This window comes from Zea mays, chromosome 8 (assembly GCF_902167145.1).
Source record: "Zea mays cultivar B73 chromosome 8, Zm-B73-REFERENCE-NAM-5.0, whole genome shotgun sequence".
Taxonomy (NCBI): domain Eukaryota; kingdom Viridiplantae; phylum Streptophyta; class Magnoliopsida; order Poales; family Poaceae; genus Zea; species Zea mays.
In genome coordinates, this window is record NC_050103.1 from 121369026 (window position 1) to 121439659 (window position 70634).

At 47.2% G+C, this 70634-nt stretch overlaps 4 protein-coding genes and 1 pseudogene across 7 annotated transcripts; all 5 read left to right on the top strand.

The window, feature by feature from the left end:
• Window positions 1–15721: 15721 nt before the first annotated feature.
• On the top strand, window positions 15722–15906 carry LOC111590084 (uncharacterized; annotated as a pseudogene).
• Window positions 15907–16264: 358 nt separating this feature from the next.
• LOC100192789 (prenylated Rab receptor 2) lies at window positions 16265–21210 on the top strand. Of its 3 annotated transcripts, none has more exons than NM_001137982.2 (2): window positions 16265–16290; window positions 20024–20996. In NM_001137982.2, exon 2 carries the CDS (start codon window positions 20152–20154, stop codon window positions 20803–20805), a length of 654 nt encoding a protein of 217 aa, NP_001131454.1. In that variant the 5' UTR covers window positions 16265–16290; window positions 20024–20151; the 3' UTR covers window positions 20806–20996. The 3 variants fall into 3 exon arrangements, with proteins under 3 accessions (NP_001131454.1, XP_008654319.1, NP_001335681.1); XM_008656097.4 differs by lacking the exon at window positions 16265–16290 and having other exon boundaries at window positions 19847–20848; window positions 20932–21210; NM_001348752.1 differs by lacking the exon at window positions 16265–16290 and having other exon boundaries at window positions 19897–20826; window positions 20932–21196.
• On the top strand, window positions 16439–19601 carry LOC103635792 (uncharacterized). Its single transcript, XM_008658167.4, has 4 exons — window positions 16439–16860; window positions 16950–17438; window positions 17537–19113; window positions 19180–19601. The coding sequence occupies exons 1-4, from the start codon at window positions 16546–16548 to the stop codon at window positions 19397–19399; spliced, it is 2601 nt and encodes an 866-aa protein (XP_008656389.1). The 5' UTR covers window positions 16439–16545; the 3' UTR covers window positions 19400–19601.
• Window positions 21211–26652: 5442 nt separating the features above from the next.
• Window positions 26653–31165, top strand: LOC100279925 (Sorting nexin 2B). Of its 2 annotated transcripts, XM_023300769.2 has the most exons (6): window positions 26653–27742; window positions 27976–28185; window positions 28279–28539; window positions 30389–30475; window positions 30594–30675; window positions 30809–31165. In XM_023300769.2, exons 1-5 carry the CDS (start codon window positions 26849–26851, stop codon window positions 30672–30674), a joined length of 1533 nt encoding a protein of 510 aa, XP_023156537.1. In that variant the 5' UTR covers window positions 26653–26848; the 3' UTR covers window position 30675; window positions 30809–31165. The 2 variants fall into 2 exon arrangements, with proteins under 2 accessions (XP_023156537.1, NP_001338732.1); NM_001351803.1 differs by having other exon boundaries at window positions 26753–27742; window positions 30594–31090.
• A 692-nt stretch (window positions 31166–31857) lies between these two features.
• On the top strand, window positions 31858–35255 carry LOC103635795 (phospho-2-dehydro-3-deoxyheptonate aldolase 2, chloroplastic). Its single transcript, XM_020543093.1, has 5 exons — window positions 31858–31923; window positions 32632–32682; window positions 33063–33107; window positions 34152–34397; window positions 35025–35255. Exons 1-5 carry the CDS (start codon window positions 31858–31860, stop codon window positions 35253–35255), a joined length of 639 nt encoding a protein of 212 aa, XP_020398682.1.
• Window positions 35256–70634: the final 35379 nt, after the last annotated feature.

Sequence of the window (70634 nt, forward strand, 5' to 3'; positions counted from 1 at the left end):
TATCAAATTGCATTCCATTTTCTACTATCTCCCATATACTTGGATGGAGAGAGAACAAGTGGCTACGCATTTTGTGACTCCAAAATCCGTAGTCCTCTCCATCAAAGTGAGGAGGTTTACCAAGGGGAATGGAAAGCAAATGAGCATTTGAACTTTGCGGAATACGAGAATAATCAAAAGAAAAGTTTGAATTGACCGTTTTCTTTTTCTCATAGTCGTTGTCGTTGTCCTTTTGGGAAGAAGAGGACTCATCGCTGTCGTCGTAGTAGACAATCTTCTTGATGCGCCTCTTCTTCTTCTCGTCCTTCTTCTTATGACTTGAGCCCGAGTTTGTAGGCTTGTCATCTTTCGGCTCATTGATGAAGGACTCCTTCTCATTATCATTGATCACCATCCCCTTGCCCTTAGGATCCATCTCTTCGGGCGATTAATCCCTTACGTGAAGAGAACGGCTCTGATACCAATTGAGAGCACCTAGAGGGGGGTGAATAGGTGATCCTGTAAAAACTTGAAACTTAATGCCACAAAACTTGATTAGGAGTTAGCACAATAAAGCCAAGTGACTAGAGAGGAGTTCTTGCAAAACACAATAACCACAAGAAGATCAACACAGATAGGCACAGTGGTTTATCCCGTGGTTCAGCCAAGTCCAACACTTGCCTACTCCACGTTGTGGCGTCCCAACGGACGAGGGTTGCACTCAACCCCTCTCAAGCGGTCCAAAGACCCACTTGAATACCATGGTGTTTTGCTTTGTTTCACTATATCCCGTTTGCGAGGAATCTCCACAACTTGGAGTCTCTCGCCCTTACAATTTGATGTTCACAAAGAATCACGGAAGTAAGGATGGGATGAGCAACACACACAAGACACAAAATCAGAGCACAAACACGCACACAAGTCACAACTCGAGCTCACAACACAACCCGAAGAGTTCTCTACTCAAATGGAGCTCTAGTTGCTATCACAAAGAATCAAATGCGCGGAATTGGAGTCTTGGTGCTTAGGAATGCTTAGAGAATGCTTGATGTTCTCCTCCATGCGCCTAGGGGTCCCTTTTATAGCCCCAAGGCAGCTAGGAGCCGTTGAGAGCATTCCAGGAAGGCAAATCTTGCCTTCTGTCGACTGGCGCACCGGACAGTCCGGTGCGGATTTCTTTCCTGTTTTGGCGCAGCCGACCGTTGGCGATTTGAAGCCGTTGGCGCACCGGACAGTCCGGTGCCCCCTTCAAACCGTTGGCCCGGCCACGCGTCACGCGCGGATTGCGCGGCCGACCGTTGGCTCACCGGACAGTCCGGTGCACACCGGACAGTCCGGTGAATTTTAGCCGTACGCCGCCGACGAATTCCCGAGAGCGGCCTTTTCACCAGAGCCAGCCTGGCGCACCGGACACTGTCCGGTGCACCACCGGACAGTCCGGTGCTCCCAGACTGAACTGTCTTTGGCTGAACAAAGCCATCTCTTTTCCAGATTGATTTATCCTGTTTCCAGTACTTAGACACAATACATTAGTCCTTAAAACAAAGTACTAAGTCTTAGAAACATACCTTTATGTTGATTTTCACTTTGTCCATCATTTGGCATAGATTAACACATGACTACTTGTGTTGGCACTCAATCACCAAAATACTTAGAAATGGCCCAAGGACACATTTCCCTTTCACCTATGCCGAAGAGCAAAGAGGTGAAGGTTCTGACCCACCGGTCGCGCTATATTGAACAGGTCGTAGTGCCTGAATTCGGCGCAGGGTCCTCCTCAGCAGCCGAAGCAACAGAAACTGCTCCGATTGCACAGAGCACTGAAGAGGCGACCGTAATGCCGAAGGTACCCATAGCCGAGCCAGTCGAGGCTAAGGTTGATAGGGTGAAGAGTCAAAGATTGAAGAAATAATAAAAGTTCCAAAAATTCTGAGCCCTCCGATAGAGACAAAACTGTCGAAGGTGCAAAAGGCTTCTGTTGCAACTCCCAAGAGGAGGAGAATGGCCAACGTGCTGGATGATGTGCTGGAAACTACGAAGGTTTTAAGCCCTGCTGCTACAAAGAAAGTTGCTGAAACTACAAAAACGCAGGCCGCAGCCAAAATTGGGCAAGCAGAAACCGAAGCTGCGCAAGCTCAAACTGAAGCCGAAGCTGGGCCTTCAGTGCCCACCGAGATGAAGCCTGCTGAGCTTAAGGAAAAAACAACAGAGCGAATTGCATCTAAAAAGATCGAAGCTCCTGCTCCTGAAGCTTTGAACAAAAGCATTGACTACATCATTCGTCATGCTTCGGGAAAAGAACTATCCCAAGAAGAAATACTAGAAGCACGACACTACGCCCAAAAATTGAAATATCTAAAAGGGGTGTTAGTGTTCAATGGTAGTAACGAAGAAGATTTTATGTACTGTCTCCTGGATAACAAAGAAATATCCTTTTGCCGGGAGATAGGTAAGAGCATAGGATTCCCGAAGCTGGAAGACGGCCTTTCAATTTTATCGAAGGATGAACTTGCTGACAGCCTAGCATACAATAGTATAAAGGTATAAAAGTTTACTTTTAAGTTGGAAACTAGCATATTTCATTGACATACTTAATTCTTTCTTCTTTTTTATAGGACTTGATTCTTAGTAATGCCCTGAGGGCACAGAAGAATATCGAAGACGAAAGTTATACAATGGCTCTGAACAATCTTCGTTCAGAAGTTATTGAATTGAGAAACGAAGGTCTGAAAAAAGACAAAATCTTAATTTCATTGGTAAATAAAGTAAAGAAAGACAAAGCTAACTATAAAGCTCAGGCCGAAGCCTAGAAAACAGAAATTGAAGATCTTCAGAGGCAACTGGCCGAAGCTAAGGAAAAATGAGCAGTCGCTCAAACTAATCAAGAAATCAGCGAATATTGGAAAAATTATTTAGAGAAAAATGTTGAAGAACTTCGCACATCCAAGGAAAGGTGCTTTGAGAAGTCTTTAGATTGCGTAAAGAAAATAAAAGCTAGCTTCGCCAAAGTGGGTGCCTATTCTACTGAAGAAAACTTCATAAGAGGCGACCCCGAAGGCGTTGTTGAATGGATAAGTGGAGAGGCCGAGACCTTCGAAGAAATTTTAAGTGATCGCAGGGATGTTTGCGCATTTTCCGGTGCATGGGGAATTTCAGCCATCTTGGAGAAGGCAGGATGTGATCACATTAAAGCCGTGGCCCAGGCCAAAGCTGCCTTCTCCGTAGATGATACGAAGGATCCTTCAGCTGGAGCGACCTTGATGGGCGCAAAATTTTACAATGATGTCTAGGTGAATGGTGGCCGAGAGATGGCCCATGAAATTATAAAGAAAAGTGAAAAGGATACCCATGACGCCCGAGCAGAAGCAAGGCGAGCTGAAGAAGCTGTAGAGCGCGAAAAGCGTATAGGTATTGTTTTTTGGCTTTTAGCTTCGACATTTGTTTTTGTGGCTTCGGACTGATTAACTTTTCCTACTTCAGCTGAATTATCTCCACCGCTGGAACCGTTCAATCCCCTAGCCGATCCAGAAATGAAGGAAGCGCTGGACATTATAAACATGGCTAAATCCATTGTCGACGAAGTCGTGAACAGATTGCTGAACGAAGTTGCAGAGAAGGTCCTTAAAGAGGAATTTTAATAAACATCTTGAAAACCTTGATGTATATTGTGACAAAAATTATGTAATATTCGGAGTATGTAATGTTGAATTGAATATGTAAATTGTTGCAGTTTATTTCTTTGCGATGTATGAAATTTACACACGTACCGTTTTTGAGCCTTCAGCGAAAAAACACCTTCCTTCTTTTCATGCTTTGTAAAGAAAAAGATGCATGCTTCATAGAGAAATATATCCATATTTCGTAAAGAGAGATCCCTTCTTTGTGACAAGGTTGATAAAACTTTATTTCCCAAACTTAGTTTGTGCCTTGGCACCTTTTATTTTGACGAAGCATTTGCCGAAGATCAGCTTCGTATTCAATTCTTGTGTCACTGATGCAATATGATGTATGATGTAATGTTAGGCGAAATGATGTAATGATATGATGCAAAATGATGAGGATGCCGAAGACACACGCCCACACCGGAACACACAAGCTCTGCATCCCCTTAGGAACGTCTTTTGAGCTTCTTCACCTTTTATTTTGGTGATATAAGTTCTGCATCCCCTTAGGAACGTCTTTTGAACTTCTTCGCCTTCTATTTCGGCGGTATAAGTTCTGCATTCCCTTAGGAACGACTTTTGAACTTCTTCGCTTTATATTTCGGCGGTATTTGGCTCTGCATTCCCTTTGGAACGACTTTTGAGCAGAAAACTTACGTTGCGCTCCCTTAGGAACGACTTTTTGTAGCTTCAGCAATTTTAGCTCCGCATTCCCTCAGGAACGTCTTTTGAGCACAAAATTGACGCTGCGCTCCCTTAGGAACGACTTTTTGTAGCTTCAGAATTTTAGTTCTGCATTCCCTTAGGAGCAGCTTTTGAGCTTCGTAACTTTTGAGCTTCGTAAGTCTGTGAAGAAGATATATTTCATTCTTATAGAAGCAAAATCATTACAAGAAAAATAAAACTAAGTTTTCATTGCTTGTTCCTTATTCAAAAACAAAATAACCTAGAATATAAAAGCATTTAGGAAGTAGGATATTGCTTAGTATATGTGCTTTGATTCTGGTACAGTACTATTGACTGTACGAGCTTCGGACTCCTCCCTGAAGTCACGTTGTTGTTGGGAGTGCTAGCGCCCTTCTGGCTGCTGGCTTCGGGAATATGTAGGCTGCAGTGGTGGTGGCGGTGGGAGTTGAGGCCAGGAAGTCTGTGAATGGCTTGTCGAAGCAACAGAAACTGCAGGTTGGTTGCCCACATATTTCAATATGTATGGAGAGTGGCACGAAGCAGTATGTAGGACTTGCTTCGGTTGATTGTGTCGAGCTTCTGCTTTGGCAATCTCCTTTTGTTTCAAAATAGTGATATGGCAGGTTCTTGTAGTGTGGCCTTTGTCCTCACCATAGAATAAGCAATAAATTTTCCTGGGCTGATCCCCATATCTTCCTCCGAAGCTCCTGCCGCCTCTGCCCCTTCGAGCTGGCGGCCTGAAGGAGCTTTGCTGCTGTCCCGAAGATTGTGAGGTGTGCTGTGGTCTCTGAAGCTGGCTTCCTTTATCATCATTCTGACTGGAGCTGTGAATTGATCTGACATGCCTAGGTTGGATTCTCCCTCTGAAGCCCCTAGTCATCTCAGAAAATCTGTAAGCTTCCTCCCTTCTTTGTCGGAAGTCATTGTTAGCGCGGATGTATTCATCCATTTTCTGAAGCAGCTTCTCTAGAGTTTGAGGAGGTTTCCTGGCAAAGTATTGGGTCGTAGGTCCTGGCCGAAGATCCTTGATCATGGCCTCAATAACAATTTCATTGGGCACTGTGGGCGCTTGTGCTCTCAGTCGCAAGAACCTTCGGACATACGCCTGAAGGTATTCCTCATGGTCTTGTGTGCACTGGAACAAGGCCTGAGCTGTGACTGGCTTCGTCTGAAAGCCCTGAAAACTGGTAACCAGCATGTCTTTGAGCTTCTGCCATGACGTGATTGTCCCTGGCCGAAGAGAAGAATACCATGTCTGGGCCACATTTCGGACTGCCATGATGAAGGACTTTGCCATGACAGCTGCACTGCCTCCATATGAGGATATTGTTGCCTCATAGCTCATCAAGAATTGCTTCGGGTCTGAGTGCCCATCGTACATGGGTAGCTGGGGTGACTTGTAGGATTGTGGCCATGGAATGGCCTGCAATTCTGCTGCCAGGGGAGAAGCATCATCAAAAGTAAAGGTACCATGATTAAAATCATCATACCATTCATCTTCGTTGAATGAGCCCTCTTGACGAAGCTCCCTGTGTTGAGGCCTTCGGTCATGATCATCTTGAGTAAGATGACGCACTTCCTCAGTAGCTTCATCGATCTTCCTCTCAAGGTCGGTCAGCCGAGCCATCTTCTCTTTTTTCCTTTGCACCTGCTGGTGGATGATCTCCGTGTTCCTGATCTCCTGGTCCAACTCCTCCTCCTGAAGTGTTGGACCGGTGGCCTTTCTCTTTTGGCTTCTGACCTCTCGGAGAGAGAGAGTCTCCTGGTTTGTGTCCAGTGGCTGAAGTGCAGCCCCTAGCGCTGTTATCTTCTTTGGCGGCATGACGAAGGTTGATGCTTTGTCGAAGATTGTGGAAGTGAGTACACCAGAGGTGGGCGCCGATGTTGGGGACTTGTTCTCAAATGCTATGAATTAAGAACAAGGCAACACAGAAAGAAGTTAATGGTTAATGCCCTTCGTCCTTCGAAGCATTACTTCCCTTAGGATATAATGATCTTCGGACGAAGGTCATGACGGACATACCTTCATCATCACAGTTTACATTGATGAAAGAAGAAGCATTCGAAACATGAGAAATACCATGAATAATCATATAGCATTACTTATATGTCCTTATTACATAATCATGGATGAATAAGAACAATATTGAATTACATCTGTACCTTCGGCTTGACAGAAGGTTAAAGTACAAGCGTGACGCACGAGCGAGTACAAGTTAGCGTGAACAGTACGGAGGTATTGTTCATCTATTTATAGGCACAGGGTGCAGCCTATGTGAAATTACATTCATGCCCTTCATGTTCACTATTGACTTAATAACAATCTATCGAGGACTAGATAACCTTTTCCTCCTTAAGTTGGTTCCTTTTTCTGCTACTGAGCCGAAGCTCCCTTGCGCGCAGCTTCGGCACTGGTTCAACCTTCGTTCCGACCCAGCTTTCCATATTGTGTACAACTTCATCCCGAGTTCGACGGTTCCTGTACATATATTACGCTTGGGAAACATTGTTAATCATGTTTTTGAGGACCTTCGGAAGACGAAGGCCCCCAACAGCGCTGAAATCGCCTAGAGGGGGTGGATAGGCGGAAACTGAAATTACAACTTTAAACACACTACAAGCCGGGATTAGCGTTAGAATAAAATCTGAGTCTGGGAGAGAGGGGAAAACAAATCAACCAAGAAAATAAAGCGGATGACATGGTGATTTGTTTTATTGAGGTTCAGTTCCAAAGAACCTAGTCCCCATTGAGGTGGTCACAAAGACCGGGTCTCTTTCAACCCTTTCCCTCTCTCAAACGGTCACCTAGACTGAGTGAGGCTTCTTCCTTAATCTCACGGGTCACTTAGACCCCGCAAGGATCACCACACAATTGGTGTCTCTTGCCTCGCTTACAAAGCACTTGAGAGTAAGAGGTGATAAGGAAAAGAAAGCCAAGCCAAGCAAACAAGAGCAACAAGGAACATAAAGAATCCTCTCACAAGTCCTAATGCACTAGAGTTGAATTTGGGAGAGCGGATCGATCACTTGAATTGTGTCTTTGGAGTGAAGTGTATTGCTCTTGTATTGAATGCACTGTTGTTAATGCTTGGATGGTTGGAGTGGAGGTGGTTGGGGGTATTTATAGCCCTCAACCACCAATTCAACTGTTGAGGCAGGCTGCTGTCGATGGGCGCATCGGACAGTCCGGTGCGCCAGCCACGTCACCCAATCGTTAGGGTTCTGGCGGTATCGACCGTTGGAGCTTTGCCTTCTTGTGGCACCGGACAGTCCGGTGCCGCACCGAACAATCACTATTCACTGTCCGGTGCGCCTCTGGCGGCTGCTCTGACTTCTGCGCGAACTGTCCGCGCACTGTAGCGTTTGCAGGTGTCCATTACAGTCGACTGTTGCGCTGGTAGTCGTTGCTCCGCTGGTGCACCGGACAGTCCGGTGAATTATAGCGGAGCGCGGCATCAGAAACCCGAAGGTGAAGAGTTTGGAGTCGTACAGCCCTGGTGCATCGGACACTGTCCGGTGGCACACCGGATAGTAAGGTGCGCCAGACCAGGGCACACTTGGGTTTCTTTTGCTCCTTTCTTTTTGAACGCTAACTTGATCTTTTTATTGGTTTGTGTTGAACCTTTAGCACGTATAGAATATATAATCTAGAGCAAACTAGTTAGTCCAATTATTTGTGTTGGGCATTCAACCACCAAAATTATTTATAGGAAAAGGTTAAACCCTATTTCCCTTTCAGGCGCAGCCCATAGTGTAGTGCCCTACGAGAGGTCTGCGCACTCAGGTCTAGTCCGATAGGCCATAAGTGCACCGTAGGTCGAGGGTGCACGGACCATTAATGCGCTATAGTCCGAGGGGCTCGTAGGCCATGAGTGCTATGTAGCCCTAGTTGCTCGTAGGTCATGAGTGCTATGTAGCCCTAGCGGACCGGTGCCACGTTGTGGCTCGGTGCCAGGTGTGGTTAAATGCAATCGACTATTTATGGCGAGTCAGTATGGGGACGGGCGTGGGATCCACTCGACTGGTTCTCTTCTGACACGCCTAGCCTCCCTTGTCAGGTTTCGCCACGCTCGACCCTAGGCTCGGTGCTGCAGGGTTCAACTGAGTGTGGGTCTTTTCAGGGTTGACATATCTGCCTATCCTAATTGACCGGTGGGCCCTAGCGACCAAGGGTCCTTCCCCCAATGTGCTCGCTAACCAGTGGGTCCCGAGGACCGGGGTTCATTCCCCCGAAACATAGGTAATTTATGCATCAAAGGGATCCAGTGAGCTTGTCGTGCTTTAACCGGCGTAAGGGTGATAGCTCGTGGAACTGGCTTCTTGCTTCACCGTTTTGCGTAGACTTGTAGAACTGGCCTTCTCGGGGCACGAACACTCAAATAACTACGCAACAAGAACAAGCAACATACAAACTAGCAAGTATATCAACAATGTTTATTGTACTGGCTAGGGATGATGGTGGGTGGGTGAATATAGTTTTGAGTAGTGTTTGTATTGGATGTAGAGTGGAGTAACTGAGTTGGTGAGGGTTTGCTTTGGCTTGGAGTACTGAGAGTTTAGGGTTTATGGTTTTAGGGATGCTACAGCCTCGCCCGATCCCGGGTTCGGTGCCTCGAGGTTTATCCGGGGGCGCTTCTAGGGTAGACGTTTCCCTTACCCTCATGCTAACCGGTGGTCCCCGGTAGTATGGATGTCCTTCTCCCATGCTCTCTCTGGCCGGTGGGTCCCAAGGGGTGTGAATCTTTTCCGCGATAATAGGTTTAAATATAATTTAACTATAAAACTATTTATACAGATAAATACTAAAAGACAAGACTAATTTATTAGACCTAACTAAGCCTATATTTAATACTCATATCTCTACCCCTTTAAAGCATGAGTTTTGTGCATCGTGCGTCACACGCAAAGCTGTGTAGGTCAGTTTCTCTCTCTCGCTTCTCTCTATTAATGGGCCATTATGTCTTAGAAGGGTCGTCCTAAGTCCTAGGGGTGAAAATGGGTCGGTATACCCGTCGGGTACCAGATATGGATAGTGCAAATACCCGTTTTTTCGGATACAGATTCAGGTAGTTTTATATTCGAAACGGATACGGGTAATACCCGGATACTGTAGCTTCGAATTTGGGTCGGATACGGAGCGAGGACTGCCCGATAAATACCCGGATATTCGGGTCGGATTCGGGTACCCGTAATTCGGATATTCGGGTCGGATACGGGTACCCGGAATTCGGGTACCCGTTTTTCTTTTTACTGCATAATATAGTTATAAAATCATAACTTTTACATATGAAATCAGATGAAGATAAAGTTTATATGAAAATTGTAGAGCTTGAAGATATTTATAACTTTGTAGTACATCAATTTTTTATTTAAACATATCTTTAGGCCAAAATCATTGAAATAATGTCCAAATTTATATCAAATTAATAGACTTTATCCTTTTTATATGGGGGCTTAAGGTTATCTCCACGTGGGAACTTAAGGTTATATTTTTATAGAGTATTTATTAGTATTGGTAACTTATTTGTAATTTTTGGTCGATGCTACAATATTTTAAGGATTTAATTGTCTTTTGATGATTTTATATGAAAAGAAATTAATAATACATAAATAGCCACAAAAAATCGTGAAATTTTACGGAGGCACAACATATATCCATATATAACCATAAAAATTGTTTGGATCATACGACCTATAAGATACCCACGTTTCTTCCATTTCACTTTCATTTATTTGTATGAGTTACATGTGAAATCACTGTAAATATCCAAGTTTCAACAGAATCAATACTTTACCTTATCATTCTCATATGATGACTTGAGTTATCTTCGTATAAAATGTTTATTAGTTTTTGTAACTTATTTGCAAGTTTTGAGTGAAACTAGAATATTTTATGAATTTTAAATATTTAGGTGTTGGTTTTTACAATGTCCTTGTGATTAGTAACTTTAAAATACATGATGTCAATTTTATTGGTTCCCTTTCTTACATTTGATCTATCATATACATGGTTATTGAAAGGGAAATAGGGTTTAACTTTTCCTATAAATAATTTTGGTGGTTGAATGCCCAACACAAATATTGGACTAACTAGTTTGCTCTAGATTATATGTTCAACAGGTGCATAAAGGTTCAACACAAACCAATAAAAGATTGAAGTTAGGGATCAAATTCAAAGGAGCAAAGAAACCGAGTATGCCCTGGTCTGGTGCACCAGGACTGTCCGGTGTGCCACCGGACAGTGTCTGGTGCACCAGGACCGTACAACGTCCAACTCTCCACTCTCGGGTTTCTCAAAGCGTGCTCCGCTATAATTCACCGGACTGTCCGGTGTGCCACCGGACTGTCCGGTGCACCAGCGGAGCAACGACTCCTTCGCGCAACGGTCGACTGCAAAAGCTGAAGAATCAGATGAACAGTGAAGAACAGTGCGCGTAGAGTCAGAGCCGCCCGTTAGAGGCGCACCCGACACTGAACAGTGCCTGTCTGGTGCGGCACCGGACTATCCGGTGCCACTAGAAGACAAAGCCTCCAACGGTCAAAAGCTCCTGAATCCTAACGGTTGGGTGATGTGGCTAGCGCACCGGACTATACGGTGCGCACATCGACAGTAGCCATCCCCAACGACTATGTGGTGGTTGAGGGCTATAAATACCCCCAAACCACCACCACTCCAAGCATCCAAGTTTCCAGCACTTCACATTCAATACAAGAGCTAGTGCATTCCCTCCTAGACATAATTCAATAGAATCAAAGCCTCTCCAAGCTCCAAACTCATTCCAACCACTTAGTGGCTTGAGAGAGAGTTTTTGTTCGTGTTCTTTGTGCTCTTGTTACTTGGATCGCTTTCTTCCTTCCTCATTCTTGTTCTCAAGTGACTTGTAATCAAAGCAAGAGACACCAAGTGTGTGGTGGTCCTTGTGGGGTCTAAGTGACCCGTTTGATTAAGGAGAAAGCTCACTCGGTCTAGGTGACCGTTTGGGAGAGGGAAAGGGTTGAAAGAGACCCGGTCTTTGTGACCACCTCAACGGGGACTAGGTTCTTTAGAACTGAACCTCGGTAAAACAAATCACCGTGTTCATCCACTTTATTTCTTGGTTGATTTGTTTTCTTCTCTCTTTTGGACCCGAATTTAATTCTAACGCTAACCCCGGCTTGTAGTGCGTGTTTAAGTTTATAATTTTCAGATTTCGCCTATCCACCCCCCTCAAAGGCGACTTTCAATTATGTATTGCTTAATTTATGTGTTTGTTGGATGGTTGGACAATTAATATCATCGGACGAACTACCCGACAATTATCCGGTACCTACCCAATTAGTATTCATTATCTGTTTCTTACCTGCCCAGATTATTACCTGGTCACGTCCTGTATCCGTCCCGAATCTTAACTACCCGTATCCGGTCTCGTATCCAAGAGAAATACATTAGTGTAGGATACGTGATGACCTTGTATCCTACTGTATCCGTCTCGTTTTCATCCCTACTAAGTCCAACATGACACGAAGCTGAAAGCATCTAGGCCCTGGTTGGTTTTAGTGATTAATGACAACGTAAGTGAAAGTCGCCTAGAGGGGGGTGAATAGGCGTAATCTGAAATTTACAACTTTAAACACACACTACAAGTCATGGTTAGCGTTAGAACTAAAATCAAGTCCGGGTGAGAGGGGAAAACAAATCAAATGGAATTCAAGCGAATGAACACGGTGATTTGTTTTACCGAGGTTCGGTTCCAAAGAACCTAGTCCCCATTGAGGAGGTCACAAAGACTAGGTCTATTTTAACCCTTTCCCTCTCTCAAACGGTCACTTAGACCGAGTGAGCCTTTCCCTTAATCAATCGGGTCACTAAGACCCCGCAAGGGACGACCACACTCTTAGGTGTCTCTTGCTTTGATTACAAGTCACTTGAGTAGGGGTGGGCATTTTAAAACCGAAACCCGAACCGAACCCGAACCGAACCCGAATAGACTGAATTGTCGGTTTATTCGGGTTTTCGGGTTCAGGTTTGGTTCCTATATGTGCTATATTTCAGGGTATGGGTTCGGGTTGGGTTCCTAACCTTTGAAACCCGAATAGACCCAATAACCCAAAATATAAAAAAAGTTCTTAATATGTGATGACATTATTATATGATTTATGAACTTATTAGGTAAAAATTATGATATCATCTTAAGGATAGTATATATATCTTTGTATGCTATTTTTATAGTCACTTGTTGTAATAAAAGTACTTCTAATTAATTATTCATTGTATATATTTTAACAAAATATAATAGTCTCTCTACTATTTAGGTCTATTCGGTGGACCGAATAGACCGAACCGAAATTGTGAGTCTATTCGGGTTTGGTTCCTAAAATTATTTTGAAAATTTCGGTTCTCATTTTTCAGAACCCGAATTTTCACAAACCCGAATATACCGAACCGAATTATCCTAATAGATCGAATGCCCAGCCCTACACTTGAGAATAAGAATGAGAAAGAAGAAAGGCAATCCAAGAGATAAGAGCTCAAAAGAACACGAAATCACTCTCTCACAAGTCACTAAGTATTTGAGGTGAATTTGGGACTTGGAGAGGCTTTGATCTTTTCAATTGTGTCTTGCAGTGAATGCTAGAACTCTTGTATTGAACATGATATTCAGAAATCTTGGATGCTTGGAGTTGTGGTGGTTGGGGGTATTTATAGCCCTCAACCACCAAAGTAGCCATTGGGGAGGCTGCTGGCGATGGGTGCACCGGGTAGTCCGGTGCGCCACTGGACATGCATTGTAGGCTGTTCGGTGCGCCGCCACATCACCCAACTGTTAGGGTTTTCGAGCAGTTGACCATTGGTGACCTTGTCTCCTTGTGGCACCGGACAGTGTGGTGGTGCACCGGACAGTCCGGTGCCCCCTGACTCGCTGCTCTGACTTCTGTCGCGGTACTGTGTTGTACTGTTCATCCATCAGAGTCAACCGTTGCGTGTTGGGTAGCCGTTGCCTGCTGGCACACCGGACAGTCCGATGAATTATAGCGGAGCACATCCGAGTTTTCCTGAGAGTGGCTGGTTGGACCCTGTTTGGTCCTGGTGCACCGGACAGTCCGGTGCGCCAGACCGCAACACACTCAGGTCCTTTTTGCTCTTTTTGAGTTTGGTCCCTAACTTGAATAATTATTGGTTTGTGTTGAACCTTTTGCACCTGTAATACATGAGTTCTAGAGCAAACTGGTTAGTCCATATGTTTGTGTTGACGATCAACCACCAAAATTAATTATAGGAAAACGTTAACCCTATTTACCTTTCAGTAAGATTACATGTGACTAACGTGTGTTTTGCAGAGCATATGGTAAGTTAGGTCACATTGCAGATAGTTGCGCTACAACGGTGAAAACAATCCCTCAGATGAGAACTTGAAGCGACGGCTGAAAAAGGCGAATCAAAAGATGAAGAACTTCATATCCTAAGTGTCGAAGGAGTTGTGGACACTTCGTATAGAATTAGGACTTATATTTTTGTTTTAGCCGTACCATAAAGAGGGTTGTGGATGAGTAGTTTGATCAAGAGATATCTAGTGTAGTGTCGGTGCATGTTCACACTCACAACTAGTGCTAGGTGTCACTCTATAAATCACTCACAAGCTAGAATCTAAAACGGTTTAGAAAACCTAAGAAAATAAAATGGGATTGCTGACTTAGGGGCACCATACTGTTCGATGTGCACCGGACTGTTCGGTGCTCCCCTGGCAGCGGGCCGAGAGCAACCATCAGCAAGCGAAGAACCTGAGAGCGCGCTGTTCGCAGCCCCGATTTTTAGCGGTGCATCGGACTGTCCGGTGCACAACGGGCATGAACTGTGCACTGTCTGGTGCGACATCAGAGCAACGACCAGTTGTCAGAACTAGCCATTGGAAGCACACCATTGGCGCACCGGACTGTCTGGTGCGCCCATGCACAACAACCTACAGTAACATCTAGTTTTGGTTGGTGGGTGTATTTATACCCCTCCACCAGACATTATGTGTGTCTTGCTGCCCAAACCAACATGTATTCATTGCTAGAGCATTGCAAGTCCACAAAGCATAGTGAGGTGATTAACAAAATCATAATCCCATGTTAGGACCTCATTAGTGCGCATGAGAGCCACCTAGAGCACACACCATATGCATTAGGATTCTCTTGGTCAAGTGAAGGTATATGACTTATTGCTCTTGGTGATCGATATCACCTAGACGGCTCGACGGCAATTGGAGTTTGGTGGTCACCCCAGGGGATTTGTTGGTGACCCAACTCGATGATTGTACACGGTCATAAGGGATCCACTGCGTTATAGAGGCAAAGGATCATTTCATAGTGAGCACTTGGTTCTTGCGAGGACCAAGGGGGAGCGATACCCTTGCGCTGGTGCTCCAACGAGGACTACTGGTGAGTGACAACTCTTCGATACCTCGGAAAAAATTGGATGTGTCTTGTTGTCCCTACTTTACTTTCCGCATTTTTTCGAGCATTTTACTTTGTGTACTTGCTTAGTTAGTATTTGCAATAATGACTTAGGGTTGTTCTCTATTTCATAGCTTTTACTTGTTACTAGTAGTTTGGGTAAAGTTATGCTCATGCCTAGGGTTTAATCTTTTGTTAAAATTTTAGAAAAGCTCAATTCACCCCCTCTTGGGCGCCATGATCCTTTCAGAAGCCACACATAGCATAGTACTTCCACATAGTACCATTGTTGGGTCCAAACTTATGGGCCCAAACACCCATGAGGATGTGGGAGAAATAGTTTACCACAAAACAATAAGGTGAGTCGCTAGATGTCTTGTCAAGCATGTCCCATCTATGGCTCAGACAGGGTTATTTATAGGGTAACCATGGTCATGGGGCCTAAAGTATACTCACATCCCTGGTTACCAACTATATTCTTGGAATATACTATACAACATGGTAATTACAGTATAATGTCGCCCTATTTCTATTACACAACACATTACGCCCTCTTAGGAGGGGCAGCAGGTGGACCAGTGTGGCCCGCCTCGTAACAGGAATTGACTTGCCACGGGAAAAGTCCCACACACACTCGCTTTGGTAGTCTTCGCTCAGATTGTTGGCGAAGGGTGTCGATGCCCGCTCCGACTCAACCCACGAGGGGGTCGATTGCATTCGCACACTATTCAATACCTGCTTGGAGTGGATGGGCGTTTGGAGGCCTCCATGGTGGACCACTCTACATCTGCCTTCAATGGTCATATCGCTTCTTGCCGAGGGGCCACTTCGATACATGCTTGTGATCAAGTAGTTTCCTGGTAGCTAAGAGTGATCGGGGGTCTGGGTTGGCACTCGTCCTAACAACCACCCATTAGCCCAGGGAGGACGAACGACCGAGTGAATTATACAAAAGGACCAGGACACCTTTTCAACTTATATCTTCCTCGACTTTTAGCTAAGATAAAGCGCAATATTTGTTCTTACCAATTTAATATATGATACATGAATCATATGTCCACTTTGAATTAAATTTATATGTTTGTATATTTTTGTGTGGGAAGAGTCCATCACATTGGCCTGCCACTAGACCCTCGTGTGTCGTCTACACGTTACACTGTTATATGATTGTGTGTGGTTGAAGTACATGGACAATGTAGTAGTTTGATATTTAAACATTTGATGTGAACGAGGGAACCAAACATCCATTGGATCGTACATAATTTAGGCCATCTCCGACAGATCCCTTATCATATGTCATATTTTATTCTATATTTTAAATTTCAGTACATATACAAATACGTAAATAATGTTATCTATAATACCACGTCTCTATTTTACGTGATACACGGAAAATATTGCCCCACCAAATAAAGCTTCCCCGTCTCTATGACTCACATCACATCCGCGTAGACTTAGGCCCACTGTCATAGGTACAGTACTAAACAAGCATATGTGTAGTCCAATGTGACAACCCAGGCAATGAGGCAACCACGAAAACAGGCAGGCGAGAGCTTTTTGCTGTGGGCGCACTGCACGGGCGTGGCTTTGCCACAATCGGATCCCACCGTCGGACTTCGCTAGAACCGGATGGAGACAGCTATACGCTCGCTCGTATCGAACTGTTTACATGTGAGGCAACAAACGCGGACGCTGCTCACGGCACATGACTTTTCTACCCCTGCTCATCATTCTCACTTTTCTGTCCTGCTCCTAGCGACAGGGCCTGTCTGTTCTCCTTCCGCCGCGCCACAAAACCTCCATGGATGAGCCGTCTCCCCTAGAGTTGGCCGACGGAGATGCAGTCCTATGGCTCCCAGAGCCGGCCGCCGTAGATCTAGCTCCGCAGCTCCCAGATGAGGTGGATGTGGAACCAGACGGAGTGGATCCGGCATCCCCGCTGCTCGTCGTCAGCCCCAGCCTCGTCGTGGATCCTTCCCCACCACTCCCTCTCGATTGCAAGGTGGATCGACACAGAGATGACCCCTTTCAGCCCGCCGTGGAGACGATGCTTGCCTTCCAGTCTGACACGGAGAGGATCCTGCTACTGCGTTCTCTGTCCATCCCCAGGACACAAGTGAGTTTCGAGTTTCGTTGATGTAGTCTTACATTATTGATAGAGATAAAATGCCAATTGATAGAGAAAATTTCTGCATTTCATTGTAGGATGATGAATCAGCCTTAGCGGTTTTGGAACCATCACGAATCGATTGGGATGCAATTGAAATCGAACCTAGATGGGATGAGGAAGGAACAGAGGGAGTTGCTAGTGAACATGGGTTGTATGTTAAACTAGGACTGCAAAAGGAGGATGAAAAGGGGAAAAAGGTTAGAGAATCTAGAGCTAAAAAGAGAGGTGTCAGCACCTTTGAAAATGAATATATTGACGATCATGAAGGGATGGCTTATCTTGAGCATATACCAGAAGACAGGGCTATCGTGTATGACTGGACGAATCCAGTGATGAAAGTTGGTGCCTTGTATCCAAATATGTCAGTGTTTCGACTTGCTGTGCGACACTATGCAATTATGAAAGAGTTTGAGCTAGGCATCGAGACTACTTCTACCTCTCGATATAGAGGGTTATGTATGGGTGATGATTGTCCCTGGAGACTTCATGCAGTGTTGGAAGTGCCAGGATCAGCAACTATCATTGTATTTAATTTCTTCCTATATTATCTATATCTCCCTTTCATACTCCTTTTTTAGTACGTTGAGCTATTTGATTTACTTGATTTGGTTATTCTTTCCAGGTAACAGCGATGACAGATCGGCATACTTGTACTTCAAGTGCCAGGAGAAGGACCACCACTCCCACTAGCTCGTGGGTTGCTGGACTAGCTCTTCCAATCTTGATGAAGAAACCAAACATGGGTGCCAAAGAGTTACAAAAAGAGTTGCAAGACAAATGGAAATGTACCATTTCCTATGACACCGTTTGGAAGGGAAGAGAAAAGGCCTTTCTTGATTTGCATGGTGCTTGGGAGGACAGCTTTCGACTATTATTTAGTTGGAAGGAGGCGGTTTTGGAAAAAATGCCAGATAGTGTTATTGAGATTGATGCTGAAGAAGAGGATGGAAAGGTGTTTTTCAGTAGGTTTTTCTGTGCTTTTGGACCATGCATAAAAAGGTTTCTTCAAGGATGCAGACCATATCTGAGTGTTGATTCGACAGCTTTGAACGGTAGATGGAATGGACATCTACCGTCAGCTACCAGCGTGGATGGACAAAATTGGATGTTTCCAGTCGCATTTGGTTTTTTTGATTTCGAAACTGAGAAGAACTGGACTTGGTTCATGAAACAACTTCATAAGGCCGTCGGAGACTTACCTGTTCTTGCTGTGTGTTCAGATGCTTGCAAAGGATTACTCAATTCTGTGAAGTCTGTTTTCCCGTATGCAGAGAAGAGAGAATGTTTTAGGCACCTAGTTCAGAATTTTATCAAGTTGTTCCAAGGTTCACAACACTTGTTTCCAGCTGCACGTGCATACATGCCTGAGGTGTTTGAGCAATATTATGCTAATGTGGAAAGTGTTCCTGGTGTGAGCAATTGGTTTAACAAACACCATAACATGCTTTGGTACAGAAGTGGGTTCAACCCGGCCATAAAGTGTGACTACATCACCAATAACATCGCTGAGGTTTTCAACAATTGGGTCAAAGACTACAAGGACCTACCTGTATGTGAGCTGGCTGACAAAATAAGAGAGTTGCTGATGGATCTTTTCCATAGAAGGAGGAGGATTGGAGAGAAGTTTCAAGGAAAAATCCTACCAGCTGTCATCAGTGTTCTGAATGCTAGAACAAGGGGGTTAGGCCATTTGTCTGTTACGCAAGGTGACTACTTTGATGCCGAGGTACGGGACCATAATGATTGTATTACTAGACATATTGTGAAGGCAAAAGATAGGTATTGTTCTTGCCAAGAGTGGATGCACACCGGTAAGCCATGCCAACATGGACTGGTTGTAATCATATCCCAACAATATAGAAATGTTAAGTTAGAGGACTTTGTGGATGATTCCTACTCCGTGGAGAAGTTCCGAAAAGCTTATGAGGGGAGGGTGGAACAACTCCGAGACAAGTTCTTTTGGCCGAGAGTAGATTTTGCAAATGAAGTGAGTGCCCCACTTGGGAAAAGAGGTGTAGGACGACAATGGAAGAATAGAATTAAGGGATGCCTTGAAGGTGGTAGCGGGAGAAAACATAAGGGAAATGAGACTGAGAAAGATAGAAAAGTGATCCGAAGAAAGTATAAGTGCCCCAACTGTGGGGAATTGGGACATCGCAAGAACAGCCCGAAGTGTCCCCAAAATGGGACAAAGAAAAAGTAAGTGTGTTGTTTGTATGTATTTTTGAACTGCAATATAGAATTAATTTTTTCCAATATGCCCAGGCCAAGAAAACCAAGAAAGAATACCACGAAAGGATGGATTCCTCCAGCACCAAGGGAAGATGTCGGCTCATCACAGACACCACTCGCCTTGTCTCATGCATTGGAAGACGCCGGTTCATCGCAGCCTTCTGCAAGGGTAGCTGAGTCCCCTCCAAGGCAAACTAGGATAGCTGTACGCAAAATGACACCGAAGAAGAAGAAAATTTCGTCCATGATTTAAATTGTAGTTGTATGATTTGGAATGTAGTTGTACGGTTTGAATTATTGTTCTATGGTCACTTTGAATACTGTGTGATTTCAATATCCAAACTGCAGCCAGACAAAACTGCAATTGTGGACAGAAATGTTCTTCTTCTTGCTCACTGTTTGGACAAAACTGCTATGTTTTTTCTAATAATCTAGATTCATTCATGGTTGTGGCATGAGTTATAACCTTTGTCAGTTGGTCTCACTGTTTGGGTGCACAACCTTGATGATGATTTTTTTTGAAATTCCTTGATGATGAATTGAATGGAAGCTGAGTGACTCACTGCCTCTTTAGAGTTAAAAATGGACTGAGAAACATAGCAGTGGTGGCGGTGGGTTACAGAGAGAGGACAGTGGATGGAGTGGAGCCTGCATCTCATACAGGAGAAAGGGGGTTCGGATACAGGAGAACGAGAAGGAGCAGGGGCAGAAAAGTCCTATGCCATGAGCAGCATCCGTGTTTGTTGTGCACGCGCAAACAGTTCGAAACGAGCGAGCGTATGGCTGTCTCCGTCCGGTTGTAGCGAAGTCCGACGGCGGGATCGAATTGTGGCGAAGTCACGCCCGTGCAGTGCGCCCACAGCAAAAAGCTCGGCAGGCGAGGCCACATGTTCTCGTGAAGGCAAAACAACACAGCGCGAGCAACAGCAGCGAGGTTTACCCCAATTCCCCATTTCCCGTAGCACGGCAGACGCGCTCCCTTCTGATTTCTGAATCCCCGACGCCATGGCCTCCGCACCGACGCCGCCGCCCCTCCTCCCGGTGACCAACCCTGCGTCCGGATCGTCCCCGGCCGCCGCCGGAGGCTCCGATGCGCCGATCGCTACGCCGGCTTTCCGGCTCTTCCTGAGCCGGATCTCCGACTCGGCGCGGCGCTCGCTGTCGGATCGCCGGCCGTGGGGAGAGCTCCTCGACCGTTCGGCGTTCTCGAAGCCAGACTCTCTCTCCGACGCCACCTCCCGCCTGCGTCGCAACCTCGCTTACTTCCGCGTCAACTACGCCGCCGTGGTCGCCTTCGCGCTGGGGGCCTCGCTCCTGGCGCACCCCTTCTCGCTCCTCATCCTCCTGGGCCTCCTCGCCGCCTGGTGCTTCCTCTACCTCTTCCGCCCCTCCGACCAGCCTGTTGTCCTCTTCGGCCGAACCTTTTCCGACCGCGAGACGCTGCTGGGGCTCGTCGGCGCGTCCTTCATCCTGCTTTTCTTCACCTCCGTCGCGTCGCTCATCATCTCCGGGCTGCTCGTCGGCGGGGCCCTCGTCGCGGCGCACGGCGCGTTCCGGGTGCCGGAGGACCTCTTCCTCGACGAGCCCAACGCGCCCCCCGGCAGCAGCGCGGCCCAAGGGCTGCTGTCATTCCTTGGCGGACCCGGATCTGGGGTTTGAGGCGGCGGAGGGCAAGATCTGGTAGGGTTCTTGGGCTCGACAGGTTCGTATTAAGCTGGAAATTGTGTGGATCTAGTCTTGTAGCAGTAGCTTATTGCTTGCCCTTCCCTCTTCATGTACCTACAGATCTACTGGCTTAGTGGTGGTTTCGATTGATGCACCGGCTTCTGCGAAGATTAGCAAATTCATCGAGATTTTACCATATGGCTGAGTTTAGTGCCAAGTATCGAGTAATATGAGTTTGTGGTGTCAGACTTTCGATATGGACTGTATCTTCATTCGCACGCAGTAATGATACGTTGATATGCTTCACTCACTCGTTCAGTATTCTATTAGTATTTCCTTTTCCTACACTTGATAAATGCTTGTGGAAACTTGTGATAATTTCTGACCATGAGTGCTGAAGAGTGATGTGTGATGCATTGAACTTACCTCATACATGTTAGATGCTGTATGTCTTCTCTTTAATGTCATGCTGGAGTATGATAAATTGTTTGATCATCTCATATTGCTTGAAATTTGTCTTGTCAATTGCTGATGTTGTCTGAAATAAGATTTTAAGCAAGAATGAACAATCAGTTACTTAGTATTTTTGTGACAGTGTCCTAGATTCTTTAAAAAAATTGTTGTAGAATCCCACTATCAGACAAATAAACACTGGTGTGGCAATCATTTTGAGCTGGTCTTTATTTGTTTCAGATCACTCTATCAGATTTTGATGTAAGTGGAAAAATGTTGAAATTTTAAGATCAAAACGAGAAATATAATAAATGGTTAGTGGGATCGGACCAGTTGCTGATTTGCAGCTGATGTCCTGCAAATCGATTCTGAAATTTGGTTATAGCTGTATACTGTTATCTTATGTTTACTCACACAAGATATCTCCAGGAATCTTTTGACAGATGGTTTCTCGTTGGAGTTATGAACTTACAAACTTTAGTTGGTACTGTCCTTTATTTTTTAGGGCTTAAGAGATGAAGGGAAGTAGTGCATTATTAAGTTTTTTTATGACCAGTTGATCTTTTGCCCAAAGCAACTGAAGAATAGTTCTAGTTGATCTAAACTTATCCCAAAGTGACAGATTTCTTGTTTCTGAAAAATACATCCCAGAGTTTATCAACTAACACTTTGGTGTCAACTAGTTTGGTGCCCGTATGTTGCTACGGTTTTCATCTATGCTTGAGTATAGAGTGTAAAACACAAATGTTTAGGTGGATGTGAATATGAGTTTGGAGTCAATAATCATGATTTGAATTTCCATTGGTGCATAATTTTAGTTTTTTTACCATTTAAATGTGGAGGGACAGTGAAAGGTGAACGGAAGGGAAGGGGTGATGAAAACTTTGCTTTATATAGTAGAGAGAACCATTGCTATGGAGTAAATATTCATATTCATTGTTATTAAGATTGGAGTTTCTACTGAATTTGCATGGCAGATTGTCTCACTGTTGGCGTCCAGATATATCAAAGTGGTCTGTATTTTTTGTGTTGACTGTGCAAGATATGTGCTACTTTGCGTAGACGGGACTGGTGGTGGGCAGTCGCATTGCATCTGTTCGGACTGTTGCAATCCATACTCCATATAGACAAAATACTGTAGAGGTCGTAGCAAGCTGCAGCGAACATGCTCTTTCTAACTGTATTCTGTTATGTTCTGAAAATCATACTACCTCTGCAAGTAATGTAATTAATCTGGGGCACATTGATAGACCTGATTTGCTTAATATTTGATGAAAGATGCAAATTGGCACAGGTTTGCAGCAGGACTTGCTTTCTTGCAATATTGTGCTTTGCTAGGTTTTGGTTACGCTGGGATTGGACAGCATCTGAATTGGAGGGTATCGTGCTAAGGTTATCTCCAACAGATCTTCTATTTTATCTCTTATCTTCTATTCTAAATTCATCTCTACAAACAGCGTTAGGGGGTGTTTGGTTTCTAGGGACTACCATTTTAGTCCTTAAATTGTTAATTACGGAAACGAAAACTCTATTTTAGTTTTCATATTTAGCAATTTAGAGACTAAACTAAAATAAAATAAAATAGAGAGACTAAAAATTAGTCCTTATAAACCAAACACCCCCTTATATATAGTTACGCGTTCTTTATTTTACACACTCTATTGGAGACATTATAAAGGCCACAAACATGATCCGAGTCAACACCGCGAATCCTTTTTTTTTGCTGGGTCAAACACGAGGCCGTGCCAGCCCATAGCCTGACAACCTTAAGGCACATCAAAGTGTTCCTCTCAACATGTCTCGATTCAAAGTTCACAAATTTATTCGCAATCACATTCAATAAATAACACATGCGTGCGCACACAACGAACATCTTTAGTTTTTCAACCACAAATTGTAGTTTCACAGATTCATTCACACTTTATGGATTATTAATTAGAAGATAAGAATGGAAACTAACTGATCTAACTTCTAAAACCAAGCAACCAAGAGACAATAGATGAGACAACATCAACACAAAATGTAATAATTAAGCTGCTTAGTGTAGTGTCGTCTCATTAAAAATCTTTCTAGATAAAACTCATTAAAAAACTTTCTAGATAAAACTCTCCTCGTGAGGAACCCTAAAGGAAAAATGATGCAACCAACTCATACATTAAGTCTTACACACCATTGTTCGATACATATAAATTAAGTCTCACGAATACACTCTCACATTCTTCACTTTCATCAACTCACCAACACTTCTAGAAACTCAACAACAAAATCAACAACTCACCAACACTCTAGTCACAGCAAGGCAACAACTCACTAAGTTCCAGCTGCAAAGGCTCCATCTTCATTAAGATACACATTCTTGAATCAATTGTCAAGCTCTTGGTTCTCAACATTATGTTGTGTCCTTATTTCTCTTAACTCTCGATCTTTGATGTAGGTCAACATCTCCACATTTTCAAATAACAAGTGACGTTGTCATTCTATTCTTCAATTATCCTGCTATTCAAACTAAAACAGACTTCAAAGAAATTGTAGAAACAAAAATCATATAATATCTCCACATGCTGAATTACCCTGCGAGTCAGACCCCTAGTTTCCCAACATCCAATCTACTAAGGTTATGGTCATCAACTCGGATTGGTGTATTCCATTAAGCTAGTACCACCAAGATAAGACTCTGTCACCAGATAAAGCACATGCGATTTGTATCCAACACAAATCCAAAATATATTCAATGGTCAATGATGAACTATACTGAAAGAGTGTCTCTAGAATTCTAACGAAATGTGTCCTAGTCGATGATGAAAAAACATTACTTAGAGACATCCATTCGAACATATGTGGAAATCATGCAAGAGTTGTGATAGTTGTTGGGAAGTCTTTATGATATGGACTTTTCTGGCCAGCAGTAGTAGATAGTAGTTAATGTAAATGAAATTGTGCATACATATGAAGGTTGTTGGTTCGTTGCTAATCAAGCTCAGATTCCTATAGTTGAGTTACAAATGATCCCCATCACATGGCCAGCAAAAGGACGATTCACACATCTCTTCATGTCTACTGACAAAATTATAAAGTGGATTAAGGCTAAACATGTGTCCAAGATAACATTAACAAAGCAGTTGAGTTCATCAAAGAGATTTTAATCACTTCGACATACCAAATACATTTGTCGTAGATAATGAGACTTGGTTCATAGCTTGAGAATTATTGGAATAACATGATAACAAGAGTATCAATGTAAACTTTACTTCTGATGCACATCATCAAAGCAACAATCAAGTGGAACGAGCCAATGGACTCGGTCTAAAGGACTCAAACTACATATTTTTTATTGTCTAAAACCATATGCTAGAAGATGAGTCCATGTATTATGTGCTATTTTATGAGGATTCCATACTTCACTTAGTACTACCATTGGTCATGCTATCTTTTTTGGTATATGGATCAAAATCCATGCTCCCAACACAAATATTTTTTAGTACCGAATTTTGTTGAAGCTCGATCAGTGGATGGCTGAGTCACTGACTTAGATAGACTCGAGGAAATCAAGGACTTAACATTAAATTGGTGGCTAAATGCCAACAAGCAATGTGGAAATATTATGAGTGCCATGTTCATTACAAAAAATTTACATTTGGTGATATGGCATTGTACAAGATCCAGACTTCAAAAGACAAACACGAGTTGTCACCCATCTAGGAGGGGTCTATTTATCACTAATCAAGTTCTCGTTTCTAATGCTTACCGACTCCAACTTGACGACAACACAATAATCTAATTTATGGAACATTGATGAGTCACATCGATTTTATGTTTAAGTTCTCTTTATATTAAGTTTTTTTCCTTAAACATCCCAATTGTCCTTGTAATGCTCGAGATGTTGGGGGCTACTAATGGCTATGTATTAGTACAAACTCATAAAGAAAGTCATTGTTATTTTAAAATACACACTTTTGTGAGAAGAAAAAAATGATATGGTTGTACTAATTCTTCTTAAATTTTTCTTGAAGGATTGTGGATTGTCTTTAGAATTTCTTGAAGACCTGAGTTAGTAGAACGTCATGAATCCCAACACCCCTAGGACATGAGGAGTATGAGGGTCTAGATCGTTTACCAATGCCTTAGGGCACAAGGCTTCTCAGGACTTAGTTATTTCATTTTAGGTTGTCCTGATGTGCTAGGGTCCCTAGGTCTTAGAGCGCCTCTAGGCTTGGGGACCTTCAAGTTGTGATTGGCATGGCTCTAGAGCAAAACTCTAAGGAGGAACTGGACAAATCCTGTCAAACACTCTAACTCTAGAGTTGCAAACTTCATGGAGTTTTAGAGTTGTACTATAATTTTTTGGAGTACCTCTTTTGCTGCTTCGAAATCTCTAGAAAACAACCTAGGCATGGAGTTTAGAGTTATTTACCAGCCATTGCACTGATTATGAGAAAAACAATCTAAATTCTAGAGCAACGGCTCAACTATGAGTTTTAGGGTAGATCTGCTCTAAAGTGGAGCAGAGCCATTATTAAACACGCCCTAAATCCCCTCTAGTCCACCTCTAACGAACAAGCCCTTAGGTGCCATATTATAAATTATGTTAGGTTAAATCATTTTCCTAGTCTAGGCCAGAAAAGGTCCTATGGCATAGACCCTCAGGAGCGGTTGTCCCAACATGGTGGATCCCATGGTATCTTCTTGTATTGGAATCCTTGAATCTATCTTGGCGAAAGTCACAAGTATAGGGCCTGTTTGGTTCACCTTTTTTCTGACCAGCTTTTCCGATAATCTAGCTGTGGGGAGAATCTGGTTGTGTAGAGAATCTGAGTATCATTAGAATTACATGCGGAGGAAGATAAAGTTGTCCATGGGGCTCAGGATCTATAAAGTGACGGATTACTACTATTGCGACGACTCAACCGATTATATGTTTATGTTGATTTTGAATGGTTTTTACTCAAACGAATTTTATAGAAGCTGGCTGAAAATCTGAATGTTTGGCAGTTCGCAGCAGCTTTTGGTGGCCAGAAGCTGCGAAAAGCCGAAACAAACAGGGGCATAATCTTTCTTGACATTGAATTAGAAATTTTTTGATTTGCTATTGACTGAATAGTAAAATAGTAATAATAAAATCAAACGGTCTCTCCTATATTACTCTTTCTATAAAAACAATTTGAAAATAGTGCTTATATAAAATATCTTTGTTTGATCGAATTTGTATAAAATATACTAAACCTATCATATTAATCAATAATTGTTAAAGTTTTACTAAATATATTTCATAATGCATCTATTTAGATGTTTAAATATTATTACTATTTTTAATAAATTTAACCAGACCAAAATCACTTTAAATCGCGACGAGATAGTACTATTTAACTCGAGGCCCCACCTCTTCAAAACACTGCCCCATGGCCCATTGCTTACGCATAACTGCGGCGGGGACACGCGACGCTACCGACTTCGCCGCCGCCTCCTTCCTTCCGCCCGTCGAGTCGACCGACCGATTGTTCGCGGGTCGCGGCCTCCCTCCTAGTCAGATCCACTCAATCCCAAGAGGCCAAGTCCAAACCCTACCCACCACCCTTCTCAACCAGCGATGATGGCAGCGGAGCCCTCGCCGTCGGTTCCCTCCACCGCCGCTGACGCCCTGGAAACCCTCGCCCTCGACTCATCCTCGTCGTCCGCCGCCGCTACCGCCTCCACTTCCACCGACCCCCTCCTCCGGCCACCTACCTCCCCGACCGCCGCCGCGAGCGACGACCCATTCGTCATCGACGACTTCGACGAGGACGACTTCTCCACCGCCCCGGCGCCCAACGTCGCCCGCCAGCCGCGCGCTGCGCGTGGTGATGCGGCGTCCCCAGTGTTCGCCAAAATCACCGTATCGGATCCCAAGAAGCACGCGGAGCCCAGCGGCGGGGGTGCCGCCGGTGTGATCCCGGGGTCCGGTAGCTACTTCTCTTACCTCATCACCACCCGTCTTGCGGGCGGCGGCGGGGAGGTCCGCGTGCGGCGGCGCTTCCGCGACGTGGTGACCCTCGCGGACCGCCTTGCCGCAGCCCACCGTGGCCTCTTCGTCCCGGCCCGACCCGACAAGAGCGTCCTCGAGGGGCAGGTCATGCAGCGCCACGACTTCGTGAGCCAGCGGTGCGCTGCGCTCCAGCGCTACCTCCGCCGCCTTGCCGTGCACCCCATCGTCGGCCACAGCCCTGACCTCCGCACGTTCCTCACGGAGCCTGGTGCCGTCCCTGCCTTTCAGGGTGAGCCCCCGCGGTACTGGACTACCACGCTGAATGCTGCTGCTCCGCTGGTGCCAACGAAAGCTAGGAGGGACTTGTTTGGGATGTTTAAGGGTCTCAAGCAGACGGTGGTGAATGGACTGGTTGCAACAAAGCCTCCACCTGTGGAGCAGGAGACAGACACAGAGTTCCTGGCGCACAAGGCCAGGTTTGATGACTTACAGCAGCAGCTTACCATAACATCACAGCAGGTATTGATCTACTCACGGATCTTGTGAAATAGCTCAGTTGCATAGCATCACAACAGGTATTGATCTACTCACAGATCTTGTGAAATGGTGGCATTTATCTACTTACAGATCTTGTGAAATGGCTCAGTTGCATGTGTTGGCCCATGCTTCCTCTTTTACATACATATTATTATGCGAAGAATACAAAATTGCTCTGGCCAATCCTTTAAACTTTGTATTTTATATATATGCAGGCGGAAGCGCTTGTTAAAGCCCAAGATGATCTTAGAGAAACTACAGGTCACTTGGGAATGACATTGATTAAGCTGGCAAAATTTGAAAGAGAGCAGGCAACATGTAATTCCCTAAGAAGACGTGCTGGTGAAATCCATAATTTTGCAAATTCTGTTTTAAAGATGAGCAGGTCACAGATAAAATTAAACTCTGAAATGGTGAAACACCTGGTATGTTGATATATTGTGGACTCAATACTTGCAAAGTCTGTGCATCTTTTACCAGAATTATCTGACTCACTAACATTGTTCTTGGATTTGCAGGGCAGTATCCATGAATACTTGGAGATGATGATATCAGTTCATCATGCATTCACAGATCGCTCTAATGCTTTATATTACGTGCAAAGTCTGTCAGCAGATTTGTTTTCCTTGCACACCAGGGCAGGGGGACTTGAATCTTCATCAGCAAGAGATATGGGGCATGAGTGGTCAACATATCAGAAGGTAGAGGGGTTGAAAGAAGCAATAAGATCTGCGGAAGCAGCCAAAAGTGATGCCGTTAGAGAATATGAAAGCATTAAGGTAAGTTGCCTGAAAAAAATGTAAATAATAACATTCTATTTGAAAAACTTAGGAGCATGGTTTTTAAAGCGGTAAGACGAGCCAAGGCGTTGGACCACCGTCTGGACGCCTAGGCGAGGTAGGCGGGCCAGGCGCCTAGGCGTTGGACCTCCGCCTGGACGCCTAGGCGACGCCTTAAGAACAGGGCTTAGGAGCATGAACCTACCTAGGAAGATTACCTAAACATACAGCTCATGGTTTTAGGTACCAAAAAAGAAGCATGCACCTCTTAGTTTTTAGTGTTGCGAGTTGAGCCATGCTTTACTTTCGATATCAAATTAGCACACTAATAAAATCAGTATGACATGCTTAAATGTTGTTCTTATGATTGAATTTATATGCACAGATCAATACTGATTAGAAGAATGGACACCATAAGGCACAATTCTAATTGAAAAAGAAAAAGATAGGAACTGACATCACCTTGTTTCCTAGCAGGCAAGAAGTATTGATCTGTGCATATAAATTCAAAGAAACCCCAAAGAAACCTTGAATCTGAGTCTGACAGATCAATACCAAATCCTAGAAGGCAAGAAGTAATCTAGGAGACGTGGCTGCTGAGTATCCATGATCTCATCATTTGGTTCTTGCTCTAGTGCTCCTTGCTGTCACCAGTTGTTTGTTCTCACACCCCACACTGGTCAATTCTCACCATCTGATTTCCTAGAAGATTGCGAAAGGGCCTCTAGCTGAGTTGGTTAGGCGGTCTGAGGAACACTCCTCAGGTCTTGAGTTTGACTCCCTGTGGGAGCGAATTTAAGGTTGTGGTTAAAAAAAATCCCCTCGTCTGTCCCATGCCAAAGCACAGTTGCGGTCGTTCTCACATGGGCTACGGTGCCGCTGTGTATGGGTGGAGCAGGAGTTCAGAGGTTTTCTCCACCTGTGTCAGAATGTCTTCTTAATATAATGCCCGGGGGCTGTCTTACCCTCCACGGATCGAGTTTTTTTTATTTCCTAGAAGATTATAACATGAGTTCCCTGCGACAGAATCACAAATGGAGAGGCATCCTCGTGTGAGGTTTGTGTGGTGTGGTAGGAGCGTGGGTCCTTGTGTGCCTGCATCAGTGCACACACGGAGAGTGAGGTTATGGAGACTGCACAATCTTGTAGGAGGCAGCGGAGCAAGTGTCAAGGGGACAGGACAATGATCAGAGATGGGGATACCCTCCCCATAACCTTCTTCTGATGGGTATACCATTCTCTCAACGGGCATTTTTCCCGTACCCAGCCCATACTACCGGGCGTGGATTTGGGGAATGGGTATGGGTACCCATTACCCAACGACAACAGAACAATGCTATAGGCCTTAGCATTCCGATTTTCTTTTTTAATCTGTCAGTTCTAATTTACGAATGCCTAGAAACTAGAAGGGTGCCTAGGGATGCTGTATCCAAATGTAGTGGTATTGAGCTTTTTTCTCTTTTAGTTTGAGCATATGTTATGAGGCTATCCCACTGATTCTGAGAACAGTAGGATGTTTCATCAAGTCATATAGTTTAATAGTTACAGCAAACTCTGATATATCTAGGGGTGGTAATGGATCGTGATCCAAATGCTTCTTCATAAAATGGTAGGACCCTAAATAAATCTTAGTTAAAAAATGAATAGAAATAGCGACCGATCCTAATCCGATCATATCCTTAAATCTTATAGTGTAAAATTTAGAGCCCATTGTCACCCCTAGATATATCATATTAATGGAGAGTTCAGTGTTGATGTAGAAAGTTATAGTACTCTTGGGAGTCTGGGACGCTAGGTGCCGCTATGGCTGGTATTGAAATTTGAAACCTCACTGGCTTTAACAATGCAGGAAAACAACATGATTGAAATAAAAAGATTTGACAAGGAAAGACGTCATGATTTCATTGAGATGCTGAAAGGTTTTGTGGTAACTCAGGTAAGAGTGTTGCGTGTCCAGCAAAGAAAGACACTTTGAATACATTGTACATTTGCGGACAAAAAGGAAAGAATCGTGGTTAACTACATAATGTTTTGCTCTTCAACTGTTTATGCAGGTGTCTTATTCAGACCATTTTGCTAATATGTGGACAAAGGTAACAGAGGAAACAGAAGTATATGCCAACAGGAGCAACTGATGTACGTATAGAGAGTGTAGAGTTGTTGGTTTTGATCTATTTAAATTGCTGCAACATCGAGCGACAACACCCATTCTTATTCTTCTCCAGTTTTTTCACTTTTGGGTTGGTTGTAATGCATGAGTTATGTGCAGTTGTGAAATTGGGTCCCGGCAGATGAGCAAATTGGCTCCACGAGAACTGGCATATGTGAGAACCATACGCAAGATTTTTCTCGGTGATAACTACTACTAACAACTGTCTCTGTTCCAATTACAAATCTTAAGAAATTAAAAGATGTTTTGGTTTTTCTAGAGACATTATAAATTTATTTAGATATAGTGTATATCTAAGTGCTTAAGTTGGCTTTAATGATGACTTATGGGTTACATTAAAGTATATTATTTTATATTTTAATAGAGGAGAGAGAAGCTAGCTCTTAATCAAGAGCTTAGTTTATAAATATTTCAAGGTTATATGAGAGTGCCTCTCATGTATGGCTATTCATGTTATGGGTTATGTGTTAGAAGTTAGTATTATGGAAGAATTTTTCCTAGACCTAATTAGCAAGACAATTATTTTATATTTTGTACTAACTATTAAGGGGGCAGTGTAGACTGCCCCGCCTGCGATCCCACCCGCCTGCAATCCTCTCGCCGCGAAACCAGCCCGCGCCTCCCACCCGCCTGCGATCCTCTCGCCGCGAAACCAGCCAGCATCCCCGCGCCTCCCTCACCGCGAAAGCCCCCGCCTGTGATCCCCTCGCCGTGAAACCGGCTCGTGCCTCCCTCGCCGCGAAACCAGCCCCCGCGGATGACGCGCCCGCCCACCCCCACCCCGCCGCGATTCCCCTCTGCGCGCGGATCACGCGCCCGCGCCGCACAGCCCACCGCGAATCTCGCCTCGCGACACCACTACAGCACAATCCTCCCGCCCCTAGATCCCGCGCGTGCTCCTCGCCAGCACAATCCTCGCGCGTGGATTCCAGACCACGCCCTGGCTCTCTCCATGGAAGGCCGCGCGCGTGGATTCTGGTCACCGGCTGTCCGCGACCCACGCAAGGCGCGCCCTCGCCCCCGCGTACCTCGCAATCCCACCAAATAGTGTGATTGGGACGCTTCTATTGCTCCTACCCCTGCTCCCAAGACAGCCGTGCGCCCAACGATGTGCCAGATCTGGGCTGGGAGGCATGTGGTGGTCGTCGATGTCGCTACAGGCTGACAGCGGCGACGCGGTGACAAAGAGACCCCTGCCTCCTCCTCTCCCTCAGGTGCGCCTCCCCCTCTAGCATCCTCCTCCGTCGTCCATCCTCTACTCACAAAGAGATTCTTCTCGCCACCATCAACCCTAGCCCTTCAACGTGCGCATAGCATGGGAAACATCGCTCACCTTGCCACGGAGGGCAACAGTGGCAGGGAGGAAGGGTACGACTCTGATAGGGAGCGCCCACACAAGTGGCGGGTTTGGTGAATCGTGATCCCTCTGTTCCCCTAATGTTTTGTTTGATAAGAAATTAAGAATTGTATGTTGATGATCTATTGAAACCAATGGATGATTGTTGAAATGAACGTTTTTGGCGATTTGATTCTGTTGCTTGAGAACTGAAAATCTTCTTTCCTTATTCGATTAGGTTGCCTGCGGGAGAGTCTAAGAGGTTTGGTGTTGTCAAGTTGTTCCTATATTCTCAGGTGCTATGTCCTATTTGTAGGATCTTCAAAGTTTAGGAATTCAAATGTGAGAAGAACAACATGTTATTGTACTATACCCACAAAAAACAGAGAATGAATTGAGCTACATAATTTCTTTCGCCACAAGTATCACTTTCGTGTGCATACTATTTAATTTAGTTTTGTTAATTTGTGAGTCCAAGGACATGTACCATTGACCCATTGTTATAGTTTCTGAAGTCTCTGATTATTGCTGTCGTAACTGTCTGCATGACTTCAACATGACGCTTTGTCTGGTCTGGTTTCATCAGATCACACGGATCGTTATCTTAGTTTGTACCACTGCTATTGCTTATCCTCTGGTAATTTGTTTGTTTATTTATGGATTCCATTCTATAACTGCAAGATACTCCTTCGGATCATCTGATCTATATGGCTGTATGTGAGGAGAATATTGTACCTCAAGGGAGTGTTGTCGTGGTACCGCTTCTTCCGTCATGAGCTATAGCTTGACTACCAAAAAGCGCCTTAATCAACATGCACACAGGCCCAAAGAAATAAGTGCCCCCCGTGGCCTACCAGGGATAGACAATCAAGGGCCTTAATATAGTCATATGAGATGCAGTGCGCTGGCCACAGATTAATGGAGGGCAACTATGCTCTGAATTTGGTTAAAGAACAATGGTAATTAGAGCACATATTTTGCATTTGAACATTTCATATATGTGCTCTGAATTTGCAGTTTGATTATCTTTGTAGGAGGGTATTGTTCAACAATCTGCTCAAGGTGAAGGAATCAATGATATTTTTTTGTTATCATATATCATATGTTCAAGTTACATGAGTACACTGTCTATACCCGTACTGCGTTGCATCGCCTTCTCGAACTCCGGTTCGTTCCACTGTGTGATGACCATGCATTTTACCAATTTCTATGTGCCGTCTCTGTTTGCAGGAGAGGGAGAGAGGGCGGAGAAAGCATAGGATTCGAGGTTGTCACGCTCGACGGTAGAACTGGACCCCTTTCCTCACGCAAGGTTTCTAGGTTGCTATTATGCATTTATGCTTGTTCTAAATTCTGATACTAATAAGGTAATTGTTGGTATTTGTTTAGCACCGTGTATTTGGGTATTTGGAATTTTGAAATGCGTCCCTACCTTGGAAATTATCTGATACTGGAGATTGTCAGAAGTCTAAATTGTATCTAACAGCAGCACGAACACACTTCACTGAAATGTCCACTTCTTAAGTCCATCTTGCACAATAAGATTCACAATATATGTAGCGCATCTCATATGATGGTACTTTCTTCAGATATGATAAACCACTGTTACTATTTTTTCCCACAACTTATTTTCTTCACATCTGACTCGGATAACTTACTATCCTGCACTTTAACTCCTTCCGTGTTCCTACCCAACAAGTAGGGGCTTGTTTTGATGGAGAAGTAATGAAGTCCTGCTGCTTGAGAACATGCAAGTCTGTGGGTTTTTGAAGAATAGTAGCCTGCCGAGCATTCGTTATTCTTTGGTTGAGTCAGCGGAAGCTGTTTATTTTTTTGTCAAACAATTAAGTATTACTCTTGGACCTTGGGTGTACCATCTGGTGATTGGTTTGTTGGTGAATTTTGGTCTCCTGGACTGGTGTTGGTCATGATGTTCGTATTGTTAAATATTTCAATTATAGGTTTAATCAGTCTTACCTTTCCTATTTCTCTTGGAACATGGAGCAACAAATCAGAGCTCCAACTCTCTTAAGTTTAAAAAAACGAGGCACTGTACTTGTCCTGTGATCCTGACTGTCAAATTGGCATGTATTTTGTGGAATGTAGGTGAGCGACAACATGAACCCCAGTGACTTGGTGAAGCTGATTGAGATTCTGGACCCTTCAAACAAACCTGGAAGGATCACCATAATTACAAGGATGGGGGAAGAGAACATGAGAGTGAAGTTGCCTCATCTCATCCGTGTTGTTCGCAATGCTGGATTGATTGTCACATGGATTACTGATCCTATGCATGGAAACACCATCAAGGCCCCTTGTGGCCTGAAGACTCGTCCATTCGACTCAATTCTGGTGAGTGACCTTCCACCGGGAACTTCTTGTTCCTATTATGATCAATTTGAATGAACCTCAGTTTTCGTTTGGGCATTCATATGGTTGTATTAGGAATATGGAATGATACCTGAAGTTCCCATCTGTTCTTTTGCTCTATGTTTCTACTTTGTAAGGCTATAAGCTTGCAGAGCTTAATGGCATATTTCATACTTCTGGAATATTGTATCTGCTTATGATTTAATAGAAGTAGGATCACTAGGCTACTTATCCTCAATAGGTCAATAATGTTCTTGGCTGGGCTGGGGGTAAACGACCATGTTCAAATTCTTAATTCATTTTTAAGGCAGCATACTTTGGGTCTGCATTTTAGGTGCTGCTATTAATGAGTTTTGACCCTAAGTTTTGATAGAAGCCATTTGCTGATGTATTCTCGGCTTCATGAATGGATGTTAAAATGCCACTCTAAGGGCAATGCTTTGATCAATGATTTGGTTGACACATTGGATCTGTATAGTTCTATGTTTGCTCGTTTACTCTAGACATGTATTTCTACTGGAGTGTTTACACTTGATCTAGGAACATTCCAATCTGGCCTTCCAACTAATACCATACCATTGCTCTAATCGCGAACTCCATATCTAACAGGCTGAAGTGCGCGCATTCTTCGACGTGCATGATCAAGAAGGAAGTCACCCAGGAGGCATCCACCTTGAAATGACTGGGCAGAACGTGACCGAGTGCATTGGTGGATCAAGGACTGTGACCTTCGATGACCTGAGCGACCGCTACCACACCCACTGTGACCCAAGGCTGAACGCCTCCCAGTCCCTGGAGCTCGCCTTTGAAGCGTCCCGGTCCTCTAGGACTCAAATGTGATACAATTACTAGTCCCAGGAGGCTAGTAAACACATTTATACATCAGATAGTTCAGATCTGCTTAAATGAGACAAACCTATAAAGGCGGCGATCAACTTTAAGAGTTGGTCCACAACTCGGGACATATCATCAGAGTGGGGCTGAAGCAGCCCGATATACGCAACGAAGCAAATCAGCGGTCCAACAGCCACAGGCAAGGTTGGGAACAGTCGTAACTCTTACCCGATCTCATTTTTCTAAAAAACAACAAATAAGCAAGGGTGAGTACAAACGTACTCAGCAGCCCACCTTCACCCGCGGAATGGGGAAATCAGATATAATGCATGGAATATGTGGAGCTCAGGATATTTTGCAGAAACAACAATATTTTATGCAGGGTTGTTTTGAAAAAACATTTTGTATTTTTGCAAAGCGCATCCTCTCCAAAAGGAGCAGGAAGTTTTTCAATATTAGAACAAAATCCCCTGGACTAAACCATCCAGGTATCTCAGCAGTTTCCCACTTGTTTTCATTTTCAAAAACAGCTACTGGACTTCCCGTCCACCATAGCTCACGGCTCAACCGCCGGACCTTTTAAAAACCACTTTTCTCAAACGCACCCTTTTTTGAAAATAAAACACTAATTGTCATACCACACCAGACTCGTCCATTCCTGTGGACACAGACTATTCGAATAGGTTTGAACTCTGCGCAGAGGGGTACACTTTACCCACTAGTCCGGCTCTGCGATCTCATGATCAATGAGATCTGAATCCGAATCTCTTTCTTTCCCCGCACGTCCTAACCTTAACGGTTATACTGGAAGGAGTCAGGCCACCGCCATGTCCAAACCGGACAAAACATTCCCCTCCTTATCCTCCCGGTGCTCCCCAGCCTTCATAACCCTGGGGTTGGACCGTACGAGTTTAGATTGAGTGACTACCCACACAGTCTCGAGTGGTTGTACTTGTCATGAGTACATGTAGTGAAGGATGACAAACCGGTCCTTATATGAGGGGACAATCCTTCTGCTCACACCTAAACCAGCTGAGCCATCACCTTAGGCCCTCCGCTAAACCAGGAAGTCCCTGATCATCCCTACTCAAAGGTGAAAAGGGTGAAAACCCTTCATCATACACATTTTGAAAAGCATTTTCTTTTGAAAAACTCACACCTTTTCTCAAATCATTTGTAACAAATATATTAAGGATTGATTGCGGCAAGCGGCTTGGGTGGCCATAATAACTTGTCTCAAAATCATATCATGCATAAAATAACAGGCTGAGGGTTGTGGTTGAAAAATCATAGGTAATTTATGCATCAAAGGGATCCGGTGAGCTTGCCGTGCTTATTCGGCGAAGGGGAGCTCGCAGAACTGGCTTCTAGCTCCACTGCCTGGCGTAGACTTGCAGATCTGGCCTCCACGAGACGACACGAACGGTCCGATAACTATGCAACATGAATAAGCAAACATACAAACAAGCAAGTATACCAACAAATATTTAGTATAGTGGTCAGAATAGTGATATATGGATGGGTAGAGTCTTGAGTAGAATCTGTGTCATGTGGTGTTGTGATATTACTGGTGGTGGAGCGAAGGTGCTTACCAGGAGGGTGGACTGGAGGCGAAGCGACACTATGCGTGTAGCCGACAGAGCAGAGTAACTGAGTGGGTGGGGTGTTTGCCTTGGCTAAGGGTGTTGAGTGTGTGTGGAGAGGGAGAGGGTAGCTGGGTGTATTTATAGCTGGGTGTATGTGGTGCAGCACAGTGAAGTTCACTGTTGGTGAGAATAGTGACGAATGAATCGTCTGACTTAGTATGAACAGGAGAGTTATAGGCAGAATATGGGACAAGAGTATTTTGGGAGTCTTCTGGAACATGAACCATGCTTAAGGGATGACATGGTTGGATAGGGAATAATTTGATAAGAATTTAGAAACAAGAATTATTAGAATATGAGTTTGGAAGCCTGGTTCAAAGGAATCTCAAAGTAAAGCATGCTCAACTTGGAGAAACCTAGGATGGGTGACCAGATGGGAGGTTCCCTACTGGAAGGAAAATCACAGTCACCGGAGTTCGTATGACTGGAATATGGGTCTGGCTGGTCTTAGGTGGACTGGACAACATGATGGATGAGTAGTTGAAATTTGGGGCGATCGGATGATCGATGAATAGTAACAACGAAAAGATATTCTAGATATCCTCGATGAATAGTAACAGTGAGTAGTAACGATGAATAATAACGATAAATAGTAATGTCGAATAGTGATGGTGAATAGTTCGTATGAACGAACGATGAACGATGAATAGTGATGATGAACGAACAATGAACGATGAATATGAACTATGAACGAACGGACGAACGATCGAATGATCGAACGAACGAACGATCGGAATTTCGGCAGCATAACGACAGTACAAAGATTATCTGGAAGAACGATGAATAGGGACTATGAACGAACGATGAACGATGAATAGGAACTATGAACGAACGATGAACGATCGAATTATCGGACGAACGAACGATCAGAATTTCGGCAGCATAACGATAGGAAAAAGATTATTTGGACGAACGAACAGACGAACGATCGAACGATCGGACGAACGGACGAACGAACCATGAACGATCGGACGAACGATCGAACGATCGGACGAACGAACGAACAAACTAAGAACAGGGGGACGAACGATCTAAGAACGACCGAACGATCCTTGTGCTAGTGTGTGCTTGTGTGGAACATGGAGTGGGTGTGTGTGGGGGGGGGAAGAGAGTTGCCATGAAATGGCTTGGGGTGGGATGAGAGGAGGCCCTTGCCCCTCTATTTATAGCCATGGTGGGGGGATTAGTGGGAGGATGAGAGGATTAGTGGGAGATTAGCATGGATTTGTCTTGTATAAGTGCGATTTGCTTGTAGAGCTCAACGTATGACACCGGAGGCATACGTATACGTATGAGCATGAGAAAAGTTATGAAGAAAATATTTGTGGGGACTTCAAAAATGATTCAGAAGGTATTTCTGAGGAAGAAAATACTTGGAGAATTATCGGTGGAATATTTGGACAGTATTTCTGGAAAGAACTTGAAGGGATCACTGGGGAAATATTCGTAGGATATTTGAGGAGGATTTTGGAGAGAATATAGACCACTATATTTTATTTGCTGATATCAACTTGCAAACAAACATTTTGAAATGAAATTTGAAATTCATTTTGAATTTAGAGCAAGTTTGAGAAAATTTCAAGATTTGAATTTTTGGGATGCTACAGCCTTCATCATTGCAGAGAGGCTCAGGAAGAGGAGGATGCGGTCGGGGCTCAACAACAGCCTGCCTCTGCCACCACTGGCTTTCTAAGTAGCCGAAGCTGAACAGAGAAGGTAGAGGGATAGTTGCGGCGACTCGAAAGATTACGACTATTTATTTGTTGATGCTTGGTGTGGAGGCCTGGTGGGTGCTCTTGGCACAAGTTACATGCTGGAGAACAGAGGACGCGGGACACAGTGTCTGTGACTACTAACCAGTTGACAAGCATAGAGCAGCCGTCGTCTTCGTGTGGCTGTGAGAATCACGCAGGTTGTTCTCTGTGTGTGGTCAAAGGGAAGAAGAAATCACATTTTGACGATTAACACAAGTAATTCCCCTTCCTTGGTCTCCCTCAGAAGTCACATTTTGATGATAGAAGTTTGTATGCTTAACATGTTCCTTAGAAGTCAGAATATTACGTATCCAGTAAAACAGATTTCAAAAGTTATGTTCTCGTCATGGATTATCTTTATTCTTTGTTTTCATGCAAAATATAATTTTAGAAGCATGCATGTAAGTGCATGCTCTTTGTAATTTCAAATTTCCAGAGCAATATACCTGGTGACCTGGTGTATATCTCTTATCTCTCATACTTAAATTGCAAAAAACTCTAGAATCTATCAAAAGTTTATTTTATACTTATTCATTTGAATATCTAAACTCTATTTATCTATGATGGAGAATTTTTGGATTTTGTTATTAATTTACACTATCCTTCTATGGAATCAACGTATTTTATTTGAGATGTTAATGACAAAGCACATGTACAATCTTATATTATTTTTAGGTATGCAAACATCCACTTTTAGTACTGCTAACAAAAGTATAGAATAACAATTAGTTTTTTGCATACACATGAACTGGAAACTGTGTGATTTTACTAGGAGGGTTGTAGGACTTTTGACATATTTTTGACAGAACACCTGAGTTTGCTTTCATTTCTTTTTCATCTAATTTGTCTGTATGGACATGTTCTCTTTTGCTTGGATACCACAAATTTAATTGGTTACTGAGGTTTTGGGACTGGGTCACCAAATGAAAGGTGCATTTCAAGTTTTGCTTATGTGATGTTTCCACTTTTATTTTCAGTTATTTCACCTGTTTTGCTAACTTATTGTCTGAAAGTCTAACTAGGCTCATTATACATATTTCTATGGAAATGAAACTGTATGGTAGTTGGTTGCAGACTAATTGTTGATTGTAAAATCCAGGTAACAAAGCTGCTGGAAGAACCCCATTGGACTGGGAGACCAGGGTGAAGATAGCTCTGAGCACTGCACGCGGAATGGATTACCTTCACTTCATGGGTAGCGGCGAGAAGTTCATTCACGGGAACATCAAGTCAAGCAACATCCTTCTCTCACAGGAACTCGGCGTCTGCATCACCGAGTTTGGCCTTGCCCAGCTCATGTTCACGCCCCACGTCCACCCACTGCACGCCAAATGGCTTACCTTCACTCTGTGTGTCTCAAGTATGAACGTTTATTGTTTTGTATCAATTTTTAAGTTGCCGTAGCAACGCACGGGCACCCTACTAGTTTAATAGAGGAGAGAGAAGCTAGCTCTTAATAAAGAGCTTAGTTTATAAATATTTCAAGGTTACATGAGAGTGTCTCTCATGTATGGCTATTCATGTTATGGGTTATGTGTTAGAAGTTAGTAATATTGAAGAATTTTTCCTAGACCTAATTAGCTTAAACTATTGAGGGCGTGTTTACCAAAAAATGGTATCTTGAAAAGCTAATGCGTCTTATAATTTTGAATTGAGGGAGTAACAATTATAACGTGTTTGGTTTGATGAATGAGGTAGTCCATCATTTTCCCACTCACTTTTTTGTTTAGTTTGTGGAATATAATGAGTTGATCCATCATTATTTTATTCCTCATATACTAATAATTAGTAATAATATGAGGAATGAGTTTATCTTACCAAATTTATGGAATGGAGTTATGATGCATCAATAATTAGTAATAATATGAGGAATGAGTTTATCTTACCAAATTTATGGAATGGAGTTATGATGCATCACCTCATCTAGGATGGATTGAATCTTCAAACCAAACACATCCTTAGTGTTTATAATCTTTTATCAAGTGTAATGTTTATAATCTGTTGTTATAATGTGTACTTGGCTTGTTGCCGTTTTTTACTTTAAGGGCTAGCTTGGGAACCCTATTTTTCTAAGGGGTTTCTATTTTTCCAAGAGAAATTAGTTCGTTTTTTCTTAGAAAATGAAACCCCTTTGGAAAATAGAGTTTCCAAACTAGTCCTAATATATATGTATAGACCCCATGCGGAACTATAACCATTTTTGAATCCCAGAGGTCGGTGGCATGACTTTTTAAAAGATCACGATGTCCAAGAGGAGATGAATTGGACATTTTTAAAATTCTTAAAGAAATTAAATCCTAACCATAAGTCTAACTTTATCCTAGTGTTTAATATGTTCATGAAGAGATAAGGTACTAAAACGAACCCTATATTACCATGGCAATACTTATAAATACTCAAAGTAAATTGCTCTAGTAATTATGCAAAGTAAAATAAAGGCTTGACTCTTTTTTTCTTGAGTATAAAGATTCTTCACTCTCTACTAGTTCTTGTTAGAGCATACACACAAGATAATGTCCCTTTTAGTCCACATAAGGACTAAGTCCTCTCTATAAGATGGTTTTTTGTTAGTTCAACACGGCGAATCGCTCACAACCGTATACAATATCAGAGTCGGGTTACTCATGAGCTCTTTGGGTGATCAGTGCACTCTAATCATCATTAGGGCTAGGCATTCTATCTATTGGGGTAATTCGGTTTAGTCTATTCGGCTTTGTGAAATTTTGGGTTCTGAAAAATGAGAACCAAAATTTTCAAAATAATTTTAGGAACCGAAGCCGAATAGACTCACAATTTCGATTCAGTCTATTCGGTCCACTGAATAGACCGAATAGTAGAGACTAGTATGTTTTGTTAAAATATATACAATGAATAATTAATTAGAAGTACTATTATTACAACGTGACTATAAAAATAGCATATATATACTATCGTTAAGATGATATCATTATTTTTAGCTAATAAATTCATAAATCATATAATAATTCCATCACATATTAAGAGCTTTTTGATATTTCGGGTTTTCGGTCTATTTGGGTTTTAAAAGTTAGGAACCAAACCCGAACCCATACCCCGAAATATAGCACATATAGGAACCGAACCCAAAACCCCAAATAGACCGACAATTCGGTCTATTCGGGTTCGGTTCGGTTTTTGGTTTTAAAATACCCACCCCTAATCACCATGAGCCATACGTGATACCGATCACTAAAAGTACCAGACGCTAAACTTTCATTTGACCAAGACAATCTTAATGTGGATGTTGGATGCACACAAGTATCTCTCTATATACTAATGAGGTTTGATAATCGTAAGATCAACACTTCTCTAATATTCTCACTATGTAAAGGGTCTCTGTATTTCAAAAAGTCGCTATATATGTTAGAAGGGGCAAGATCTCTTGTGGAGTTTATATAAGGGGGTGTATATATATAGCCCCAAAGGGCTAAACTAGCCTGCAAACTCACCATTTTTTCGTCTGCGCCAGACGTGTCTAGTGAGATTTTCACGTCGCACCGGACACATCGATGCATGTTTATCGGCTAGTTCTAAAATAGATGTTATTGTGCTAGACATCTTATGTTAGCACAGATGTCACATCAGACACATCCGATGCTTATAATTGGATTTAACATAGTTAACATACTCTCTAGGTACCGTGTTCGGTGCATGTCTGATAGCGCACTAGACATGTTAGTGAGTACTTTGGTTGTTGTGCACATTTTATAGGCTCTTTGGGTGTGTTCTCCGGTGTGATATTTGGTGCCGCACCGAACACACTGGTGAGTACAAACGTAAAAGTGCACATTTACAAATTCTATGAATGCCTTATCTGGTGCACATCAAACATGTCTGTGAATACACTGCAACACAGTTTGCAACCTTACTGAGTACCCTAACCTATGCCTTTTATCTGGTGCACATCGATCACTCTGGTGCATCTCAGCTTCAACATAGGGCCAAACTCGTGTCCGATATGGGCATGCGACCATCTCATACTCTTCTTTATAATACGACTAAACGAAAATAAAGGTCCACCACCAATCTTAATGTCCAACTTCTGTATCGACACTTAACTAAATGTTCCTTAACACTTAGAACTTATGTATTGATAACAACCTATATTGAGTCTGTGAGAAAATGGTTAAGTTTTAATGAGAACTGTCGGCGTTTCGACCCCGGGGGGTCCCTGGACCGACGAGTAAATTGTTGTCGCGTGCCCCAGCCCAGATGGGTCGGCACGAGACAAAGCGCGAAGGGGGGAGACAAGCGTAAAAGGGGAAACCCACGGCCTTTGTGTTTGTCCCGCGCCCAGGTCGGGTGCGCTTGCAGTAGGGGGTTACAAGCGTCCACGCGGGAGGGAGCGAGAGGCTTACGCGAGCGTCGTCCCGTCCTTCCCCGCGCGGCCAACCCTCTGTAAGAGGGCCCTGGACCTTCCTTTTATAGGCGTAAGGAGAGGATCCAGGTGTACAATGGAAGGTGTAGCAGTGTGCTAACGTGTCTAGCAGAGAAGAGCTAGTGCCCTAAGTACATGCCGTCGTGGCAGCCGGAGAGGTTTTGGCACCCGGTTCGTGTGGTGTCGTGGCCGTCGGAGGAGCGCTGGAGCCTGGCGAAAGAACAACTGTCGGGGCTGTCGAGTCCTTGCTGACGTCTCCTTGCTTCCGTAAGGGGGCTGAGAGCCGCCGTCGTCATGGAGCATGCGGGGCGCCATCATTACTTGTTTACCGGGGCGAGCCAGATGGGACGCCGGTCTTGTTCCCCGTAGCCTGAGTTAGCTTGGGGTAGGGTAATGATGGCGCCTCCTGTGACGTGGTCGGTCCGAGCCCTGGGTCGGGCGAGGTGGAGGCTCCTCCGAGGTCGAGGTCGAGTCCGTCTTCCGAGGCCGAGGTCGAGTCCGAGCCCCTGGGTCGGGCGAGGCGGAGACCGTCGGCTGAGGCCAAGGTTGAGTCCGAGCCCTGGGGTCGGGCGAGGCGGAGTTCGTCGTCTTCTGGGGCTGAGCCCGAGTCCGAGCCCTGGGATCGGGCAAGGCGGAGTTCGTCGTCTTCCGGGGCTGAGCCCGAGTCCGAGCCCTGGGGTCGGGCGAGGCGGAGTTCGTCGTCTTCCGGGGCCGAGCCCGAGTCCGAGCCCTGGGGTCGGGCGATGCAGATGAGTTTCCTATGGCGCCTGAGGCCGGACTTGGCTGCTGTCAGCCTCACTCTGTCGAGTGGCACAGTAGTCGGAGTGGCGCAGGCGGCGCTGTCCTCTTGTCAGGCCGGTCAGTGGAGCGGCGAAGTGACTGCGGTCACTTCGGCTCTGTCGACTGAAGGGCGCGCGTCAGGATAAGGTGTCAGGCCACCTTTGCATTAAATGCTTCCTGCGATACGGTCGGTCGGCGTGGCGACTTGGCCAAGGTTGCTTCTTGGCGAAGACTGGGCCTCGGGCGAACCGAAAGTGTGTCCGTTGCTGGAGGGGGTCCTCGGGCGAGACATAAATCCTCCGGGGTCGGCCGCCCTTGCCCGAGGCTGGGCTCGGGCGAGGCGAGATCGTGTCCCTTGAGTGGACCGAGCCTTGACTTAATCGCACCCATCAGGCCTTTGCAGCTTTGTGCTGATGGGGGTTACCAGCTGAGATTAGGAGTCTTGGGGGTACCCCTAATTATGGTCCCCGACAGTAGCCCCCGAGCCTCGAAGGGAGTGTTAATACTCGCTTGGAGGCTTTTGTCGCACTTTTTTGCAAGGGGACCGGCCTTTCTCGGTTGCATTTTGTTCCGGTGGGTGCGCGCGAGTGCACCCGCCGGGTGTAGCCCCCGAGGCCTCGAAGGAGTGGTTTGACTCCTTCGAGGTCTTAATGCATTTCGCGATGCTACGGCCGGTCTGGTTGTTCCCTCATGCGAGCTGGCCGTAGCCCGGGTGCACGGCCGGGTCCCAAGTTCTCGGGCTGGTATGTTGACGCTGTCAACGGTTTGGCCGGAGCCGGGTTTGCGAGAGCAGCCCCCGAGCCTCCGCACAAAGCGAGAGTACGGTCAAGGACAGACTCGACTTTTTTACATACGCCCCTGCGTCGCCTTTCCGCAAGGAGGAGGGGGGGAAAGCGCCATGTTGCCCTTGGAGGGCGCCGAACATGGTGTCTCCAGTGAGCTGCTAACGGGTAATCCGAGTGGACGCCCGTGCCCCATTTGTTAGGGGTCGGCTAGGGGCCCGGAGGCGCGCTCCAAAAGTACCTGCGGGTGATTTGCCGGACCCGGTCCCCTTTTGACGAGGTCCGAGGGCTCGATGCCTCCCTCTGATGGGATTCCGTTACAAGATCGTTCCTGCTGGTCTCGGAAATGTCCTAGGGTACCTCGGGAGCGTAGCCCGAGCCTTGGTTATGTATCGAACGTACCCAGGGTCATCCCTCGCTCTGCGTCTGAGGCGTCTGTGAACCCTTCGAGGGCCAGCCTACGAACCCCTGATCAGTAGTGGGCGCGGAGCCTGAGTGGCCTGAGGCAGCCGTTGAGGCCTTCGAACCTCTGACTAGTAGAGGGAGCGGAGCCCGAGCGCTCTGAGGCAGCTATTGAACTCCTCCGAGGGGCCAGCCTTCGAACCTCTGATCAGTAGGGGGGCTCGGGGCCCGTTTCCTTCGCGGAGAAGGATCCCTTTCGGGGTATCCCCTTTCCCGGTCCCTGTTGTAAGAGAGAGAAAGAGGAAAAGGAAAAGGATACGAAATCGAATGACGTGGCACACCTTTTTTGACGCGGTCATTATGGCGAAGGCGAAGCGTCGCCCGCTTCTCCTGCCAAAGGTGCTGCCTGTCCCGCCGCAGAGTTAATGCGATGAGACGAGTGGTTCGCGGGGCAGCTGTTGCGCGTGCACGAGTCGTTCAAGGAACGGGACACGGCTGCGCCGTCTTCACGCCGTGGGAGAGGGCTCTCCCGCTGTCCCAGGAGGGGACGTGAGCTTGGCTGACGACTTGACCGCTGCTTTCGCTCGCCTGCCACCGCCATTACTGCCGGTCCATTTCTGGCCGTATCGACCATCGCGCCTTCTCCCGTGGCTGACTGGCTCGTGACCGATGTGCCTGGTTGGCACTATTGGGTCATGCGCAGGGTTGCCTCGAGTCGCGGTACTGGTTTCGCAGTCGAGGAGGCGCGGTAGTGGCGTGAGTGGCGGTGCAGTTTCTTGCACGTAGCAACCGGCGCGCCGGTTATATGACGTGTGGGCCTGGGCCTCCATGCTGGACGCATCAAAGTCGAAAAGGTGCGCCCCTTTGGTGCGGTTGCATGCCGCCTGCATGGCGGTCCGCCCTTTCACCCGCTGGTCTGGGCGAAAGTGGAGGATTGCTCGTAACCGCTGGGCAGTTGCGCGTACCGCGCGTGCGGCGGTTTGGCTTCTTCTGCCCCTGGCCAGCTTGCATGACGCGTGGGACCCAGCCCCCGTGTCGTAGGGGGAGGACCTTGGAGCGTGTTGGAGAAGACTTAGCCCGCGATGGCTGAGGACTCAAGTGGGGAGAGTTGCCTTTAAAAGGAGGGTGACCCCCTTGAAAGGCAACCATGTCTTCGCGCTCCCCTTATGCATCGCGTCTTTCCACCTTCCGAGCCCCCGGATGGGGGACACTCGCAGTCTTTCCGCCTTGTCGGAGGAGGAACGCAACTTCGCGGAAGTTGGTACCTTTCAGCCATCGTTCGGCTTCAAGGATTTTCATCAGGCAGCCCGACCGCATCCCCTCGCCGGTGGTCACCCAAGACGGTGACCACCAGCTCCTGGTGGGGAGAAGCAAGCCGGGCTGCGGCCTCTGCCCCTCCCTCAGCTTCAAGGATGTTCATCATCAGTGCTGGGGAGGGGAGTGCGCCGAGTTGGGGTCGGTCTCTGCGCGGGCAGCGGCCCGCTCCTTCCCTTAGTGATCGGGGGGAAGGTCGTTCGCCGTTCGTGGCGCTGGCGGCTGCCGCGTGTCCGGCTCTCCGGTCCGGGCGGCTTCGGCGCTGCTCCCAGTGCCACCTTCCGCCGCGACAGCTGGAAGAGGTTTCTCCGCCGACGAGATAGTCGGTGCCGCCCGCGGACTGACCTCCAACTCTACGGCCTTCTGCTCGTCCTCACCCCTCGAGTGGGGATGTGGGCGAGGGCTTTATGGCAGCAGCATCTGCCCTGAGGTCATCGCTGCTGCTGTTTGGCCGCTCGGAGCAGAAGTCGTCGTCGCCGCTGCTAGAGCGGGCGGCGGCGAGCCATCCGTCGGCCTTCTGTTGCTCCGCAGGCCCTCCAATCGTGGGGGGTTGTCCGTACCTGCGAAGGCGGAACCAGAGTTCCGTTTGTAATGGCACCTTGAGTGCTGGTGTTTTGTTCATTGTGGCTGTCGGGGCCTGAACATGTATGTATCTTCGGCACGGAGCCGTGTTTTTTTCTTATTTCGAGCACTAGGACTCGCCTGTCGGCTAACTGAACCGCTTAACCAAGTGTGAGTTGCCTCGTGCGAAGGTGACGAGTGAGGTATCCGTATCCCGGAGGAGTAGGAGTCCCTCGGCTCGGTCGGCCTTGCTGCCCGAGGCTTCTCTTGCTTAGTTAAAGGAACCCTTGGCCGCTCTTCGATGAGCCGAAGCCGGAGGTAGCGGTGTCTGCGTGGACAGAGGCGGAGTTGGCTCGAAAAGAAGACTTCGTCGACCGGAGCCTGGCCGGGCCGTCCACTGGCGGGACCGATGCCGGAGTCGAGTTGCCGAGGCCACGAGCCGGGCTGATGTCCTCAGGGGACAACTGGCTGAGGCTTCGGGGCGGCCGGTCGAGCTGTCTGCTCGAGCCGGATTCTTGGAGAAGACCCCGCCGGCGATGGTCCGGGCGCGGTGCTGATGTCGTCCTTCGGAGTGGAGATCCTCCGACCGCGTCGCCGTCCGAGGCTAGGTCGGGCTTCACCGAAGGTGTAGTTGACGCCGAGGGTGCCGCTGCTCCCTTCGACTGTCAAGGTCCGAGCCTGCAGGATCGGTTTATCTTGTAGTGTGTGTATGTTTTCTGCGCCCGCCGAGGCCCAAACACACTGTCGTCGTGTTGTAAAGCTGCGTTTCTTTTCCTCTCGTTTCGAGTATCTGGACTTATTTGTCGGTAACAAAATTGTTTGTCCGAGCGAGAGTTACTTTTCACGAAAGGCGATGAGTGAGGTATCCGTATCCCGGAGGTGTAGGAATCCCTCGGCTCGGTCGGCCTTGCCGCTTACGTGTACTCTTACTCGTCCGTAGGGTTCTGCCATCGATATAGTCGAGAAGGCCCGAAAAATCGTTTCGCCAGAAGAGTTTTCGAGCGTGAAGACTTGTTCGGTCCGCGGAATCACCTATCCGAGCGTGAGTTACTTATCACAGAAGGTGATGAGTGAGGTATCCGTATCCTGGAGGCGTAGGAGTCCCTCGGCTCGGTCATCCTTGGCTGCTTACGTGTACTCTGTCGTTTTCAGGATCCCACTTTCGAAGTAGTCGAAAAGCACGAAAGACATTCTGGCAGAAAAGATCTTTTTCCGAGGAAAATTTTGACGCAGAGGGGGTTCCCCCCTTCTAGCCCCCGAGGGAGGGCCGGGCTTTGCCGAGGCAAGGCTGACCCTTCCTTGATGGTTAGACTTCGTGTGTGAACGAGGTGTATGAACGACTTGAAAGCATCTTAAGGGTAGAAGCGACGTAGCTGTCGGATGTTCCAAGCGTTGTTGTAGACCTCGCCTTGACTATTGGCCAGCTTGTATGTCCCTGCTTCAGAACCTTGGCGATGACGAACGACCCTTCCCAGGGAGGCGTGAGCTTGTGCCGCCCCCGGGCGTCTTGTCGTAGCCGAAGCACCAAGTCGCCCACCTAGAGGTCTCGGGACCGAACCCCTCGGGCGTGGTAGCGTCGCAGGGACTGCTGATACCGCGCCGAGTGTAGCAAGGCCATGTCCCGAGCCTCTTCCAGCTGGTCCAGTGAGTCTTCTCGGTTAGCTCGATTGCTTTGGTTGTCGTAGGCCCTCGTCCTCGGGGAACCGTATTCTAAGTCTATGGGCAAGATGGCCTCGGCCCCATAGACTAGAAAGAACGGTGTGAAGCCCGTGGCTCGGCTCGGCGTTGTCCTCAGACTCCAGACCACCGAGGGGAGCTCCTTCATCCATCGCTTGCCGAACTTGTTGAGGTCGTGGTAGATCCGCGACTTGAGTCCTTGCAGGATCATGTCGTTGGCACGCTCTACTTGCCCATTCGTCATGGGGTGAGCCACGGCGGCCCAGTCCACCCCGATGTGGTGATCCTCGCAGAAGTCTAGGAACTTTCTGCCGGTGAACTGGGTGCCGTTGTCGGTGATGGAGTTTGAGACCCCAAAGCGATGGATGATGTTGGTGAAGAACGCCACCGCCTGTTCGGACCTGATGCTGTTTAGGGGTCGGACCTCGATCCACTTGGAGAATTTGTCGATGGCGACCAGCAGGTGCGTGTAGCCCCCGGGTGCCTTCTACAAGGGGCCGACGAGGTCCAGACCCCGCACAGCAAACGACTAGGTGATGGGTATGGTCTGCAGAGCCTGAGCGGGCAGGTGGGTCTGCCTTTCGTAGAATTGACACCCCTGGCAGGTGCGGACAATTCTAGTGGCGTCGACCATCACGGTCGGCCAGTAGAAACCTTGTCGGAAGGCGTTTCCAACAAGGGCTCGGGGCACCGCGTGATGCCCGCAAGCCCCCGAGTGTATTTCTTGTAAGAGCTCCTGGCCTTCGGTGATGGATATGCATCGCTGGAGGATGCCTGAGGGGCTGCGGTGGTAGAGTTCCTTCCCGTCCCCCAGCAAGACGAACGACTTGGCGCGCCGCGCCAACCGCCGAGCTTTGGCTCGGTCGAGGGGTAGCTCTCCTCGGTGGAGATATTGCAGGTACGGGGTCTGCCAGTTTCGATTAGGCGTGACCCCGCTCCGCTCCTCCTCGACGCGCAGTGCCTCACCTTCGGGGGCCGAGGGTGCCTCGGGCTTAGCCGAGGGTGCCTCGGGCTGGGCCGAGGCCTTCTCGGGCTCGGGCGTGTCGTCGGTCTTGACGGAGGGTTGATGCAGGTCTCAGGAGAAGACGTCCGGGGGAACCGTTGTTCGCCCCGAGGCTATCTTAGCCAGCTCGTCCGCAGTCTCGTTGTAGCGTCGGGCGATGTGGTTGAGCTTGAGCCCGTAGAACTTGTCCTCCAGGCGCCGAACCTCATCGCAGTAGGCTTCCATCTTCGGGTCGCGGCAGTGGGAGTTCTTCATGACTTGGTCAATGACGAGCTGCGAGTCACCGCGAGCGTCGAGGCGTCGGACCCTTAGCTCGATGGCGATGTGCAACCCGTTGACCAGAGCCTCGTACTCGGCCACATTGTTGGACGCCGGGAAGTGGAGGCGTAGCACGTAGCGTAGGTGCTTCCCGAGGGGCGAGATGAAGAGCAGGCCCACGCCTGCCCCTGTCTTCATCAGCGACCCGTCGAAAAACATGGTCCAGAGTTCCGGTTGGATCGGAGCTGTTGGGAGCTGGGTATCGACCCATTCAGCCACAAAGTCTGCCAAGACTTGGGACTTGATGGCCTTACGAGGGGCGAACGAGATTGTCTCGCCCATGATTTCCACCGCCCACTTTGCAATCCTACCCGAGGCCTCTCGGCACTGGATGATCTCCCCCAGGGGGAAAGATGACACCACAGTCACCGGATGGGACTCGAAGTAGTGTCGCAACTTCCGCCGTGTCAGGATCACCGCGTACAGCAGCTTCTGAATTTGTGGGTAGCAGATCTTGGTCTCGGACAGTACCTCACTGACGAAGTAGACTGGCCTCTGGACAGGCAATGCATGTCCCTCTTCTCGTCTCTCAACCACGATCGCGGCGCTGACCACCTGAGTGGTAGCGGCGACGTAGATCAAGAGGGCTTCTCCGGCCGCGGGGGGCACCAAGATGGGCGCATTCGTGAGGAGCGCCTTCAGGTTCCTGAGGGCTTCCTCGGCCTCAGGGGTCCAAGTGAAGCACTCGGCCTTCCTTAAGAGACGGTACAGAGGCAGGCCTCTTTCGCCGAGGCGTGAGATGAAACGGCTCAGAGCCGCAAGGCATCCCGTGACCCTCTGTACGCCTTTCAAGTCCTTGATGGGCCCCATGTTGGTGATGGCCGCGATTTTCTCCAGGTTGGACTCGATGCCCCGCTCAGAGACGATGAACCCCAAGAGCATGCCTCGAGGGACACCGAAGACGCACTTCTCAGGATTGAGTTTTACACCTTTCGCCTTGAGACATCGGAATGTCACTTCAAAGTCGGAAAGGAGGTCAGAGGCTTTCCTCGTCTTGACTATGATGTCATCGACGTAAGCCTCGACCGTTCGACCAATGTGTTCGCCGAACACGTGGTTCATGCACCTTTGGTATGTCGCACCCGCATTCCTCAAACCAAACGACATGGTAACATAGCAGTACATGCCGAAAGGTGTGATGAAAGAAGTCACGAGCTGGTCGAACTCTTTCATCCTGATTTGGTGACACCCTGAGTAGGCATCGAGGAAAGACAGGGTTTCACACCCAGCAGTGGAATCCATGATTTGATCGATGCGAGGCAGAGGGTAGGGAACTTTCGGACATGCTTTGTTTAGACCAGTGTAGTCTACACACATCCGCCATTTCCCTCCTTTCTTTCTCACAAGCACAGGGTTGGCAAGCCACTCGGGATGGAATACCTCTTTGATGAACCCTACCGCCATTAACTTGTGGATCTCCTCGCTTATGGCTCTGCGCTTTTCTTCGTCGAATCAGCGCAGAGGCTGCTTCACGGGTCGGGCTCCAGCTCGGATATCCAGCGAGTGCTCGGGGACATCCCTCGGTATGTCGGGCATGTCCGAGGGACTCCACGCGAAAACATCAGCGTTTGCGTGGAGAAAGTCGACGAGCACTGCTTCCTATTTGGGGTCGAGCTTGGAGCCGATCCGGATCAGCTTGGAGGCGTCGTTGCTGGTGTCGAGAGGGACGGACTTAACCATCTCCGCTGGCTCGAAGTTGCCGGCGTGGCGCTTCACATCTGGCGCCTCCTTGGAGAGGCTCTCCAGGTCGGCGATGAGGGCCTCGGATTCGGTGAGGGCCTCGACGTACTCCACGCACTCCATGTCGAATTCGTACGCGTGTCGGTACGTGGGGCCGACGGTGATGACCCCGTTGGGGCCTGGCATCTTGAGCTTGAGGTAGGTGTAGTTGGGGACGGCCATGAACTTGGCGTAGCATGGCCTCCCCAGCACTGCATGGTAGATTCCTCGAAACCCGACCACCTCGAACGTGAGGGTCTCCCTTCGGAAGTTGGAGGGTGTCCCAAAGCAGACGGGTAGATCGAGTTGTCCGAGGGGCTGGACGCGCTTCCCGGGGATGATCCCGTGAAAAGGCGCAGCGCCTGCCCGGACTGAGGACAGATCGATCCGCAGGAGCCCGAGGGTCTCGGCGTAGATGATGTTGAGGCTGCTGCCTCCGTCCATGAGGACCTTGGTGAGCCTGACGTTGCCGATGACGGGGTCGACAACGAGCGGGTATTTCCCCGGGCTCGACACGCGGTCGGGATGGTCGCCCTGGTCGAAGGTGATGGGCTTGTCGGACCAGTCTAGGTAGACTGGCGCCGCCACCTTTACCGAGCAGATCTCCCAACGCTCTTGCTTGCAGTGCCGAGCCGAGGCGTTCGCCACTTGCCCACCGTAGATCATGAAGCAGTCGTGGACCTCGGGGAACTCTACTGCCTTGTGATCCTCCTTATCGTCGTCGCGGGCCCTGCCACCTTCCGTGGGTGGCCCGACCTTGTGAAAGTGGCGCCGAAGCATGGCGCACTCCTCAAGGGTGTGCTTGATGGGCCCCTGATGATAGGGGCACGGCTCCTTGAGCATCTTGTCGAAGAGATTGGCACCTCCGGGAGGTTTCCGAGGGTTCTTGTACTCGGCGGCGGCGACAAGGTCCGCGTCGGCGGCGTCGCGTTTCACTTACGACTTCTTCTTGCCTTTCTTCTTGGTGCCACGCTGAGTTGATGCCTCGGGGACATCTTCCGGTGGGCGGCCCTGGGGCTGCTTGTCCTTCCGGAAGATGCCCTCAACCGCCTCCTGGCCAGAGGCGAACTTGGTGGCGATGTCCATCAGCTCGCTCGCCCTGGTGGGGGTCTTGCGGCTCAGCTTGCACACCAGGTCGCGGCAGGTGGTGCCGGCGAGGAACGCGCCGATGACATCCGAGTCGGTGACGCTGGGCAGCTCGGTGCGCTGCTTCGAGAATCGCCGGATGTAGTCCCGGAGAGACTCCCCCGGCTGCTGGTGGCAGCTTTGGAGATCCCAGGAGTTCCTAGGGCGCACGTACGTGCCCTGGAAGTTGCCGGCGAAGGCTCGGACCAGGTCGTCCCAGTTGGAGATCTGCTTCGGAGGCAAGTGCTCCAGCCAGGCTCGAGCGGTGTCGGAGAGGAACAGGGGGAGGTTGCGGATGATGAGATTGTCGTCGTCCGTTCCACCCAGGTGGCAGGCCAGCTGGTAGTCCGTGAGCCACAGTTCTGGCCTCGTCTCCCCCGAGTACTTTGTGATAGTAGTCGGGGTTCGGAACCGGGTCGGGAACGGCGCCCGTCGTATGGCCCGGCTGAAAGCCTGCAGACCGGGTGGTTCGGGCGAGGGACTCCGATCCTCCCCACTGTCGTAGCGTCCCCCACGCTTGGGGTGGTAGCCTCGGCGCACCCTCTCGTCGAGGTGGGTTCGACGGTTGCGGTGAGGGTGTTCGTTGCCGAGGCGACCCAGGGCCGCAGGCGCTGTGTTGCGCGTGCGCCCGGTGTGGACCGAGGCTTCCCGCATGAATCGGGAAGTCGCGGCGCGATGTTCCGAGGGGTACCCCTGCCTTCGGGAGGCAGAGCTTTCGGCCCGTCGGACCGCGGCATCCTCCAGGAGATTCTTGAGCTCTCCCTGGATACGCCGCCCCTCGGTGGTTGATGGCTCCAGCATTGCACGGAGAAGTATTGCCGCTGCAGCCAGGTTCTGGCTGACCCCACTGGAAGTCGGTGGCGGCCTTGCCCTGACGTCATCGGCGATGCGGTGCTGGATGCCCTGGGGTAGATGAAGCGCTTCTCCGGCCGGAGGTTGGCCTGCCCATTCCTGTCCGATGTCCCGGCGGAATGGCTCAAGTGTTCCTGCCCCCTCGTCGAGCCTGGCCTGCATCTCGCGGATTTGCTCGAGCTGTGCGTCCTGACCCCCCGCAGGGACTGGGACCACGGCTAGCTCCCGAAGGATGTCAACGCGAGGCGCAGGCCTAGGGGATCACCATTTTCCGGTATACCAGGATGGTTGCCTTCGCCGGGACCCCCTAGATCGACGTGGAAACATTCACGACTTGGGCCGCAGTCCTCGTCGCCGAGGCTACGGCTACCGTCGGAACAGTCGGAAAGGCAGTAGTCGCATGTGGTCATGAAGTCTCGCATGGCACTGGGGTTACCAAGTCCGGAGAAATCCCAACAGAAGTCGGGCTCGTCATCTTCCTCGGAACCCGAGGGCCCGTAGGTCGAGTCGGCTGTCAGCCGGTCCCAGGGTGACCGCATACCGTACCCCGGAGGGTTTGGACTCGCCTCTACGAAAGCGTCCACCAAAGCGAAGACGCTTGGTGGGTCGAGGCTGAATCCAAAAGGCACGAGATGGGAATCGGTCGGTACCTCTTAGTCGACGGGCGGTGACGAAGTCACGTCAGGGTAGATCGCACCGTCGTCTCAGGTACGAGGGTGACGTCCAGCAAGTCCTTTGCGAGCGTGCTGGCGTCGTCCGTCCGCTTGGAGTTGGTGTGTTGTGGGGAGACGGCGCTCGTCTTCGTCTCAGACGCGAAGTCGACGCCCGTCGTGTCCCCCGTTGGGGTGCAGGCGCCGTCGACTTGCTCGACAGCTGACGAGGTGCCGCCTCCTGCTTGGCCTTGGTTGCCCCGCCTCCCCCTCCATCGGCGGGGGAGGCGACAGGACAAACCCGAAAGTCGTTCTTCCGCCACGTGGGGAAGACGTCTCGATTCCGCCGCCGGCGAGCGGGTTGTCGGCCGCCATTGTCGCCGTCGCGCGGCGGAGGAAGGAGTATCATGTAGTAGCTGCCGTCGAGGGACATGAACTCAAGACTCCCGAAATGGAGCACCATCCCGGGCGGGAAAGGTTGTTGGAGACTACCCATCTGGAGCTTGACGAGAAGCTGTTCGTCAACACGCAGCAGGCCCCTACCTGGCACGCCAACTGTCGGCGTTTCGACCCCGGGGGGTCCCTGGACCGACGAGTAAATTGTCGTCGCGTGCCCCAGCCCAGATGGGTCGGCGCGAGACGGAGCGTGAAGGGGGGAGACAGGCGTAAAAGGGGAAACCCACGGCCTTCGTGTTTGTCCCGCGCCCAGGTCGGGTGCGCTTGCAGTAGGGGGTTACAAGCGTCCACGCGGGAGGGAGCGAGAGGCTTACGCGAGCGCCGTCCCGTCCTTCCCTGCGCGGCCAACCCTCTGTAAGAGGGCCCTGGACCTTCCTTTTATAGGCGTAAGGAGAGGATCCAGGTGTACAATGGGAGGTGTAGCAGTGTGCTAACGTGTCTAGCAGAGAAGAGCTAGTGCCCTAAGTACATGCCGTCGTGGCAGCCGGAGAGGTTTTGGCACCCGGTTCGTGTGGTGTCGTGGTCGTCGGAGGAGCGCTGGAGCCTGGCGGAAGGACAACTGTCGGGGCTGTCGAGTCCATGCTGACGTCTCCTTGCTTCCGTAAGGGGGATGAGAGCCGCCGTCGTCATGGAGCATGCGGGGCGCCATCATTACTTGTTTACCGGGGTGAGCCAGATGGGACGCTGGTCTTGTTCCCCGTAGCCTAAGTTAGCTTGGGGTAGGGTAATGATGGTGCCTCCTGTGACGTGGTCGGTCCGAGCCCTGGGTCGGGCGAGGTGGAGGCTCCTCCGAGGTCGAGGTCGAGTCTATCTTTCGAGGCCAAGGTCGAGTCCGAGCCCCTGGGTCGGGCGAGGCGGAGACTGTCGGCTGAGGCCAAGGCTGAGTCCGAGCCCTGGGGTCGGGCGAGGCAGAGTTCGTCGTCTTCCGGGGCTGAGCCCGAGTCCGAGCCCTGGGATCGGGCGAGGCAGAGTTCGTCGTCTTCCGGGGCTGAGCCTGAGTCCGAGCCCTGGGGTCGGGTGAGGCGAAGTTCATCGTCTTCCGGGGCCGAGCCCGAGTCCGAGCCCTAGGGTCGGGCGATGCGGAGTTTCCTATGGCGCCTGAGGCCAGACTTGGCTTCTGTCAGCCTCACTCTGTCGAGTGGCACAGCAGTCGGAGCGGTGCAGGCGGCGCTGTCCTCTTGTCAGGCCGGTCAGTGGAGCGGCGAAGTGACTGCGGTCACTTCAGCTCTGTCGACTGAAGGGCGCGCGTCAGGATAAGGTGTCAGGCCACCTTTGCATTAAATGCTTCCTACGATACGGTCGGTCGGCGTGGTGACTTGGCCAAGGTTGCTTCTTGGCGAAGACTGGGCCTCGGGCGAACCGAAAGTGTGTCCGTTGCTGGAGGGGGTCCTCGGGCGAGACGTAAATCCTCCGGGGTCGGCCGCCCTTGCCCGAGGCTGGGCTCGGGCGAGGCGAGATCGTGTCCCTTGAGTGGACCGAGCCTTGACTTAATCGCACCCATCAGGCCTTTGCAGCTTTGTGCTGATGGGGGTTACCAGCTGAGATTAGGAGTCTTGGGGGTACCCCTAATTATGGTCCCCGACAAGAACCTTGCCAATTGAAAGAGTATTTAATTGAAGTTCAAATTGGCGAGGTCCAGTCATGTATAAACTATAAGAGGTCAATCATATATACATGACAAGAAACTTGTTCAAAAAGGATAATGAATGAATACATGAAAAAGTTAGTTTGACAAAGTATAGAATATGAAATATGCATTCACAATGTCACAAAAGCAAGAGCTTGTGTAAAAACATAGAACATATAATACATAACAAAAGAGCGAGAGTATCACACATAATAAATATAGGCAAGGACACCAAGTGTATCTCTCTAATTGCTAGCTCCCCCTAACCACACACTCCTAGCTCCCCTCTCCCCCTTTGGCGTCAAGCACCAAAAGGAAATCCTAAAACTAAGATTCCTGAGGTGGATGGTCTGCATATGTGTTAGGTGTTGAAGAGTGTCCGATGAACTCAAACTACTAAAGATCCTCATGATCAGAGTTTGACGACTGAGTGACCATAATAGTAGGAGCTATATAGTAGGTACTAGCACTGATGGAGCTGTCTCAACTGTTGGAGTAGGGAGAAGCCCAACTATATGTAAAGTTGAAAAGGAATAGCGACCATGGGTGAAGCCTTTGTATCCTGAGTGACCATAGTAGACGGAGCAAGTGGATCTTTAGCAAAAGTGACAGTGGTGGTCTAAATTTAAGAAACTATGACTAGTAAAGATATAGGCACACTGTGTAACTCAACTAATTATGCTGGAATAGGTGAAGTGAAATCCAAGGTCGTCAGGCAAATCAAAGACATGGGTGGAGGCAATCCTAGGCCCTAAAGTCCAATGGACTGTATCGTAGGGGTTGTTGGAGTTTGTAAAGGATGCGGAGGAGCCATGTGAAGTGGTGGCAGTGGTAAGGAGGCTCTAGTCTGCTGACACAAGTGCTAAAAATAGGCTCGATTCTCAACACGATCGACCGACGATTGCCGCTGAAACTAATCATGTTGAGCCTCTAGTCTCAAATAGCATAGGCATCATCTTAGAATGTCTCTGTTGTGCCTCTATCTGGCGTCTCTGTTTTTCACGTTGCTTGATGTCGCTACACAACTGCTCGCCAACATCCTCTTCTGCTTGATGGCTTATGTTCTGCTGCTCGGTGGCAAGCTGCATCTAGTGCTAGAGAAGGTGATCTAGTAGAGAGGTGAGGTGGTCGTCTATAGTGGGTGGAACTAGAGGTAGAGGTGTAGTAGTAGAGCTGTCTGCCTCAAAATCATGTAATCTTAGTGGTGGTGTTGGAGGTATCAATAATGGTAATGTATACTTAACATCCGGGCTATCATCTCTCAAACATTACTTCTCAAATAATCTTTGAAGTTTAGACTACTCCACCTCACGGATAGTCTTGTCCTGCTCCTCTTGATCAAGATGGCTATCAATAATAGGTTGGTATAGGTAACTCAGAGCTCGAGCACTAGGACGAGCGTCACCTATCTATTGTGGCATGTAGACACCATATCATATAGCTGAGTTGTCTAATGTCATAGCCCACCGAGGACGATTACTTAATCGAGAAAAAGATGTATGATTGATAGTGTGCATAAGGTATTTGGTGTTAGGCGTTAATCCCATCAAGCACTTTATCATATATCTCACATATCATAAAATCAATTATGTCAAACTCTGTATGGAAGATAAGTGTGTTGTGCACCGAGTAACCACTGTTGAATACTCACATGAGGAAGCATGGTACTCATCATCACTCCATGTAAGACCGGCAATAGGTATAAAATCCACTTGTGCACGCCCAAAGCCTTCAATGAACAATGACCAAAAGAGTGCAACAACATGTGATGTAGGAGGTACATTACCGTCGTGAGGGCGTCTAGGAGGGTCTTCGTCCCATAGCACAAACTATGAATCCTAGTGTATGACTCTAGAAAACCAAAGAGCTCTACGATATCTCTCACATAGAGTCTATAGTCTAAGCCCTCGAATCTAAACTGAAACCACTCATGATTTGGATCTATCCATACAGTGGCAAAGAATACTTGTATCCAACTGATTCACATATAGTTTTGATCCTGTGATCACCTGAGCAAGTCCTAGATTATATGACAAATGCTCCCCAATGTAACACCTCAGGTGTTACTCAGGGTGTCCACCCAGGGCTACACCTGTTAAACCTACTATCACATGTGGGATAGTTTGAGCAAAGTATCTCAAACTGGGAATTCAAGGTCCTAAGCAAGTGCCACCCATCTTGGATATCATGCCCTAGCTTGTCATGCACATCTAAGGGGAGAATTTCCCAAAACCCTAAAGCAAACCCCTTTTGGACAATAGGAACCCTAGATGTAAGTGGGATCAAAAGGTCATGAAAACCTTATGATCATGGCTTGGGCCAAATATAAAAGTTGTTGTACACTTGATAACCTACAAATAATAGTAAGAAAGTAACCCCAAAAAGATTTCAGAAAAGCCCCAAAAAGTTCACCAAAGGGTTGAACACAAAAGAAAAATCAGAAAATGCCTAAGTCCAAAACTAACCCTTGGACAAAGATCACACATGTTCACCCTCATCCAAAATTCAAAACACTTCGACCCAATTGACAAAGTGGCGCCAAATTAACCTTAGAATGCCCTGGAAAAAGTTGACACCTACCCTTAGACGTTTAACATGACTTGGCACCATTTTTGTCTCGGCTTGGACATGTCTGACACAGCCGACTTCCCACCCCCATACCTTTCTAACCCGACCACATGTACCCTTGGAACTTACATGAACTAGGTAGCTCTAGGTGCAGGGAAGAGATCTCCCACAGGCTCTAGGGCAAGATTCGTACGTTTTGGCCGCTCAGCAGAGGGAAGAACACGGGAAGAAGCAAAGAGCCACGTGTTCGACGCGCTCTGAGCTCGCCAGAGCACGCCCGCGAGCGCCCCCGCGTGTCCCGCGTCACGCCAAAGGCCAGCCGACACCATGGCCCGCGCCCGCGCCTATTTAACGCCCAGTGACCTTAACCGTACCATTCCGCGCACGCTCAACCTCACCGAAGCTCAAACTCACCGGCGTTTGCCCGTGCGCGGCGTGTCCGCGGCCACCCGAGCCCCTGCCATCGTAGACTGGCCAACCAAGCCTTTCCCAACCCTGTTCGACCCTCGGAGAAGACTGAGCACACCTCGGTGAAGCTCCCCGAGCGAGGAATCGAAGTTTGCTTCGCCGGAGAGGCCAGTCCACGGTCGCCGGACTCCCTCCGACCGCCGGCGAGCGTAGACCGGGTAAGCCACTGCGTCATTTTTCGATTCAATGCACAGATAGCCTCTACATCACCCCGTGAAGCTCACCATGCCATTGGATTGAACTAGATCGCCGTGATTTGGCCGGCACACCCGCCGCCGACGAGGACACCCGCCTGCGTATGAGGACCGAGCGATTCCGGCCATCCCCGCCGTCGAGCCGTACATCGTTGTGACCGCCAGAGCCTCCCCGAGCCAACCCCGCCCCTCGCCGGACCTCTCTCGCCGCCGGTAAGCCGCGCCGCCCTTTTCTTTCCCGTGGGTACTGTTTACATTAGGGGAAGGACCTCGGGGAAGAAGAAGGAAAGGTCAGGGGGATTTTTGAACTGTCAGTGACTCAGGGGAATAGTGGCGCAGGGGTAGATTTGAGTAGGTTGATTTGGATTAAACCCAGGGTCCTCGGTGTAAACTGCTTTTCCAGGAAACCTTTATTAAATCTGATTTAAAATTTGAACAGAACTTGAATAATTCATAACTTTTGTTTTATTCATCCAAATTTAGTCAAACCAATTTTGTCAGATCTTAAATAATATAAACTACTTAAGAAAAATATAAAACCCCTATGTACTACAGAAAACTTTAGGGTTCTGATTTAATTATTGTTTTGGCCAAAAGCTAAATAATGGGAAGAAAAAATAGTTGCACTATTTGACTAGGGTTAGAAAAAATTGGAGAAGTGTATGTCCACCTACTGACCTGTTTAAAAATGCTAAACCTCTCTGTCCACCCCATTAAGGTAGCTTTTGCCACTTATTTTACAATATGCTTAAAGTTAAGAAAAATAGAAAAGGTGATTTAAATGATGAACCAGGGGGCACTCCTATTTTTGTTAAAGTGCTTATTCAGTGTAGTTTACTACAAAAATCTATTTTACTCTGGTTTAGTATAAAATAAATAGGATACCTTTTATTTCTAGAAAACAAGGAAAACTTAGAAAAACCCCACAAAAATAACCCCAAGGTGAAAACACCCCAACCCTTGGGATAGTTAATGTTTTGTTAATAAGAACTTAGGAAAAATATGAAATCTGCTGTTTGACATTTTTCAAATAACAAGGCAGTAGAAGGTGCCTTTTTGGCATTAAACTTTGGAAAATCACAGCTAAATAACCATCCCTTAGCCTTCTGTGATCTTTGGCACATAAGCTTATTATTACTGTTAGATGCCAACAAAAATAACCTTTAGGACAGAACCCAACCCTAATTAAGAGTTGTAGTGCAAAGTGGCCCATTTACACAACTCTTGTTATTTTTGTCTAGAGCATAGCCTTTTTAAATTGAACCTCAAAGTCCTAGAACATGCTATATTGACCATAGGCAAGCCACTGTAATTTTTACAAATTTTTGGAAAAAGTTAAACCAATGTTGTAGTTCAAACCTACACTAGAATTCATAAATAGAAAATAAAGAAAGGAAAATGAATAATTGAAAATGGTGTCATCCTAAAACCCTTTGTAAATTGTCCACTAAATTATAATAAGGAGATACCAATCCTATATGCTTATCCTTAACAAAACCTAAACCAAGAGTGATAAGCATAAACCACTAAAAGCCCCGTATGACCAAGAAAACCCTAAGTTACTCATTAACTTAGTTTTTCTTCTTTTAGCATAATGTTATTAAATCCTGCATAATCATGACATACATGTTCATTACATTTCGATAGACTGTAACCTCGCTGACGGAGAGTACGTCCTCGTGCCGGAGCAAGGAGCTGCTCAGGAGGTAGCCCCGGATCCAGCACCCGAGCCCGCACCAGAGGATCTGCCTGCCACAGCCTTGGAAGGCAAGCCCTAGTTTATGCATAACCTGTTATTTATGCTATTTTAATACACTTAATGATTGTAGGATTGATTGTGCACTTAGGTGTAGGAGTTGTTTGAAACCCTAGTTGCATGATCTCAGGAATCCTGTTGAGGTGAATACTAGTATGCTAGGTCGAGTAGCTGCTTTATTAATTAGGATCTCGGTAGAAGTCGAGTGATTTTTCTAGCACTCGCGCGAGTTCAGGAATTGGTTGTACCCACTTTCATATCATCATGATACTAGTCTGTGGACAACAATCCATGGGGATTGGTTGTCTACGAGATGGGAAATTGGAATAAGGATTAACGTGCGGATACCTGTGTCAAGCGTTTGAACGTACTAAACACATACCGAGAAATATGGTAAATCGGTAAGCCTAGTACCTGAGTGAACCTGCCCACAGACATATCCCCTCACGCGACCTGAGACGTGGTCTCCCATTCCGGTTATGGTGGGTACAAGTGCGGTCACTGCACGACGGCAGTCGGGGTCAGTGAGGCATTGTACGCCAAGGTGGTGAGCCCTGATCTGTTGCTAGGGGATCGATGGGGACGGTTGATGTGTGTGGGGACGGAGTACCCCTGCATGTCGTGTGTTTAGGTTTACCTTGCAAGGATAAAAACTCGATTCAAATCGTCTGCTTCTCGCAGCTAATGAGACTGCTTGATCCATTGTACTACATTGAGTAACAAGTGGAAATATGATGAGTTGATATAAGATGTTGATTGCTAAAAATGTTTGCTACTATGTATGAGTAGATAGTACACATTTAGCCTTAAGAGAGTCACACTTAAATTGGCAAAGTTAAAACTTGACTTAGAAACTCAGCTAGTGCCTTTGGCAATCCAACCCCACAGCCAAACAGCTGCATGTCTAGAGGTAGAGGAGTAGACTCCTCACACCGGGTAAGTCTAGCTGAGTATTAGTATACTCAGCCTTGCTTGTGGCATAATTTTTCAGGATCCTTGGAGGACATGGTTGCTGGAGTGACTTGGCCGTCCATCTTGCCACCGGGTTGGACTGTCGAGTGGGACCCTACCTCGGCCGAGGAGGAGCATGAGGAGTGATGGGACAGGCTTCCCCATCCTTCCCTTTATTTATCGTTAGTTTTATTCCGCTGCACTCAAACAATGATGACTACTTTTGCAAAACTCCAATGGTGATGTAATAATTTAATACTCTTACATGCATGGTTTTATGCTTTATTGTATTTGCTCTGTGACTCCCCATCGAGTGAGATTGTGGTACTTGATCCTGTCAGTGGTCGTGTCGGACTAGATCCGAGGGATTGACGGGTTATTCCCATTTAAGTGTGGTCTAGCCTCTAAGGCGGGACTTAGGCACTTAAGTTGGAATAATTCAGGCAGTTCCGCCACAGCTGGTATCGGAGCTTGTACCACCACAGAGGAATCAATAAACTATGAATACCATTCTTTTCCAAAGTAAAACTTGATAGAAACAAATGTTGGATAGATCGTAGGACGATCAGGATAGACCTAGGACGTGAAGCCTTAGGATGATAGAGGGGTAGTTAGGTGGCAAAGTGATTAGGCCCTACAGGCTACTATAAGGGATGGGAGTTCTTCCCTATTCCCTTTACATTGATGTGAGGTCGTTCAGGACGAGCATGCATGCATTCTTAAATTAAACAAATGGAAAATTAAGTAAGGACTTAAATACAAAATGATGACCAACTAAGTACCCTAGTACCATTTTTATAGTTGAAGAGGAGCTGAGTCTTATTTTCTTGTTCTTTTTATAATTCTTTTTCTTTTACTTACGCTTAACCGTACACAGATGACTTCCCACGGATCCTCAGACGACGGAAATGCACTGTCCCACACTGACGGGCTTGCACGAGAGGGCTTTCCCCGCATTTTGTGGGAGGTACTTCAGAGGGCCGGATACACGACGCCTCCTCAGTACGCGGTGCAGCAGTTCGAGAAGCACCGAGTGCCCCGCTGTAGGGTGAGGATGACCTTGGAGCCTCATCCCCTGCAGCCAGGCTAGCGATCACTGGACTCTGAGTCTTTTGGATACCGGGCTGAGGACACGATTGAAGCAATTGCTCTGCACGGATTGACCACTTTCTGCGGATTCCATCCCTTGGAGCTGTCTACCCACCCCATTGGCTTGTTCCCCGCGGAAAGGGAGGACGACCCAATGTGGAAGGATCGGGTGGAGCATGCCAAGGATATCTGGGCTATCTACCTAGGTCAGACTGCTCACTTGACCGTGCGGTGTATGAATGCCATGTACCGTCTGCAAGTGATGCGTGGTGAGGCGATGTCCCATCTGATGGCATTATTGGAGGCAACAAAGATCACCCTGGACAACAGAGAGGAGCTTGTGGTTGATTTGTCCACTGAGATGGTGGAAAAGGATTTGCAGGTGGAGCAACTATCCAATGAGATCCAAGAGCTGGAGGAATTAGTGGGGACCAGGGAGAACACCATCGAGGTTCTCGAGGATCAGCTTATTAACACCCAGCAGTAGCTTGCCGAGGCGAATGAGCACCTGGATATGCATCACCAGGAGATCCAGGATATGGAGGCCAACGAGGACGTCGACATTGAGGGAGGAGAGGAGCCTGCCTCCAGCTTGGACACTGCTGGCTCAGGGAGACCACCTTCCCCCGAGTCGAGTGTTGCCTCGTTCGCTCACTAGGTATCAGGGATAGAGTTAGAAGTCGGTGATGGTAGGACTCCTCACAGCTAGCTTAGCTTTTGCACCCTTGGGGTACTAGGCTAAATAGAGTTGAGTCTTTTGGACCGTTGATGTAATCATGATAAACTCTTTTGGCAGCATGGTTGATGGACTATGTTAGTTTTAAATTGGGAAGAAAAGTTTATGACTTTTGAAATCTTTTATGTTTATGTCGGAATCTATCAATTCACCTTTTTGGCTCTTTCGCCGCGACTAACCTTGAACTTGAAGATGTGTTATTGAGAGTGTATGTGATTTTTCAGATGGTCGGGAGAGCGCGTCGTGGCCAGAATGAGCGCGTTCCTCCACCGCCGCCACCGCCTCCCACTCTGCAGGAGCTAATGGCTCAGCAGAATGAGATCTTGAGGCAGCTAGCTCAGCGTCAGCCACCACCCTAGCATTATGGTGGTGGAGATCATCAGCGTCACCCCGCGGCAGCTACCTACCAGGAGTTCCTCAGTACCCAGCCTCCTTTGTTCACCAGGGCAGAGGACCCACTTGATGCAGATGTGTGGTTGAGAGTAGTGGAATCCAAATTCCCGCTACTCCATGGAGTTTGCTCAGAGGTCACTAAAGTCAGGTTCGCCACCCAGCAGCTTCGCGGACCCGCAAGGACTTGGTGGGATCATTTTCTTGCTATGCAGCCAGATGACCGAGAGGTGGAATGGAGAGAGTTCAAGGCAGCTTTCAGGGGGCACCATATACCAGCCGGGATTATGGACCGAAAGCTCAACGAGTTTCTGGCACCCACTCAGGGCAACAGGACAGTGTTGCAGTATGCTCAGGCTTTTAATGACCTGTGCCAGTATGCTGGGTATCATGCAGATACGGACGAGAAGAAGAGAGACAGGTTCAGGAGGGGGCTCAGCACTAAGCTCCGTGACCGTCTCAACACCGTCAGGGCCAACATCTACAATGAGTTGGTCAACATGGCCATCTCCCAGGAGGACTGTATCACGGCTCGTCAGGCAGAAAAGAAGAGGAAGACCCCTGTGGCAGGACCTTCAGCTCAGCCACAGCGCTTCAGGATTGTGTCTGACACTCAGAGCAGGGGACCTCAGCAGCAGCAAGGGCGATGGGTGATCCGACCACAACAGCAGCAGCAGGCACCCAACCGCACCCAGTTTCCAGCTCAGAGGAACAATCAGCAGCAGCAGTATCGCCAGGCAAATGACAACAGGTGTTTCACATGCGGCAACGCCGGACATTATGCCAAGAATTGCCCTAGGAACCAGCAGAGGCAGGGGCAGACTGTTAATCAGAATCAAGGCAAGAGACAGAAGGTGCAAGTGAGGCAAGGCATGCTGAACTTCACCACCATGGCTGATATTCCAGAGGGAGCACCCGTCATGACTGGTATCTTTACAGTTTTGAATTATCCTGCTATTATTCTTTTTGATTCTGGTGCATCGCATAGTTTTATCAGTGCCAAATTTAGTGCCAAGTGTCAGTTGCCTTTTCACCACACCAATGGGGGCATTACAATTTCAACACCAGGAGGCAGGGTTGCCACCTACCAAATCAACAAGAATGTGCCTATAAAGTTTGGTAGTCTGATAGTTAAAACCAACCTCCTCATTTTGGGTTTGGATAGTGTGGATATCATATTGGGAACTGACTGGTTGACCAAACACTAGGCTGTGATTGATATTGCAGCTAGGGCCATTGAAGTCCACTCACCGGCCTGTGGTGAAACCACATTATATTTGCCCGACCAGGGTTGTACCTGATCTTGTGCCTTCGTTATGATAGAATCCCCAGTGGAAAGAATCCCAGTGGTCTGTGACTACCCAGATGTTTTTTCGGATGAATTGCCAGGGATGCCACCTGATAGAGACATTGAGTTCGCAATTGAATTGCAACCCGGAACTGCTCCTATATCCAAGAGACCCTATAGGATGCCTCCCGCGGAATTGGCAGAATTGAAAAAGCAACTGCATGAGTTGTTGGACAAGGGGTTTATTCGCCCAAGTACTTCACCATGGGGATGTCCTGCCTTGTTCGTGAAGAAAAAGGATGAGAGTTTGAGAATGTGTGTTGACTACCGCCCTCTCAATGCGGTGACCATTAAGAACAAACACCCACTACCCCGCATTGATGTTTTGTTTGATCAGTTGGTAGGAGCCAAGGTGTTTTCCAAGATAGATCTTCATTCAGGTTACCATCAGATCAAGATCCGTGCCAGTGATATTCCCAAGACAGCCTTCTCAACCAGATATGGGCTTTATGAGTTTCTGGTGATGTCTTTTGGGCTGACCAATGCCCCGGCTTATTTTATGTACTTGATGAACTCAGTATTCATGCCAGAGCTGGACAAATTCGTGGTCGTTTTCATTGACGATATTCTGGTGTATTCCAAGAATGAAGCCGAGCACACCAAGCATTTGCATACTGTACTTTAGAGGCTGCGTGATCATCAGTTGTATGTCAAGTTGTCTAAATGTGAATTCTAGCTGAAGGAGATTAAATTCTTGGGTCACACAATTTCTCAGGATGGGATATCAGTTGATCCTGAGAAGGTACAAGAGGTAATGGATTGGAAACCCCCGACTACAGTGAGGCAGATTCGGAGTTTTCTGGGATTGGCAGGGTATTATCGATGATTTATTCCGGATTTCTCCAGAATTGCCAAACCAATGACTGAACTATTAAAGAAGGGAGCCAAATATGATTGGAGCCAGAAGTGCGAAGATGCTTTTCATACACTAAGGCAGCATTTGACAACAGCCCCAGTGCTGGCTCAACCTGATAACACCAAGCCATTTGAAGTTTATTGTGATGCTTCCGGTACTGGATTGGGATGTGTCTTAATGCAAGATAACAGAGTAATTGCTTATGCTTCCCGAGCACTCAGACCCCATGAGCAGAACTACCCTACACATGATCTGGAGTTGGCAGCTGTGGTTCATGCTCTCAAGATATGGAGACACTACTTGATGGGAGCTCACTGTAACATTTACACTGATCACAAGAGCCTCAAATACATTTTCACTCGGGCAGATTTGAACATGAGGCAGAGGAGATGGTTGGAATTAATCAAGGACTATGATTTGGAAGTACATTACCACCCGGGCAAGGCCAATGTTGTGGCTGATGCCTTGAGCAGAAAGGCCCAGTGCAATTGTATGAGCATGGATGCAAGAGTTACCACCCTGTGTGATGAGTTGTGCAAGCTGAACCTGGAAGTTGTTTCTTCGGGTGATTTAAATTATATCTCGGTAGAGCCCACATTACAAGAGCAAATAGTCAGGGCCCAGATTGAAGACAAGGGTGTTCAGGTTATCAAAGAAATGATCAAGCAGAAGGCAGAGAAATACAAGTGCTTCCGTCAGGACAGCAAGGGAATTCTATGGTTTGGAGATCGATTGGTTGTTCCCAAGGAACCTGAGCTCAGAAAGAAGATATTGGATGAAGCTCACCTTTCTAAATTCTCCATGCACCCTGGTAGCAACAAAATGTATCATGATCTCAGATCTTTATATTGGTGGACCAGAATGAAGAGGGAAATTGCCAAGTACATATCCGAGTGTGACACCTGCCAGAGGATCAAAGCTAGTCATTTGAAGGCAGCAGACCCTTTGCAACCCCTTCCCATACCATCTTGGAAATGGGAGGACATTTGCATGGACTTTATCGTGGGATTGCCCAATACTTCCAGGCACCATGATTCCATTTGGGTTATTGTGGACAGATTGACCAAGACTGCTCATTTCTTACCAGTGCATACCACCCACAAGACAGAGAAGTATGCAGAAATTTATGTCGATCAAATAGTGCGGTTGCATGGTATTCCAAAGACCATTGTATCTGACAGAGGAGCACTGTTTGTGGCACGCTTTTGGGAGCAGCTGCAAGAATCACTTGGGACCCATGTAAAACGAAGCTCAGCATACCATCCTCAAACAGATGGCCAAACCGAAAGGGTAAATCAGATTTTGGAGACATGTTGCGGGCATGTGCACTACACTACGGAAAGGATTGGGACAAGTGTCTTTCTTTGGCAGAGTTTTCTTATAATAACAGCTATCAGTCCAGTCTAAAGATGGCACCTTTTGAAGCCTTATATGGGAGAAGGTGTAGGATCCCGCTGAATTGGTCTCAAGCAGGAGAAAGGGAAATATTTGGGCCAGATTTGGTACTTGAGGCAGAGGAAAAGGTCAGAGTTATTACAAAGAACTTAGAAGCTACTCAGGCCAGGCAAAAGAGCTATCATGACAAGAGGCGGAAGCCTCTACAGTTTGAAGTGGGAGATCATGTTTATCTTAAGGTGTCACCCACCAAGGGTGTCCAGAGATTCGGGATCAAGGGCAAGTTAGCTCCTCGCTACATTGGACCCTACAGGATCAAAGCAAGTTGTGGACTCGTGGCCTATCAATTGGAATTGCCACCTCACATGTCAGCTATTCATGATGTGTTCCATGTATCTCAGCTGCGGAAATGTGTTCGCCTACCCACCGAAGTGCTACCTGAACCAAACATTGAGATAGAACCCGACCTGTCCTACCAAGAGTACCCCATCAAGGTATTGGATCAGAAGGAGAGATCAACTTGAGCAAGGTCGATCAGAATGTATAAGGTTCAGTGGAGTCACCATTCAGCAGAAGAAGCCACATGGGAGACTGAGGATTTTCTACGCTCTCGCTTCCCCGACTTTCTGCCCAAAAGAGTCGGTATGTAACTCAAAACCCCACACCCCCACCTGCCCTTTGAATACAATTATAAGAAAAACTTAGATAGCAAGGGTAGTCTAAGTTGTGTATTTAACTTAAGAAGGACTTCCTTCTGAAGTTGCAAAGAGAATGACATTCAAGAGCAGTTAACAAGAGAAACCTGGGTAAAAGAAAGAGTAGCACACCAACACACCTTCAAGTACCCCTCCAAGAGACTCTACCTGAAATCTCAGGACGAGATTCCTTTAAGGGTGGAGGGCTGTAACACCTCAGGTGTTACTCAGGGTGTCCACCCAGGGCTACACCTGTTAAACCTACTATCACATGTGGGATAGTTTGAGCAAAGTATCTCAAACTGGGAATTCAAGGTCCTAAGCAAGTGCCACCCATCTTGGATATCATGCCCTAGCTTGTCATGCACATCTAAGGGGAGAATTTCCCAAAACCCTAAAGCAAACCCCTTTTGGACAATAGGAACCCTAGATGTAAGCGGGATCAAAAGGTCATGAAAACCTTATGATCATGGCTTGGGCCAAATATAAAAGTTGTTGTACACTTGATAACCTACAAATAATAGTAAGAAAGTAACCCCAAAAAGATTTCAGAAAAGCCCCAAAAAGTTCACCAAAGGGTTGAACACAAAAGAAAAATCAGAAAATGCCTGTTGGGACTATGCTTCGTCGCCGAAGGTCTTGTAGGGAGAAGCAGCTTCGGCTGAAGCTGTCCGCATGTGATGACCGAAGGTTCCTCTTCATGAAGCTTCGGAGTTACAAACCGACTTAAGAGTAGAATGACCTTTTAGTCCATAAATGTTTGGGTCGCTGTTGTAATCCCTTATGAGGGGTATAATTGTAATTCCTCACAGGCTGTGTCCCGTGCCTATAAATAGTGAACAGTATTCCTTTACTGTTCATGCATTCCTGTAATTGCGATCGCATCATTCGAGAATCAATCTTTGTCAAGGCAAAGGTATAATTGTATTCAATGTTTAGATACATTAAATCAATATAATATGAAAGTAATATTGTTCATTTATAATTTATTTACCTTTGATGCTTCATATTTTACTTCGTATAGTCTATTAGAATTCGATTACGAAGATCTAACCTTCGTAATTGTATTGTCTTTAACCTTCGTCCAAGGTTCATTAATCCTTAAGGGAATAATGTTTCATTGGACGAAGGGCATTAACATTTAACATTTTATGTTGCCTTGTTCTTAATTCATAGCATTTGAGAACAAGTCCCCAACATTGGCGCCCACCTCCGGTCAACTCACTTCCACTTTTTGAGCTGATGGCTTCGATTAACGATCAAGCTGGAGCTGCTTCGGCCCCGAAGCTGGTGCTCCCGATAACAGGTGGTTCATGCTCAGAACTAGCCAACAAAAAGCAGAAGAAAGAGGCGCAGAGAAGGGTACAACATGTTGGAGTGCAGGGACCCTTCATCAAGTCAAAATGGTCCCATATTCCAATCACCTTCTCCCAAGAGGATCTTCAGCTCAAGGATTTTCCTCATAACGATGCTATGGTTATTTCTTGCGTTATCAAAGGATTTCTGGTCCACAATGTTTTGGTTGATACAGGCAGTGCAGCTGATATTATATTTGCTAAGGCCTTCAGACAAATGCAAGAGCCAGAAGATAAGATTCATGATGCTACACACCCTCTCTGTGGCTTCGGAGGAAGACAGATTGTAGCACTGGGCAAGATCACCATGCCAGTGACCTTCGGATTCATCAACAACACCAGAACTGAGCAAGTTGTGTTTGACATTGTTGACATGGAATACCCTTACAATGCAATTATTGGTCGTGGCACCCTCAATGCTTTTGAAGCAATTCTTCATCCTGCTTATCTTTGCATGAAGATATCTTCGGATCAAGGACCCATTGCTATTCATGGAAGTCAGGAAGCTGCCAGAAGGGCTGA

Bases quoted from the DNA above. Each gene is read 5' to 3' on its own strand.
- LOC100192789 (NM_001137982.2), top strand. From the start codon at position 20,152: ATGGCCTCCGCACCGACGCCGCCGCCCCTCCTCCCGGTGACCAACCCT.
- LOC103635795 (XM_020543093.1), top strand. From the start codon at position 31,858: ATGTCGCTACAGGCTGACAGCGGCGACGCGGTGACAAAGAGACCCCTG. The intron at 31,924-32,631 runs GTGCGCCTCCCC...TGGTTTCATCAG, and splicing joins TGCCTCCTCCTCTCCCTCAG to ATCACACGGATCGTTATCTT. The intron at 34,398-35,024 runs GTGAGTGACCTT...CATATCTAACAG, and splicing joins GTCCATTCGACTCAATTCTG to GCTGAAGTGCGCGCATTCTT.
- LOC103635792 (XM_008658167.4), top strand. From the start codon at position 16,546: ATGGATGAGCCGTCTCCCCTAGAGTTGGCCGACGGAGATGCAGTCCTA. The intron at 16,861-16,949 runs GTGAGTTTCGAG...ATTTCATTGTAG, and splicing joins TGTCCATCCCCAGGACACAA to GATGATGAATCAGCCTTAGC. The intron at 19,114-19,179 runs GTAAGTGTGTTG...CAATATGCCCAG, and splicing joins CAAAATGGGACAAAGAAAAA to GCCAAGAAAACCAAGAAAGA.
- LOC100279925 (XM_023300769.2), top strand. From the start codon at position 26,849: ATGATGGCAGCGGAGCCCTCGCCGTCGGTTCCCTCCACCGCCGCTGAC. The intron at 28,186-28,278 runs GTATGTTGATAT...TTGGATTTGCAG, and splicing joins CTGAAATGGTGAAACACCTG to GGCAGTATCCATGAATACTT. The intron at 30,476-30,593 runs GTAAGAGTGTTG...CTGTTTATGCAG, and splicing joins AAGGTTTTGTGGTAACTCAG to GTGTCTTATTCAGACCATTT.